The sequence below is a fragment of the Pocillopora verrucosa genome, chromosome 4 (genome assembly GCF_036669915.1).
Source record: "Pocillopora verrucosa isolate sample1 chromosome 4, ASM3666991v2, whole genome shotgun sequence".
Lineage (NCBI taxonomy): Eukaryota > Metazoa > Cnidaria > Anthozoa > Scleractinia > Pocilloporidae > Pocillopora > Pocillopora verrucosa.
The window spans coordinates 392,967-460,781 of NC_089315.1; the positions used below are offsets into that span (position 1 = coordinate 392,967).

General features: G+C 36.7%; 11 protein-coding genes across 14 annotated transcripts in view; 8 read left to right on the forward strand and 3 right to left on the reverse strand.

Moving 5' to 3' along the window:
• The first annotated feature begins 5,130 nt into the window (after positions 1-5,130).
• Positions 5,131-8,654, forward strand: LOC131785305 (actin-related protein 2/3 complex subunit 5-A-like). Its single transcript, XM_059102166.2, has 4 exons — positions 5,131-5,352; positions 5,592-5,664; positions 7,667-7,843; positions 8,126-8,654. The coding sequence occupies exons 1-4, from the start codon at positions 5,213-5,215 to the stop codon at positions 8,186-8,188; spliced, it is 453 nt and encodes a 150-aa protein (XP_058958149.1). The 5' UTR covers positions 5,131-5,212; the 3' UTR covers positions 8,189-8,654.
• Positions 8,655-9,639: 985 nt separating this feature from the next.
• On the reverse strand, positions 9,640-12,134 carry LOC131785306 (cytochrome c). The gene is made up of 5 exons (XM_059102167.2): positions 12,034-12,134; positions 11,059-11,147; positions 10,658-10,820; positions 10,209-10,256; positions 9,640-9,916 (listed from the first exon to the last, which is right to left on the reverse strand). The coding sequence occupies exons 2-5, from the start codon at positions 11,140-11,142 to the stop codon at positions 9,882-9,884; spliced, it is 330 nt and encodes a 109-aa protein (XP_058958150.1). The 5' UTR covers positions 11,143-11,147; positions 12,034-12,134; the 3' UTR covers positions 9,640-9,881.
• A 74-nt stretch (positions 12,135-12,208) lies between these two features.
• On the forward strand, positions 12,209-17,902 carry LOC131785355 (probable cytosolic iron-sulfur protein assembly protein CIAO1 homolog). The gene is made up of 13 exons (XM_066165910.1): positions 12,209-12,304; positions 12,424-12,500; positions 12,784-12,865; positions 13,173-13,253; positions 13,605-13,724; positions 14,051-14,139; positions 14,321-14,382; positions 15,273-15,349; positions 15,449-15,511; positions 16,053-16,140; positions 16,516-16,579; positions 16,770-16,829; positions 17,525-17,902. The coding sequence occupies exons 1-13, from the start codon at positions 12,268-12,270 to the stop codon at positions 17,633-17,635; spliced, it is 1,011 nt and encodes a 336-aa protein (XP_066022007.1). The 5' UTR covers positions 12,209-12,267; the 3' UTR covers positions 17,636-17,902.
• A 1,414-nt stretch (positions 17,903-19,316) lies between these two features.
• Positions 19,317-22,957, reverse strand: LOC131785356 (small ribosomal subunit protein uS7). The gene is made up of 6 exons (XM_059102242.2): positions 22,948-22,957; positions 21,731-21,863; positions 21,238-21,324; positions 20,636-20,758; positions 19,911-20,138; positions 19,317-19,434 (listed from the first exon to the last, which is right to left on the reverse strand). The coding sequence occupies exons 2-6, from the start codon at positions 21,854-21,856 to the stop codon at positions 19,366-19,368; spliced, it is 633 nt and encodes a 210-aa protein (XP_058958225.1). The 5' UTR covers positions 21,857-21,863; positions 22,948-22,957; the 3' UTR covers positions 19,317-19,365.
• A 115-nt stretch (positions 22,958-23,072) lies between these two features.
• Positions 23,073-30,293, forward strand: LOC131785354 (flotillin-1-like). The gene is made up of 15 exons (XM_059102240.2): positions 23,073-23,227; positions 23,408-23,483; positions 24,068-24,158; positions 24,367-24,468; positions 24,795-24,836; positions 25,105-25,149; positions 25,573-25,647; positions 25,992-26,087; positions 26,215-26,334; positions 27,685-27,804; positions 28,001-28,095; positions 28,245-28,290; positions 28,528-28,665; positions 28,984-29,148; positions 29,460-30,293. Exons 1-15 carry the CDS (start codon positions 23,179-23,181, stop codon positions 29,484-29,486), a joined length of 1,287 nt encoding a protein of 428 aa, XP_058958223.1. The 5' UTR covers positions 23,073-23,178; the 3' UTR covers positions 29,487-30,293.
• Positions 30,294-31,283: 990 nt separating this feature from the next.
• Positions 31,284-39,546, reverse strand: LOC131785318 (uncharacterized). The gene is made up of 17 exons (XM_059102197.2): positions 39,529-39,546; positions 38,731-38,851; positions 37,395-37,625; positions 37,101-37,256; positions 36,828-36,929; positions 36,610-36,660; positions 36,322-36,399; positions 35,725-35,817; positions 35,223-35,299; positions 34,165-34,272; positions 33,577-33,703; positions 33,385-33,463; positions 33,048-33,102; positions 32,574-32,648; positions 32,312-32,373; positions 31,790-31,876; positions 31,284-31,693 (listed from the first exon to the last, which is right to left on the reverse strand). Exons 3-17 carry the CDS (start codon positions 37,410-37,412, stop codon positions 31,455-31,457), a joined length of 1,407 nt encoding a protein of 468 aa, XP_058958180.2. The 5' UTR covers positions 37,413-37,625; positions 38,731-38,851; positions 39,529-39,546; the 3' UTR covers positions 31,284-31,454.
• On the forward strand, positions 37,561-40,548 carry LOC131785319 (uncharacterized). 2 transcript variants are annotated; one of them, XM_059102198.2, is made up of 6 exons: positions 37,561-37,721; positions 37,816-38,073; positions 38,476-38,556; positions 38,738-38,889; positions 39,382-39,602; positions 40,023-40,548. In XM_059102198.2, exons 1-5 carry the CDS (start codon positions 37,583-37,585, stop codon positions 39,577-39,579), a joined length of 828 nt encoding a protein of 275 aa, XP_058958181.2. In that variant the 5' UTR covers positions 37,561-37,582; the 3' UTR covers positions 39,580-39,602; positions 40,023-40,548. The 2 variants fall into 2 exon arrangements, with proteins under 2 accessions (XP_058958181.2, XP_058958182.2); XM_059102199.2 differs by having other exon boundaries at positions 37,562-37,721; positions 39,382-39,556.
• A 3,469-nt stretch (positions 40,549-44,017) lies between these two features.
• On the forward strand, positions 44,018-48,706 carry LOC131785317 (uncharacterized). The gene is made up of 4 exons (XM_059102196.2): positions 44,018-44,118; positions 45,358-45,952; positions 46,524-46,787; positions 47,392-48,706. Exons 2-4 carry the CDS (start codon positions 45,379-45,381, stop codon positions 47,961-47,963), a joined length of 1,410 nt encoding a protein of 469 aa, XP_058958179.2. The 5' UTR covers positions 44,018-44,118; positions 45,358-45,378; the 3' UTR covers positions 47,964-48,706.
• Positions 48,707-56,463: 7,757 nt separating this feature from the next.
• LOC131785379 (uncharacterized) lies at positions 56,464-60,269 on the forward strand. The gene is made up of 3 exons (XM_059102268.2): positions 56,464-56,545; positions 57,529-58,005; positions 58,530-60,269. The coding sequence occupies exons 1-3, from the start codon at positions 56,497-56,499 to the stop codon at positions 58,775-58,777; spliced, it is 774 nt and encodes a 257-aa protein (XP_058958251.2). The 5' UTR covers positions 56,464-56,496; the 3' UTR covers positions 58,778-60,269.
• Positions 60,270-60,823: 554 nt separating this feature from the next.
• On the forward strand, positions 60,824-65,030 carry LOC131785320 (TLC domain-containing protein 2-like). The gene is made up of 4 exons (XM_059102200.2): positions 60,824-61,120; positions 61,232-61,314; positions 62,823-62,902; positions 63,150-65,030. The coding sequence occupies exons 1-4, from the start codon at positions 60,915-60,917 to the stop codon at positions 63,519-63,521; spliced, it is 741 nt and encodes a 246-aa protein (XP_058958183.1). The 5' UTR covers positions 60,824-60,914; the 3' UTR covers positions 63,522-65,030.
• Positions 65,031-67,672: 2,642 nt separating this feature from the next.
• The window catches only part of LOC131785311 (transcriptional protein SWT1), a 14,121-nt gene continuing 13,978 nt past the window's right edge, over positions 67,673-67,815 (forward strand). For 2 of the 3 annotated variants that reach the window (XM_059102182.2, XM_059102181.2), the window contains exon 1: positions 67,674-67,815. This exon is cut by the window's right edge. The gene's annotated coding sequence lies outside the window, so the exon portion shown is untranslated. The other variant, XM_059102183.2, reaches the window with a different exon arrangement.

Here is a 67,815-nt window from a genome sequence, read left to right on the forward strand (position 1 = left end):
ACTGCTCCCTTCTAAATGACTTTGGAGATATATACACCGTAACTTTCACACTGCTTCCTTCTAAATGGCTCTTGAGATATATGCACCTTAACTTTTAAACTGCTTCCTTCTTAATACCACTCGAGATATATACACCGCAACTTTCAAACTGCTTCCTTGTAAATGACTCTTGAGATATATACAGCGCAACTTTCACACTTCTTCCTTCTAAATGGCTCTTGAGAGATATGCTCCGCAACTTTCAAACTGCCTCCTTCTTGGTGACTCTTGAGAGATATGCACCGCAGCTTTCAAACTGCTTCTTTCTAAATGATTCTTGAGATATATACACCTTAACTTTCAAACTGCTCCTTTTTTAATGACTCTGGAGATATATACACTGCAACTTTCACACTGCTTCCTTCTAAATGGCCTTGAGATATGTGCACCTTAATTTTTAAACTGCTTCCTTCTTAATACCACTTGAGATATATACACCGCAACATTCAAACTGCTTAATGACTCTCGAGATATATGCATCGCAACTTTCAAACTGCTTCCTTTTCAATGACTCTTGAGAAATATGCACTGCAACTTTCACACTGCTTCCTTCTTAATGACTCTGGAGATATATACACCGCAACTTTCAAACTGCTTCCTTTTCAATGACTCTTGAGAGATATGCACCACAACTTTCACACTGCTTCCTTCTTAATGACTCTTACGATATATACACAGCAACTTTCATACTGCTATCTTCTAAATGACTCTTGAGATATATACACCGCAACTTTCACACTGCTTCCTTGTAAATGACTCTTGAGAGATATGCACTGCAACCTTCAAACTGCTTCCATCTTAATGACTCTTAAGATATATACACTGCAACTGTCAAACTGCTTCCTTCTAAACGACCTAAACCTAACCCTAACCCAAGAACTGTTTGTTAGAAGAGCGTAGAGTTCTAGCTGGTATGTACTGCATTAGCATGTCCGATATATATTGAGGCGCCAAGGCATTCAAGGCCTTATATGTAAGTAGTAATATCTTGAAAGATATACGTTGTTTAGCAGGTAGCCAATGGAGATCCATTAAGACTGGCGTAATGATTTTATCATACTTGCAAGTAAGGGAGACTAAGCGCCCGGCAGCGTTATGAACACGCTGAAGCTTATCTATTAAGGTTTGTGGCAGCTCAGCCAATAGTGAATTACAGTTATCTAGCTTGGTCGTTATGAATGCATGGACCAATGTCTCTGTATCTTTTAGAGAAAGACAGTTCCTGATCCTTGATAGATTACGTATATGGCAAAAAGCCACCTTACAAATATGATTAATATGCTGTTCAAGGTCCATAAAACTATCAAAGATAACCGACCCCTATGTTTCTAGCTTTTACTGACTTTCCTATTTTAACACCAGCGATTGTAATCTCGTCTGTTGTTGGGCACGGGCAATATTTGGCATGTATTACTTAAAAAACTCTTTCACGATTGAGTTTTAGTTTATAACATGCCATCCAAGCGTAGATCTCACTAGCAAAATCCTCCAATTTTGCAAGAGCTGCGGATACTTCATCAGGACTTGATTTAAACGACACATAGATTTGACAGTCATCTGAATAGAGGTGATAAAGGAGACCATGCTTTCGAATGATGTCAGCAAGAGGGGCTGTATAAAGTGTATACAAAGAGATGCACACCACAACTTTCAAACTGCTTCCCCCTAAATGACTCTTGAGATATGTACACGGCAACTTTCAAACTGCTACCTTCTAAATGACTCTTGAGAGCTATGCACCGCAACTTCCAAACTGTTTCCTTCCAAATGACTCTTGAGATATATACGCCGCAACTTTCAAACTGCTTCCTTCTAAATGACTCTTGAGATGTAAACACCGCAACTTTCAAACTGCTTCCTTCTTAGCGACTCTCGAGACATACGCACTGCAACTGCTGATTTATGCACTGCTTCCTTCTAAATGACTCTTGAGATATATTCCGCAACTTTCAAACTGCTTTCTTTCAAATGACTCTTGAGATATATACACCGCAACTTTCAAACTGCTTTCTTTTAAATGACTCTTGAGATATATGTACCGCAACTTTCAAACTGCTACTTTCTAAATGACTCTTGAGTTATATGCACCGCAACTTTCGAATTGCTTCCTTCCTAATGAATCTTGAGATATATGCACCTTAACTTTCAGACTGCTTCCTTCTTAGCGACTCTTGAGATATATGCACCACAACTTTCAAACTGTTTCCTTCTAAATGACTCTTGAGAGATATGCACCTTAACTTTCAAACTGCTTCCTTCTAAATGACTCTTGAGAGATATGCACCGCAACTATCAAGCTGCTTCCTTCTAAATGACTCTTAACATATATGCACAGCAACTTTTAAACTGCTTCTTTCTAAATGAATCTCTTGAGTTATATGCACTTTAACTTTCAAACTGCTTTCTTTTAAATGACTCTTGAGATCCATGCACCACAACTTTCAAACTGCTTCCTTCTCAGTGACTCTCTTGAGATATATGCATCTTAACTTTCAAACTGCTTCCTTCTAAATGACTCTTGAGATACATTCCGCAACTTTCAAACCGCTTTCTCTTAAATGATTCTTGATATATATGCACCTTAACTTTCAGACTGCTTCCTTCTTAGTGACTCTTGAGATATATGCACCGCAACTATCAAACAGCATCCTTCTAAATGACTCTTGAGAGATATACATAGCAACTTTCAAACTGCCCTCTTATTAACCGACTCTTAACATATTTACCATGTATATGCGGTGCATATATCTCAAGAGTCATTCAGAAGAAAGCAACTTTCAAACCGCTTCCTTCTGAATAACTCTTGAATTATATGCACCGCAACTTTCAAACTTCTTTCTTCTAAATGGCTCTTAAGATACATACACCGCAACTTTCAAACTGCTTCCTTCGAAGTGACTCTTAAGATACATACACCGCAACTTTCAAACTGCTTTCTTCTAAATGGCTCTTAAGATACATACACCGCAACTTTCAAACTGCTTCCTTCTAAGTGACTCTTGAGATACATACACAGCAACTTTCAAACTGCTCTCTTATTGACCGACTCTTAACATATTTACCATGTATATGCGGTGCATATATCTCAAGAGTCATTCAGAAGAAAGCAACTTTCAAACCGCTTCCTTCTGAATAACTCTTGAATTATATGCACCGCAACTTTCAAAATTCTTTCTTCTAAATGGCTCTTAAGATACATACACCGCAACTTTCAAACTGCTTCCTTCGAAGTGACTCTTAAGATACATACACCGCAACTTTCAAAATGCTTCCTTCTAAATGGTTCTTAAGATACATACACCGCAACCTTCAAACTGCTTCCTTATCAACTTATTCTCAAGATATTTACCATGCAACTTTTAAACTGCTTGCATTCTTTGACAATCCTGGAATATATACTTCACAATTTTGAAACTGCCTCATTTTTAACTGACGCTTGAGATATACCCTACAACTTTCAAACTGCCTCTGTTTTAAATTGTTCTTGAGTCATAAACATGCACTGCAACTTTTAAACTGGTTAATTCCACTACTGCTTAAGTAGTGTTCATTACTGCGAAGATCGTTCTCGCATTCATTTATTCCAAGCGGTCCTCGAGATATTTATACTGCAACTTTGAATCGCATTCTTTCTGTCTGCAACTTTATACTATTTGCTTGGTGACTTTTGAGATGCTTTACAATCATATTTATACTTCTGGATGTATTCAGTGCAAATTTTGAAACGCTTCTTTCAAAATGATTCTTGAAATATATGCACCGTAATTTTCAAACTGCTTACTTTTTAGATGACTCTGTACATGTATCTATTGAAACTTTAAGCGGGTTACTTCGTAACTGACCTTTTAAGGGTCCTTTTGTAGCAAGACAATCTTTTGCAAAGTTTTACCTTTTAGGATTTTTTAAATTGCTGTTGTTTGTTTGCGTTCCTTAGCAACCTATTGCTTTGTTACGTAATGTTCGCGCGCTCGGGCCGTTAACAGCGCGTGCGAGACCTTATGAACTCCAAATGAAAGCCCAGAAGATGGGAAATAAATGATTAAAATCTCAACACCAGCTTCTCTGCCCCTTCACCCCCACCTCCTTCGCTCCAAATAGTGCTGTCTTAACACCACAAAAAAAATCTAAGTGAATAGCCCAAAGATAACCCATCAGTCTCCATTTTTTTTTAACTCGTGAGACTTCATTAGGGGAAAACTCCCGTAAAACGCCAAGGAAACACGGTACATCGTGGACAGGAATGACTTAATCACAAACGTCAGGAATCCGCTAATTTAGGAAATCATGGGATACTTCAATAGATGAAGTGTATGAGTCAACTGTCCCATCATCCTTACTTGATGAAGATCAGCATTACTTTTTAACCTTTTTGTGTTGCTCCAGCCTTGAACATGGGTTTATTATGCTGTTGAAACCCAGAAAGTCCGCTCTGTTGCGTAGGTAACACTGACTACCATCAATAACGAAAGCTTATTAGACCAGAAGCATCTTAAATTAGTATTATGATTGTAGGCATAAACAAATTATACAAGATCTACTGCCATTAATATCAAGTACGTTTATTGGAGTGTTTCAACCCCCTGAAATAGCTGGGAAGTTGAAAATATTAGGGACCTGTATTAAGCACGAAAAATTTTAATGTTGATAGCGGTGGTACTTTAAGTCCATGCTTGCTTACATGCACACAGAAATGACACTAACAGACACATAGAGCAGTCTTTTAGGATAAACTTGGCTTTGAAAATATCATAGTTCAAAGGATGGGTAACACTCTCACAGGCATGATTTAAAATTTGAAAAAGAGGCAGTTTAGAACCAGTCTTATATTACTTGTATTTAAGTCAATTCTAACTCCAGGAAGAACCTGTGAAGGTAACGTGACTGTTTACTGAATCACACTCATTTCAGAAAAGAAAGTTTGAAAAAGATGTAGAAGGATAGGTCAAAGGGGATGCCAACGGAGTTTTGCGACCTTCTGTAGTCCAAAGTTACACGAAGTGAACTAAATATCGCCCCCGCCTCCCCGAAAGGGTCATCGATGACTGCTATCGACTACTGGAGACTGGCTCTAGGACTATGTTCCCGGTGATTTATGGGAAGGGAAGGGAGTGAGTTGTTTCCGTCCATTCCATACGAATACTGAAGTTATTTCTTTCTTAAATCTTCTTTCGATATGTCGAAATCCAGCCAGTCGACAAAATTTAGGGGAGTAGATGTAGATGAGTTGGATGAAAACACATTTCAAGATGATGGAGATGAAGATTCAGGTCAAAGCGGACCGGATGAAGGGGAAGTCAAGAACTTGCTCATGCAGTATCCTTTCATGGCACGGAAAACTCAATTTTTATTTCACATTTTAGCAGTTAATAGGAAAGAAATTGGTCCTACTAAGGTTGTATGAATCTTAAATACTCCTTTCCACTGCAATTTAACCCATATTTTAAAGACTAACCGAGGTCAGCAGTGAACCATGATAGGATAGTATATGCAGCATCTCACGAAAGTTACACTTAACACAACCTACGTTTTTTGAGTCCTTAACTTTAATCTAGGCAGAAAAATGCAGAAGCCCTTAAAGCTGCTTTGACGAATGCTCCTATTATGTCGAAAAACCAGGCGACAAAGGTAGAGGACTACTATCATATTTCATGCTCTTCGCAGTTTTTGCAAACACATTCTTGATCAGTACATTTTCGTAATAGATAATAAGGAAATTTGGAAGACTGATACAGACTCAGTTGGACGACACAAGATCCTGACACCGATTGAAAATACTATGAAAACATTTGAACTATTGTAAATATAATAAGAAAGATGATAATTTTTTTGTAAGGGTGGCTTGACATATGTAAGTTTTTTTACTGCTAAGGAGATGGTAGTTAGGTTATGCAATTGGGAATCCTTACGACATGAGACCAGATTGCTACCATCTTTTGAATGCTAAGGGGACTTTATATGCAATATTTGACCACTGAACCCAATGTCTTTGAGAGGGTCCAACATGGGTTTGGCGGGATGTGGGATGTAGCTCAAAATTTAGGGGGATGTAGGATACAAGAAATTATATAGGAAAATAGGATGGTGAGACCAGGATGTGCTCCAGTTTGAAGGCAGGATAGAAGATAGGATGGCTATAGGTGAGATCATAATTTAACTCAGGTTATGAGTTACTCGAACATAGAGATATCAAAAAGTATTCATTTGCTTTGGAATCAAACTTAATTAATGCTCCCGTGTAAACTGGGGTTGACATTCTGAAATGACTCTGTACCAAGTCCTGTTTTCTCTGTGTTAGTTACAAATGTTTGCACATCTCCATAGTATCTCCAGTTTTCTTGCCTTCATTATAATTTTTTTTTTCTCATGAGTATGTCTGAGTGAAGGCCCCTTTCTGTATGATACTATTGGCAGTTCTTTGAAGGTTTCTCCTAGCAATGGTTATTGCTGTACTAAATTTCATGGACTCAAAAGGATTTCTTTAAGGTTTGGAACAGTTAGATAGTATTGTGTTATTACAAAGGGTAAGATTTGATTGTTTGTTTTCCCTGTTAGAGGTGGGCCGGTTAAGGTTGTTCAAGTTCACTCCAAAGAGTGGGTTGTCAAAAAAGTTTTTCGGTTAGTCTCTCTCAGCCAAGTATGTTTTGAACTGTCTAATAGCCTCTTCAAACTTTTCCTTAGAAGAATTAGTCCTGGGAAGTCTGGCTCCCTGTTGAATCTCACTCCCTTATAGATAGTGGTGTCTAACAGTAGTTTCTGAAACAGATATTTCAGCTGTAAATTTGATTGTTGGCTGATGATTGTTTGCTTGTTCAATGAACTGGTTGATGACATATCAGTTGGTGTTCAAGAGAGAGATTATGTCATTGATGTGTTTCCAAATGAACACCTTTATCTAGGATTTGCAATTTTAGCCATGAAGATGTTTGAAAAGGCTACCGACATGTTGGTACCCATGGCAGTTCCATGCATTTGCAAGTAATTTTGTTCACTGAATTGGGATGAGTTTTCCAGCCAAGTTAGTTTAGGTGCTTTCTCTAGTAAGAACTTTGGATGGGGGCGGGAATGAGAGAGTATATTTTTGTATAAGCTGGTAACATCCATTGAAAGGAGTATCACTACTTTCTGAAGCTTTGTCTTTTCTATGAAGTTGATGGAGTCTGTTGTATTGAGATGTGACTTCTGTTGTTGTGTGATCGACTGAAGAATTTTATCTATGTAACAGAATAGTTTTTCTGGTGGTCCTTCTGCAGGTCTCACTTATTAAGACTGTCTTTCTAGCTATGCATTAATCAATTCTCAATTTCTAAATATGCATTAATCCATTCTTTTCCTTTCTCAATAACAGGAGTACATTGTCAATATTGTTAAGGCTCTAATTTGTCCATCAGTTGGTGGTGAACCAGAGCAACTTGGGTTTAACCTGGTGGGATAAAATGAGAAACAGTTGCAGGATGTGGGATTGGAAAAGTCTATTTTGGACCCTCTTTCAAGAGCCCTTTGTCTAGAACACTTGATGAGTAACAAGTGAAAATTTAAAACTCCTCTTAATATGCTTACTGTAATGAAACTTGAGAGGAAATCATTTATAGCTAGAGTTTATAAGAGATTTCTGCAAACTGTTTTGCAGGATAAGGCATTTGGGATAGTATTACGTGTACTTACTGCTGTGAAGGCAGCTGAAGTGGACAAATGTGTCAAAATCTTGGACAAGAATGAGCAGGATGTGTTGATGAAATACATTTACAGAGGTTTTGCTGAGCCCACTGAGGGATCCAGTGCTACGTTACTTACATGGCATGAAAAGGTTAGTTATTTCATCCAGCATGAGATCACACAACAAGTATAGCGGAAATGTTTAGTTGGAATTCTGCACGAGATAGTTTTTCAGGAACACTTACTTGTCATTTTTCTAGTCATTTATTTACCTCCTCAACAAGGCCACTCTAAGTGAATCTCTTTATATTTAAAACAGTTGATAGAATACTTTCTCATGTAGTAAAAAGATACTTGTAATGTGGTGTTCCCATTCATGAGCATGAGGCTGTAGGGTTAGATTCTTAGTTTTGTGAATTTTCTTATGTTTCAGCTTTTGGCAGTGGCTGGACTTGGTTCCATTGTCCGTGTTTTAAGTGACAGAAAAACTGTCTAGGCTGTCAAGGATTTTTTAGGAAAAGAAAGTATCATGTAACATATGATGTATTGAGATTGTTTAGATTTGAGTTAAATTCAACCCAATTTTGTGACTTATAAGAGCTAACCAGTTAGTGGTTACCTTTTATCTTTACCAATCCTTTGAGTATTTTCTCTAATGCTACTTGAGGAGCATTATTATCAACTTATTATTTCCATCATTATTTCACCATCTCTTCAGTAAAGTTCTGTTTGATCTTCAGATGGATTGTTTGCAACAAAGTTTGTTGTAGTAAAGCACGAAATGATTTCTTTTTATTGTTAGGTATAAACCAAGCAATATTTCTTTGCTGTTAGCTACTTTAATTGCCTGTTTTCAACTTGTTGGGTCTATTTTTGTCAAAAAATTGTGAATGACTGCATTTTTTACAAACATGACTGATTAACAAGCTTAAAAAAAATGAATAAAATTTTGTTCAAAGTAATGTTGATTGCTGGTGTGTAATAATTCTTGTTTTACTGTATAACATATATGCAACACTTTTTTCATGGTATTGTTAACAGTTAAAGGTTTTGAAATACATCATAAAAGCTGAAATTTTGTGTGAGAGCAATTTGGGAATAATTTGTTATTGCACACCTAAGCCTACATTTCAATTTGATGCACTAACTGGATAATTGGGGAGGTTATCAGAATCATTGGAAACTAATTGCACTTCTGCTCCTTGGACTACATTCCCTTCTTAACACAAGATAGATTTGAGGTCCAGTATTTTCTATAGGAAATATGTAAAACACTGCAGACTCACCTTTAGGGGTAAAGGGGGTAACTTTCTAACTTTGTCAGTGGGGGAATGAAACAAGATTACTTGGTTTTATCAACTGAGTTGATATTATAAGGTGGCCATTATGACGAGTTTCGAAGCTGATGTTTTGAGTGTTAGCCCTTTGTCAGAGCAAATTGCCTTTAAAGGTGAGTGTTGTTGTAGTACGTTGAAAAATACAGAGAAATGGGAATTTGACATGACACAAGTTGCAAGTGGTCCGTGTTCTTTGCAATGGTCAATGTTACCTACCCATAGTGCAGAGAATCCTTGATTAGCCTTTGAAGACTCTATTCTCTTCATTCAAACACATGTCAGAACTGTTGCCCAGCTATGATAATTCTGCACAACTAGCATTCCTATGTCACATATGGTTAAACAGCCTCCAATTACCATGGCAAGCCAATACATTCTTTCACAACCGTATTAAAGTACAACTGATTGCATAACATCATCTTTGTGAAAAGTTTTGTCAAGGAAGGGAATTCAACCAGAAATGTGAAACTATAAAACTGTGGTCTAAAGGAAAGGGAAGCTTCTTCTGAGTGTTACTGGTAAATGTATAGTCACCAGTTTTGCTTAGAAGTATAATCATTAATGTTATTATTAATTGACAACTCTGAGAAGAAAGACATAAAGAGAGCCATTTAAAACTCAGAAAATTTCATTGTCACCATGGCCTTTTAAAATCAGTACATTACAACAAAGCACAGCCTTGTAAATAATACTGTTTCACATCCTGTACAGCAAATTAATTAAAGTTGTTCAGACACATTCCAGCAATCCACACTAGTGTCTTTTCAAGTAGTATGTTACATGCTTGATGAAAAGAAAGTAAAATCCATATAATTGCATGGCACTTCTGCATTATTCTGCACAAAACTGGTTTCAGCTTGTGGCCTCCTTCAGGTAAGCAATGAGATCTAAAACAAACAGAATGTTTTGCTCACAATCATATTTTAACACAAAGTTCAAACTTAGATGGAGTTCAAAGTAAACAAGAAATTCTCCTTTGAGAGCAAAAAGCCTTGCTTTCTGGTTACACTTTCCTTCTCCTTCTCTACTCATTCTTTTGTTGTACTATAGAAACTGTATAACTTGACATGCTTCATAATCTCACAATTTAGCACTTTAAAACTTCCAAATAAACTTCTACAATATAAAGAAAGCTTTATGTGGTTAGAATGGACTTCTCAGGGAAAATATTTCACCAACCTGCTCTCTCAGCTTTTTTCTTTAGACCAGCAAAGACCATCTTTGTTCCTTTAGAAGAAAATTTGTATTAATTTAACACTTGAAAACCTAGTCTTAACTTTACTGTGCTGTAATGAATTCCAAAAGCCCCATTATAGGGTTTCAAACATAATGCTAATATTACATACTCCAAATAATTTTTTACTTTAGTTTCCAGCAATAAAAGTGGGACATTTGAAATTAACCTTACAGAATAAGAAGAATAGCATGTAATAGAAAAGAAAAATTAAAAAAAGAGGCCTAAAGTCTTCAAAAAAAGTTAATTGTGAAAAGCTTCCAGCATTACTCTAATAACACAAGATTACACAGTGTTCCATTTGGGGTCAACTGCTATCCCTTTGACAGGTTCATACATAATTTATTCCATGAAATTTCCAGTACATGCATCATGCCTACATCTGAACACCTACCAGGAATGTACTTCTTGGGGTTTTCCAGGTAAATCCACAGAGTGTCTGGCCCCCATGTGATGCCCTTGTTCTTGTTAGCATCAGTGTAAGAGAAACCTGGTGCCTGTCCAGTTTTGCGACCAAACAAGCCATGAAGGTTCGGACCCGTCTTATGCTTACCATTCTGAACAGAAAAAAGAAAGGTCCATTTAGGCAAATACTTTGGGTATTTGGGTGCTAGGAGTGATCTGCAGCTATGAAAGCATTGAAAATGTGTCAAGACTTTTCAAAACCTATTAAACAGATTCACAGAGGAAACTGGTGGTACTTGGGGTCAGTGATGGTGTAATATTGCACTGCTACAAAGTACATTGTATACTCTGAAAACTTAAACAGGATAAAATTGAGCACTGTGAACTTACTGCCTCTACTGTGTGACACTGTGCACATTTAGTCTTGAAGATCTTGGCCCCCTTTGTGGCGTCTCCAATAGGAATATCACCCATTGTTCCTGAATCAACAATAATAAATACCTTTGGTGACAAAGCAAAGTTACAATCTTCTCAAAGAATTCTGTATTGCCTTGAAAACCAGGGCACAATATGGTTAACCTTTAAACAGTAACCAACATCCGCGTCTCCCGTTCACAGGAACGAAACTTTGATCTACAATCAAGTACTCTGATCAAATATAAATTGACCAGAGGAAATTGCTGAGGAGAGGACACAATTATATCACACGATGCACAATTGAACATAGTTTGATTACATAATAGATTCGGTAGCCCAAACAAGATCAACTGCGAGACAAAAATTGTTTTGCCTGGAACAGAAACATTTTGGAACAGAAGTTGTATCACGCTTGAAGCGGAGCACGATATGTTATATCGACGAGTTGGGGCAAAAACCCGACCAGAACACGAAAGAGCCGGCCGACTTAGCAGATGTTAAAATCGCGGAGCACTTCTGGGCAATGATCGTCTAGGCTATGATTTTCTAGGTTTTTCTCTTTCTTTGTTACTACCCTAGGCCTTCTTAGAGTGTTTCAATTTTCCACATACTGTACGAATCGATCACCGGTTTGTTAAGAATTACTATACGAAAAGTCGACACAGACACGATAATGCCCTCCCTTTAACAAGTCTTGTTGAAATCTAAAGAGTGTTTGAAAATGTTAGTAATATTTCGGTTCATCAGAAAGAAGAAGGCAAGAAACCTCGACGGCGAACTTGGACTTCCATCAGTTCAAAAGTCGAATACATGCCGGTAAAATTCCGCTCGCACACACGTGTGACAGAATCTGTCCCCCGTCAGCTAAGCAAACCGAAATGGCTAAGGAGAGTAATAAGTGTACGCACAAGAATAATTGAAGGGAAATTTTGACTGATTAGTACTTACTTTAGGTAGAAAACTACGCTGAAACACTAAGTTGCAACCGGTAACACGTATTGCTTCACACTTCCTCCGTGCGTCAATTTGAAAGGGATAATTTTATTGCGTCATAGCTTATGTAAGACGCTTGAATTGCGCATGATCTGTGATGCTGTGCGAAATAAAGAAATGTCGCGGGCTCAATTATTGAGAGCATATGATGCCTGGTAAATTTCTGCTCCCTCTGACCAAGTACTGAATATGTCTGGAAATTTGGAGCTTGTGCAAACTCTGGAAGGTAGTACAACCTAGGGGAATTTAGTTCGTATTATATAACTCCCCTTTTTTCATTAAGAAAAATTTTAGCACCTCCCGTCAATCTCCTTATCGTAATCCTAACTTTTTGGGGTCTTTTAGGTCACGAAGACAGGGTATGGTCTGTTTGTTGGAATCCCTCTGGAACATTATTGGCAAGCTGTGGAGGAGATAAAACAATATCATTAAAGTTGCAGTTACATTTTCTTCAGACGTTTATTTTATTTAAGTTTGATTAATGAAATTAGTCTAGTTTTGTCTAGTTTTTGCACCAAACAATACTGGATTAATTAGACATTACCAAATGTTATTTTTTGTGGTCAGTGAAATTATTATGTTTTTTAAAATTGACGAAGTACACAATTTGCTTGAATAATTTTAGATGTAGTAGTATGATTCTGAATAAATTTAATCCAATATGTAAACAACTTTTCTTTGAATATTGTTTCTTAACTTGAACACATTCGTCTCTGGGGTAAAGAGGGAGACAAATGGGTTTGTAAAACAGTACTTGAAGATGGACATCAAAGAACCATCAGATCAGGTGAGAATGGTAAAATGAATATACTAAAAAAATTTATAATACTACTACTACTACTACTACTACTACAAATAATAATAATAATAACAATCATAATGTCATATGCGAATTTAATAATTGACATTCTGCTAGGTGGCTCTTCTTGTCCACTGTTTCCAGACTGAATAGGAATTTGGGGTATTAATACACAATAATTTCTGATGATTTTGTTTTTTTATATCTGTGGAAGAGTGGAAAAATATCACGATGGCCTTGATAGGTATTTCAGTTAAAAACTGAAAATAAATGCTTATTTTGATTGTTTGTTTAGTGGATTGGTCTCCAAATGGGATGTACCTAGCTTCTGCCAGCTTTGATGCAACTATCTGTATTTGGGATAAAAACAGTGGAGGTAGATATATAAAGATCATATGCTCCATAATTATTCTCCAATGTGGTCATTTAGGATCTAAGGTTAAAGTTGTGGTTAATGTTGCATTGAAATACAACCAACTAACCATGCAAAGTTTCTTTACAAAAATTGTTTGAAACAGCCAACATTACTACTTTAAGGTACATGTATCTGCAGTGTAACATATACATGTATAATCAGCGTAGTAATGTCGGGTTACTGGAAAACCACTATGATGAGTACACTGAAACTTACTGATTTTTACAAGAACTTTTTTCTTTTGTATGATTTATCCTATGATTGACTTAGTTGGGATTAATAAATTGATATGAAATATTTTATTGATTTTAGAGTTTGAGTGTAATGCCACTCTCGAAGGACACGAAAATGAGGTCAAATCAGTAGCCTGGAGTTCTTCAGGATCATTCATTGCAACTTGTGGAAGAGACAAGAGTGTTTGGATATGGGAAGGTACCAACAATACAAATAAACAATAATGGCTGATTGTATCTACATCTCTGCCACCCTGTTTCTTACATGCATTTTTATCCATCATCATTGACTGACTGGCACATTAACTCAGACTTTGACAGGTAATGTGAGAAAAATCAGTATGGGTTGGGCAGGGTTGGACTCCACTCATCTTCTCAGGTGTGAAACTGGTCTGAAAACCCATAAATTAATTTTGTGATGTGCTCAGTATATATGTAAGAACCTCCTTCTGAATATTGTGGAAATTAAAATGAATAATTATTGCTGAAAGGAGCAATGTTATAATTATCTCCTACATTTTTTAGTGCAAGAAGACGATGAGTATGAATGTGCAAGTGTTCTTCACAGTCACTCACAGGATGTGAAGAGAGTTGTTTGGCATCCAGACAAGGAGGTCAGAGCAAAATTGTGTAGTACTTAGTAACAACCATTAAATGGGATCTTGTTGGTTAGAAGAGAAGCAGTGCTTTGTCAAGGTTCCTTACTGGAGGTATACAATATGTATACTGGAGGTAAACATATTGATTTTATATTTCTTCTATTGTGAATGACTGGTTATTACCAATTCTTTACAGATTCTGGCATCATGCAGTTATGATGACACAGTCAAACTTTACAAAGAAGATGATGATGATTGGTTAGTTAGCCATCTAAAATTTCTTAAATTAAGGAATGTGAGAGAGAGAACTATAGTGCTTCATATAAGTTAATAATTGCATAAAAGTAACGCCTTTATACAGGCCTAAGAGGCCCATGGGGCAGGTGCTTAACTCTGGTTTCCTTAGCATGAAGCAGCTAGGAGTATTGCTACTACCCCCTGGATGGGATGCTAGTCCATCGCAGGGTTACCCCCAGGATGTTTGCTGGTACCCATTTGTACACCTGGGTGAAGAGAAGCACTGTGAGAGTAAAGTGTCTTGCCTAAGAACACAACACAATATCCCCGGCCAGGGCTTGAACCCAGACCACTTGATCTGGAGTTGAGCGCGCAAACCATGAGGCCACCACACCTCCACTAATAATTGTATAAATCTTACATTTTATTCTCCAGAGCCTTGATGTTCTGGGGTTTATTGATTGAGGATGAATAAAAGAATTTTGAGATAATCTAGTTTTATAAAACAGAGTTGATAATAATAATGTAAATTGACCACTGTAAAGAGTTTCTAAGCTGACATTTCCATTGTTAGTCCTTTGTCAGAGTGAATGACTGGAAGGGCTAAGGCTCGTAACATCAGCTTAGAAACTCTTTGGAGGAGCCAATTTACAATATCAGCTAACTTTATGAAACCACACTATTTTGTTATACCCCCCCCCCCCCCAATTTAAACAGCACCATTGTTTCTTTAGAAACTTATCTTCTCTGTTCATGTAAAATATTGAGATTGGGTAACAAAATTGAATGGTAGAAATTAAGATTATTCAGAGCTAGTGCTGCATGATAGGCCATTGGTCAAAGCCATATTTGTTTTTTCATAATTCTTTCACTCCTGGTATTTTATTTTTAATTTGTACTTTTCAAAACAGGTCTTGTTTTGATACTTTGGATGGCCATGAGGCAACAGTATGGGCCATAAGTTTTAATCACACTGGTGACAGGCTAGGTAGGTGAAAAAAGTTGATGAATTAATAGGCTACTTTGACTGTTTTTATATTTTCCTTACAACAGTGCTGTAAATGCTTTTTATTAATATTCTTTACAGTTTCATGCAGTGATGACAAAACAATAAGAATATGGCAGAGTTATGAACCAGGGAATCAAGAAGGTAATGAAATATTACCTTCTATATCCTATTAAGTAATAAAAAAATGGTTGTTATAACAAAAATGACTACATTTAGACAAACAAAGAACAAAAAGTGATTAGTTAGTAAAGGTGCTTGTCTTGTGATCTGGTGGTCCCAGATTCCAGCCCTGCACCATGCTGCTTACTACTAACAGTAGCTTAACCAACTGTAGATTTGTTCTTGGCACTAAGATTTTAATTCGGTCCTAAATTTTTCTCTGGTAACATCATGGTATTTAACGAACTGGTCTTTTCCCAGCCAGTTGGGATATTTGAATGATAGATTTCTTTTGGAATATTTAATTTTTTTGGCCCTGAAAAGTCTAAATTTTGGGAGAAGGGTGGTCAGTTACAAGAACTAATTTTCATCATCATTATCATTTCTAGACGTAGTTTTAGTATTACTAGAATTGTTACTTAAGAGTGGTTAGCTAAGCTAATTGTTGACAATTAGCTTTGTTAAGGTGCATTTTTGATTGAATTAAGAATTCTCAACCTAGTTAAACTACAATTCCTACCAGGTGTTGTCACAAATGGAAGCGACCCAAAATGGAAGAGTGTTTGTGTGTTGTCTGGTTATCATGACAGAACTATTTATGATGTTCACTGGTAGGTGTAAATTTGTTCACCAATGGAGTGAAAAATTAATGGTTCTTTCTGGCACTTTGGAATTTGTGACAGTTTGTGAATGGAATACTCAAAGGAAAGAGAAAAAATGCATAGGGCAGGGAAATAGAAAGTGTTCTGTGGTCCTTGCTTCCTTTTTTATTCCAGTAATTAGTTCCTCCCATTTCTTTTGCAAACCTGTGCCCTTGGTATTGGTGACTTCAAAGAACACTGTCAGAAGTCAGATTATTCTCAAATCTCTGTAAGATTTTTTTCCAACAAATAAAGTTTTTCATCACAGATAGATAAAGATTACAGTTATGCTGTGCTTATATTGCTGCAGGAGTATTTCTCTCTTCTCTTTTCTTTTAAAATCAGGTCTCCTGTTGAAGATGTCATAGCAACAGCAGGGGGAGATGATTGTCTCAGAGTATTTCAACAGGTTATGGATTTTTTTGTTTAATTCATGCTGGATTTTCATGAGGATAACTTTGTTGGTTAACATGAAAACTAATTACTAGTATGTAACTTGCCCTTAGGAATAGATGATAAACATTTTGAATGTATTTTAAGGCTTTTCTGTTATATTGACTGAAAGATTATCACTAAGTGAACATGCTTTCTTTTGACAGGATGTTACTATTGATGACAAGAATAAACCTTCATTCCAGCAAGTAGCAATTCAGCGAGAGGTGTTTATCATCCTTTCTTGCTTTTGTTTAAGATAAGATTGTTAATTATTTGCATTTCTTATCGCAGAAGGGTGGGGGTGCTAGAATAGGTTCAAGAATGGACAGATTTGACCATGCTAAGTGTGACAATTGGGGACTTTGGATCAGCTGCAAATTTTATCCTAGAGACCAGAAAGTCTCTTAAAGTTTGGATTACTTTTCTCTGGTGCTATCAATGCTGCTAGGTTAAAGGAAGGGCTGCATGGCTTGAAATGGTAGCTCCCAGCTGGGGTTCAGAGATGACAGATATGCATGTGGGATGGCTCACCTGATGAAATGTGAAGCAGTGGCAGATGATAGACATGTTGATGCTTTAGAGATATTATTGTTGCCATCTCTCGGTGTGTGATGCAACAGGACTGGCCATGGTCTTTCTCTTTTGTTGCCAACATGCTAAAATCTGTGAAAGCCTTATGATAATTCCACTGAAAATCTCTAGACAATACCTTTTTGCAGATATATCATGTGAACTAGTTATATCTGGCCATTCTCTAAACATACAATGAATAAACTAAATGGTAAATATCTTGGGTAGCGCTAGGAAAGAAGCACTCACAAGATGTGTGTGTGACATTAACCTGAATCAGTCCAATGTTAATAGTGATTGATTATTGCCTTTGAATCACATAAGTTTTTTAATTTAATTCTTAATACAGGCACATTCCCAGGATGTTAATGGAGTTAAATGGCATCCTAAGGAGCCAGGCCTCCTAGCATCATGTTCTGATGATTGTACTATCAAGATCTGGAGATTAACAGAATCGTAACATAAAGCTCTGTCCCCTCCGTGGTAGCTTCTCTGCTCATCCCACTACTACATTGTGTGGAATAAATCTTGTGGAATGGTGATCTCATTATTAAGATGTGCAGAAGTATCTGTTGGTTGATGGAAAACTGCAACAGAAACAGCAAAATGCACTATCACTGATAGATATCAGACTCACAGACTTAACAATAATAGGATTGTCAGTTAAGATGATGTGCAAAACATGAATTTGAAATAAATTCTGCTACAGCTTTGTGAAGAAAAATAATACTGCCAACTCTCACTCAAGGGCTACTCTTGTAGTGACTGTCTATAATAAACCTTTACTGATTTGAAGTTTCTCAAGATGGAACTAATTTCTAAGAGCAGTTTCCTTTGCAAAAACCAAGAGTGAATAAGTGAGCTTGCCGTAATATTAATGACTGGAACTTTGTTGCAATTAGTTGGTGGATCTAATCAGTGTTTTCAATTGGCTCTTTGTGCCAGTCTTTTTTGAATGTAATCACCCCTTCCCTGCCCTAAAGGTGGTCCCTTATGAAATAGTTGACCGTTTCAAATGAGAATTTTATAGCTGTGCAGACAGCACTTTAATTCTACCCAGAGATAGCAAACAGCTGAAAGACTAGCCTGTATATCTGGGGATCACACCAGCTTCTTGCAAGTCAGTTCCTGTGTCTTCAGATGATTGCACGAAGCAGTTGGTGAAAGAAATTATTCTCTATAGCTAGTGTGACATTTCATAATTTTACTGTCATGCCTGCACAGCTGAGTATTTATTAGACATTTCAGGCACTCCTATGGCAGCACCTTTTTTTTCATCAAGTGCCCTGAATATCTCTAGCTGCATATTACAGGGTGCCTTGGGTATGCAAACTTTTTGGCAGTCCCATCACTCTACTGAGGGAGTATTAGCTGCATATCAACAACTGAAATAGATAGCCTGTTGATACTTGCATTGTGGGCTGTTAGATGAATGCTAAGTCAAAAAATTATAACCAGGGAGAAATGGAGAGGAGTAGATGAAACATTCATAGGGAAAAGTATTTTGTCAAATTTTAGAGATAGTACAAGCTAACTCCTCAAATTGGTGAAGGGATCCCTGCCATACAAAGTATTCACATCCTAGGCTCCATGAGGTGAAGAGGTTAGTGATTGTGGAGCCCATATTAAATTGCATAATGGTTTGCTTCTAGTATAGAGCTTTCACATGCGCTCATTATTATCATGACAAGTTGGTGTTCTTCCCTTACATCCTGACATTTTGACACTTCTATTGACCACAGAATTTGTTTTTGGAGAGAATGTGAGAGGTATGGACCATTCTCTCTCAGTTGAGATGCATCAGGAGTCTGATAACTCTGAGGCTATGGAATACATGTACAGTGTTCTCCTTTTCAGGCAGTAACCGGTACCATTTACTACCTGTAGTACCTCTGATTACGGTTTAAAATTACTTGGAATTCTTGAAAATTCAACAGGCAAATGGATTGCTTACCGGTTTGAAAATTCATTTTACTTGTCATGCATAAAATAAGGAAGAACACTGCATGTACAGATGCACTTCTATCTGCTAACATTCCATTTCAAGACTACCCTCTACCAGACATAGACTCCACTATCAACCTTCACTCCTGAGTGAAAACCTTACATTGAACAGTGAACACAGAGAAGGAGACAAGGTCTTCTATTCAGAAACAATTTTTATTATGTTCTGCTGTCAGTTTTGATATTTTAACGGTTAGACTTGGCAACACGTTCCAACTCATCTTTCTTCTTAATAGCATAAGAGTTTGATGAACCCTGAAAGGAAAAAAAAAAAGAAAAGTATAAGACACAACAGAAAATCATCAAGCCTTTGGAAACATTAGCATCTACTTGGCCAGAGAGGGCACCTACTGAAAGCATCATGTAATGTTTTAAAAATTGTAGTGGTAAATTAAGGCTTGGTAATGCGGCAAAATTAGTTAACCCTTTAACTCCCATGAGAGACCAAGACAGAATTTCTCATTACTTTATCTATACAATATCATGCAGACAAGTGATGAGAATAAAGAAAAATATTGATTGTGGGATTACTATTTAATCCGATACCAGATTCTCCAAAACATAATGAGAATTGTTGGGCAGATAGTAAGGAGAATTACTAATGAGATCTTGGGAGTTTACGGGTTAAAGAAAATCTTGTATTTAGGTCAAAAGCCAGTCGGCTTAGTTTGGCAAAACATATTACATGTACACTTATTTAAATAACACTCAGCATTAAATGCAATTCAGACCTTGGCAGCATTGATGAGCTCATCAGCAAGACATTCTGCAATGGACTTGATGTTCCTGAATGCTGACTCACGAGCACCAGTGCAGAGCAGCCACATGGCCTGATTGACACGCCTCAGGGGTGACACATCTACAGCTTGACGACGCACTGTACCAGCACGACCAATGCGGGTGGAATCCTCACGGGGGCCACTGTTGATGATGGCATTGACCAAAACCTGCAGAGGATTCTACAGGGAAGGGAAAGGGAAAGGGAAAGGGAAAGGGAAGTTTTACTCTAAAAACTTGCAGTTTGCTGACTTTGGTCTACACATTTTTCAACAACTTTAGTGTTCTTTTTCAGCCTTGTACAAAAAGAAGTCAAAGGAAGAAAGAAAAAATGATGAAATGAGTCTGGAATGAGAGACTGTAAAAGTAAAAAGGTTCTGAACACAGAAAGATTTTTAACATCATTTAAAATCAGTAGATGGATTTTGCCAAGAGAAACTGAAGTGCCTCTTGTAACCCCTGCTAGCAGCTTGTGCTAACAAAAGCTTTAGAATTCCCAAAGATCTCCCTCTGTGTTTGCATCATCCTTACAAAGCTTTGCACCTGGATAAGTGTACATCCTTGAATGATGGTAATTGAAATTTACGATCTTATCACTAACAAGAGAATCAGCTGACAGGGCAGGATAAAATAGTTTCCAGACTGCTCAAATTGAAAATAGTTCTCTGTGGTTCCTCACCTCTCCTGTTAACAGATGGATGATCTCAAATGAATGCTTTACAATTCTGACAGTCATCAACTTCTTGCCATTGTTACGGCCATGCATCATCATAGAGTTGACAAGTCGCTCCACAATGGGACACTAACAGAAAAATGGTTACACTGCATGACGATATGCTCATGAAGCTTTCACAAGGCTAAGATATCCCATGAAAATATTATCTCACTTCAAACAAGGCCATAAAGGTGGATCACAGCTTAACCTTGACTCAAAGAACAAACTTTCCTCTGAAAAAGCACTTAGCCTGACATTTAAATGCCATAGTTTTGAACAATCACTGTACAGGATTTCTATACAAGTGGCTTGTTTGAACTAAATAAAAGTTTTTTTCATTAACAGCTAATTAAAATTCTTGACCACTGTTCACAGAAATCAAGGCTTAGATCATAAAAACAAAAAAATGGCAACATCTTGTCATAGTAACTGGCCTGAGGGTTTTAAGTCTACCGTCTATTTTCATGGGTGAGAATAAGCCACAAGGTCATTTTCATTCTGTTTAAAGAACAGGTTTCAGCTTTTGATTAGTTTGTTGATAGTAACAAATACTTTTCAATTATTACCTGTGCCTTCCTAAACCTTTTTGAGGCATATCGCCCAGCAGTGTGAGGAAGATATGTGGCATACTTCTCTTTAACTGCAATATAATCCTGATCATTGTGAGAGAAAAAAAAGCAAAATTACACCAAACCTATCAAGTTGAAAGCTTGATTCAATGCAACCTTCAGTGATTGACTTGCATCCCTGATTTTAATTCTTGCATACAGAACACTAACTGGTACATCCCAAGAGGCCAAGAATGTGAAGTGGCAGCTTTAAAAGCTGGCCTGTTTCTATTATATTGAGTTGAAAACCACAACCTTAAACGATGTGAACCAACCACACAAGTATAAAGCAGCACTAATTTAAACCATCCTTAATTGCATTTAAACACAAGCCAGGAGGTTTTATTCTCAAAAATTATAAGTTTTCCTTGATAAATAAGCCCCCAAGCCACTGACAAAGCAAACAGCTGATCAACCATTGGCAGACAGCAAAAGGAAATAACACACTTACAGTTAAACTGATGTCACTGACTTGCACATCATCAGTGCTCCATTTTCCAAAGAGTTTAATGTCCTGCACTTCAGGTGCAACTACTACTGGCGCGGCATCATCAGCGGCACCCCAGTCCTCAGACATGATGACACTAACAAAGAACAAGAGAATTTCACTACTGTTAAATTCTTCTCCCAACTTGTCTAGCATTTCCTAGTAAAATGTAAGGGAGAATTTGATGTTCAATCAAACAGCATTTGCTAGGTGATGTCACATGAACTAGGCGGCGAGATGGACTTAACTGAAGGAATCATTTTGGTTATTGAATCAATTCATTTGACACATGAAACTCCTCTTTGCCCTGGCCCCTAGTAATGCATAGGCACAAGCAGCACAAGCAGCAAGGTGTCTCGAGTATATCTAATTTCCCACTGAAATCCTTGCCTGTCTTCTATTCTATTAGTGATGTTTCAACAGTCTGCCTTAAGTTTGTGCCGCCTTACGAGCCCATAAGCTCCTACATGCTTTGATACTTTTATCACAGATAAGGACAACAATTTGAGGCCTGATGTTAATGTGAGTAACAGAGTAAATATGAGCATAATTCATCAACTCTGTTCACTGGAAATTACAGCCACGACGTAAGTACAACCCGAAGCAGGGGCTTATCAAAGGTACTCTTTTACTTCTATTGTTTATTCCTTGACTGCTTGTAATAAGAAGTTAATAAAGGAAAGTTATGTTTCGTGCTTGTGCTTGGATTGTGCCTGCGTCTTGGATCACGCAAGAAAAACTCGACATCAATCGTAGTCAAGAACAAAAAGAAGAAAGAAGCTTACACACTGCAAGAATGAGGAGACTAATAACTTTACAAATAAGCTTCGTGTACAAACATTTCAGGATACCGCCACGTTAAGAACAGTTCGTTCCCCATTCAATCGTTTTGAAACTACTGGAAGGGCGATAGAATCGAAAGAAGAATAAAATAAGCTTAAATTAGTGGCCACGAACATCTAGATCAGAGGAAATTGTTGTCAGGAAAGTGAATTCTGAAAGCCCTGATAAACGATCCCTCACAAAAGTAAAACTTTACTCACTTATTTTAATTAGTTATCTTTCCCGTATCAAAGGAAATAACCAGTATTTAATATAATCGATCAGGGTTTTAAAAGCAAAGTCTTTGCTAGTAGATAATTTAAATAATTCTTCCTTCGTAAAATTGGCCGCCATCTTACCTCGAGTAAACGAACAGAGAGAACACCGAAATGAAGGGCACGTGGTATCAAACCGCGGGGTGGACCCGAAGTCAATGCATGGGGAAGGGCTCGCAGCGATCTATTATTGACTTGCTCGGCTACTTATCGACTGAGGAAAGGAGGCGTAGCCGTCTAGGTCACGTGATTTCGTCGCCATATTGTTGTGCTCAAGGAACGGAGAACTTTCGCTGCGTAGGTCAAAACTTCGAAATGGTGTTCTTCGAAACTTGTGGGCCAAATGAGGCCATGGTTGTTTCAGGTATTTTAATAGCATTACAATTATTATTTTTTGTGCCTTTTTAACAAAATCCACGTTGTCAAAAGCGTAACATTTAATCGAGTATCATGCAGGTGTTTCCTTACGTTCGAGCAACAATGATCGCGAAAATTAATCACGTTTCTGTAACTTTGAGATGATATTTCTCCGTTCCTTCTTCAGGGGTTTGTCACCGTAAATCAGCATTAGTCTCTGGTGGCCGAATATTCGTATGGCCCTTTATTCAAAAGCTACAAAAGTAAGAATCACCATTTCATTTTTTATATAGTTCAATTCCTTTCAGATGTCATTTCCAGCTATGCGTAGTTCGACATTCTTGTCATGACTATGGCATTTTTGATGAAATTGAAAAGAATGTAGGATAAATTCAGTTCACTCCAATGTTTTCCAGAGTTGAAATCTGTAACCTTTTTTTTAAGACTTTCTCTTTTTTTTGGAAAAAGCCACTTACCAGCTACTGTAACTTTGTTTACATCAAGCAAAACTCATAGATGTCAATATCAGTGCTGGCTCACCGGGCACTTTTTTATGTTTTGCACACTTACGTCATGATTCTCGTTCAAATCAACAGTTGGAAAATAAAGTGTATCTTTTAACTAAGTTGAAACTTGTGCTGAGTTGCTTTGTAGAAAAAAAATGCTGAATAAAAACACACTAAATCAAAGAAGTGGAGTAGTTTTCATGTGGATAAGTACATGGATAAAGGACAAATTTGAGGTGGCTTTTTGCTGACTTGCTGTGAAAAAATGATGCTTGAAAATAGAGGAGGAGTGAATAAACAATTACAAGGTTGTGTTTCTTATATTTATTTTCTGTGTATAGGATCTCTCTCAACACAATGACATTGAATGTGGAATCACCGCGTGTTTACACAAGGCATGGAGTGCCAATCTCAGTCACAGGAATAGCTCAAGTAAGATTAACACCATGTCAGGCAGGAAACTTTCATCAGTCTTTCCTGTCAAACTCTGTGGATCAGCAAACCCATGTACATGTAAAATAAACATCACCCATTGCTACCCTATGTAAGGAGTTCAATATTTTCACAGGAAATATACATAATTGATCATTACATCTGTTTCTGGGCTTACTTGTTCTTTTATTGGGTTTGGTTGTTTTAGGTGAAGATTCAAGGCCAAAATCAGGAAATGCTGTATGCAGCCTGTCAGCAGTTTTTGGGAAAAACTCAAGAACAAGTGCGTGCTGTTGCCTTGGAAACACTGGTAAGATTACATAATGCTGTCTGCCTTCTTTTTAAACATGAATACAACAGTTTACACTGAACTGGTGAGAGCCATTTCAAGATGATATCCCTTCTGTGGTTGACTCCAACAGTAATCCAAGTTTAGAGCTTTTTCAGGGTTCGCTATTTGATATGCGAGTGGATACACATGGAAATCATTCTTTGATACCACTTCCATTTTATAGAAGTAAACTAAGTGGCTTCATTTCTGTGATCCACCTTAAACCTTTTTAAAGCACTTGTTTGAAACAAGGCATAGACCTTTGTTATGTAAAACTCATGATCTATTCAATCATTGGTTTATAGGAAGGTCATCAAAGAGCCATCATGGGTACAATGACAGTGGAGGTAAAGAAATGTGACCTTGATTGTTCTTTGAAAGCTGTTTATATAGGAAACATTACAAAAAAAACATAGTTTGATTTAAATACAGGGTTACATCTGTGGTTTAATTATCTGAAAAAATGCACTGAAGTGCAAGGATTGACAGAAGGGATACCTTTTGTTCACTTTCTGGAATGAGATACAATAAATTTAACACTTAATTCAGTGTGATGCATGAGTGGTGAACTAAACATTGATAGGATTGACTTGACTTGCGCTTTGTTGTAAACAGGAAATCTACAAAGATCGAAAGAAGTTCTCTAAGAGTGTGTTTGAGGTAAACAAAGAGCAGCTTATTCTTGTCTTTTTTAAAAACGTCATTTTGCAAGGCTGTAAAATTTGAAATATTGTCATCTACATAAACATATTTCAACACTTTTAAAAAACAATCATATTACATTTTAGTCTTTGCAACCTTATAGTGTGATGTAGCTATATACAGTTGATACTATATCATTATCTGAAACTTATGTTTCCATTGAACTTGTTGTGATTTGTAAATGTTTCCTTGGCTAGAAATGGACAGATGCCAAATTAGAGAACAGTCTTAAAATCTCATGTGGAATGCCATATTATCCATGCACTGGAGTTTCGTTCTTGAATACAATATTGTATCAATTTTTTTTCAGGCATTTACCATGATGTGTTAGCATAGAAGACTTTCATGTAGTAAATTTATTTTTTATCGTCCAATCTTTAGGTAGCATCGTCTGATTTGGTCAACATGGGAGTCAGTGTTGTAAGCTACACCATAAAGGACATTCGAGATGATGAGGTATGATCTGCATGTTGGTAATGATTGACAAATCTTACATCACATTTCTTGAAAACAGTAGATATTAGAAGGTGCTGAACAACTTACAGAATTAATTTTGAGCTAAAAGTCCACCTAAATAGTATCTTCTCACTGTCTTGTGTAAAATCTTTCAAGGATTACAACTCTAGTATGAAGGCATAAAACAACTCCCAACAATGGATTTTATGTTGCCTCACACAGTTGCATGCCTTTATGTATCTTTAAAATCTATGTGGCACAATGTTTGTATTAACTTTTGCATTGTGTTTAAAGGAGCATGTTAGTTGATGAAACATTTATTAAATGATTTTTATTTATGACAGGGATATCTGCTAGCCCTTGGTATGGCCAGGACTGCACAAGTCAAGAGAGATGCAAGAATTGGTGAGGCTGAAGCAAAGAGGGACTCTGGAATTAAGGTTAAAACTTTTGTTCATAAAATTGTTTTCAAGGAAGGTGCCTCAGTGTCAAAGAGACCTTTAGTGAGAGAGAGAATTAAACTTTGTATGTTACAGCTAATTGGTTAATATTATTATGTTATTATAGGAAGCTCTGGCAGAGGAGGCAAGGCAGAGGGCCAAATATGAGAATGATACAGAGATTGCTAAAGCTAAGAGGGATTATGAGTTGAAGAAGGCTGCATATGATATAGAAGTTCAAACCAAAGTATGTATATTTAACCTTATATATAAGTTGATTATTTTTTTAATCAGATAGAAAGTGGAACTTCTGTAATACTTACAGCAACTCTGTGTGTAATGAATACACAAGGAAATATTTGCACTTATGCAGATGACTGCCAACTTTATATCACGTTGAGGGAAAATGTTTTATGACAAAGTACAAGATGGAAACTCTACTTGCTGAGATCAAACAATGGATGTCAACGGACATGTTGAAGTTAAACGACAGTAAAACTGAAATAATGGCAGTAGGTGGACCTTGATGTAATATGATGGAACTACAATCACTCACTGTTGGTAACGAGGAAGTTGATGTCACTAAGTGTGTTCGTCTTCCGGGTGTTGACTCTGACAGTGACTTAACCTCAAAACAACATGTGTGAAATGTCGCAAAGAAATGCTTCTACATGCTGAAAAATATGTTCAAGATCAGATGTTGTATTAATGAGACTGCAGCTAAGGCAGGGGTTCATTCAATGATTACATCTAAACTTGATTATTGCAATGCAATTCTCTATGGTCTGCTAGAGTCAACACTAAAGCACTTCACCAGGGTTCAGAATCTCTCTGCATGTTTCATCTCTCAACATGGTGAATATGAACACATAACTCAAGTTCTTAAACAACTTCACTGGCTGCCTGTATATCAACGTATTTGCTACAAAGTTCTAATATTGACTTTCAAGTCGTTAAATGGTCAGGCACCAACTTACCTTGAGGGGCTTATGAAGGGGAGACCTATGAAAAGAACAAGGGTTGATGGCAACAATGACTTGGTGATCCCCGCCATCAAGCACAAGTCCTTTGGAGGAAGATCAGTGGGCTATGGGGGACCTAAACTTAATGGAATACCTTACCGAAAGAACTGAAGACATGCACGAACATCAATGCTTTTAAGAAATTCCTAGAGGCATTTTTATTTGAAGAGGCCTACTTGCACTAGTTACATACATAATGTGCATTTTTGTTTTTTATTCATTTACTTGTTTATTCCTCTTTTCTATACATTTTACATTTTTATCTTTGTAAATACCTATTTTTTTATTTATACTTTTCTTTGATTTTCTTTTTTCAAGATTGTGAAGTGCTGTAGAGTAATATATATGGTGCTATATAAATGTAATAAATTATTATTATTTTAATTATTAATTACTATTATTATTATTATTATTATTATTTACAATCAATTCAGTATGGCACCAAGACTAAGAACAGATTGATATTCAATGTTCTACAGTTTTAAGCTACTGGATAGTACCTATTGCAGATGCACCTTCATGATAATGAATGCTAATCCATGCAGTTGCTCATTTTTCTCTTTGCCCTATTTTAGAAAGCAGAGTCCGAATTGGCATATGCCCTCCAGGCTTCTATAACAAAACAGAAAATCAAGGAAGAAGAAATGCAGATCAGAGTGGTGGAGAGAGCACAGCAGATCAATGTTCAAGAGCAGGTAACAATATTCAAATTCCTTCAAGAATAATGTAGAAATTCCAAAAAGGAGTATGCAAGTTTTCATGAATGTTAATTTTTGTTTCCTGTCAAGTAGTCATGTTCATGTTCCGTGCAATGTTATGTTGTGATAACCATCTTTTTTTAATGGAATTTGTAATTTGTTTCTTGCACAATATGTGATACATTTTTGTTAGGAAATTTCACGGAAGGACCGTGAGCTTGAAGCTACCATCAAGAGGCCAGCTGAAGCAGACAAGTATAAAATGGAGAAGCTTGCTGAGGCAAACCGGTGAGTAGATACCTTGTCAAAATACTTAAATAGTATCAGCTGAAAGTCTGATTAATTTGTTCAGTGAAGTTAGTTAAACCAAAAATATTGGTTTTAAAGTTCAATACATTTTGTATTCTGTATCAATATTTTGCTTTCTTTTGGTTTAGAAATCGTGTGATACTGGAAGCTGAGGCCAGTGCAGAAGCTATAAGGGTGAGAATTAGTTATATCAGATCAGTGTGGTTATGGAGACTATTTCTTATCCTGTTCATAGGTCACATTAGTCAATTCAGAGATCATACTCCTTGGTCCTTGCCCAGAATTGATCTTATAAATAAGGATTATTTTTAAGATTTTTATTTAATAAAAGACCTACCTTTGGAGCTCTTTTTCCAAGTTTTCTTTTTTGAAAGTTCTTGTATGAATGACCATTTTTATGTATTGTAACAGGTGAAAGGGGAAGCTGAAGCTTTTGCCATTGAAGCAAAAGCTAAAGCAGAAGCTGAACAGATGGCCAAGAAAGCAGATGCTTGGAAAGAGTATAGAGAGGCTGCTGTTGTTGACATGGTTCTGGCAACCATGCCAAAGGTATGTCACTTGTAACATCAGCATTCTTTGATGCCAGATAGTGGTTTGAACCAGGGAGAGACTGTTGATTGTGCTGACTGATCATCCAGTTGAGAGTGACATTAACATGACATTAATTGACATTTCAACAACCTGAGCAGAAGTCATTCTCAGAGCCAAGGCACTTGGCTTCTTTGATGGCCTCTACCCAAGTTCTCAAAATGTGAGTTGGAACATCAGACTTCACAATCGATTCTTACTGTCTTGTTTTATCTCTTAATTGCTGTAAAAGAGGCTGTCTTTCTGGATGAGATTCATCTAATGATTGTGGTTTCTTAGATTGCAGCTGAAGTGGCAGCACCTCTCTCACAGTGTAAGAAGATTGTCATGGTCTCCAACGGAAAGTGTGAACTTGGTGCTAGTAAAATCACTGGTGAAATCCTGGAAATTGTTGCCAATTTGCCAAAATCTGTGGAGGCACTCACTGGTATTGATATCAGCAAGGTATGAAATTACTTGTCAGTGGAAAATAAGGTGATCTTAATTGGACACTATAACTCTTTAGTATCTAAAAGATATAACTCTTTTAGTATCTAAACTTCCACTTTTGGTTGCCTACAACTGACATAAACCTTGTGTACAATCAGTTGAAAATAAGGAACAAGCAATCAAAGTCTGAGGTCATCACAATGTTTTTATGGGCTTTGTCAAGCAAAACCCTTTTACTTGAAGAGTCTCATATTTTTGCATATGGTGGACATCTTTGGCCATCAAACAATTTTTCACACTGCTCTTTTTTTGTTTTTGTTTTTCAGGCAATGAAGCTGACTAATAGGGTCTAGTCATGAAAATGGCTCACTATATTCCCTCTTCAATATGATTTATTGCAAATAATATGTAAAGCTGTTGCTTGTAGTTTATGGTAGAACCCTAGGTATTTCTATTGCTAACTATATAAAGTAGTGTATGACCATAGTTTAACCGTGGTAAACGGCGTTGTTGCTATAGACTGTTAGACCATGGTAAATGAGTGTCGTCATAGTTAGTGTTCAGTCCTTGCAAGGTATATCAGATATTGCTAAACTTTTTTTCACATGAACACAAGAAAGTTTTGTGTTTTTCACCTCATTAGAAAAATTGAATTTGTACTTGCATTTGTATACATATACATGAGGTCATATTAATCATATTCAATTTTGAATTGTAGTTTTTGTCTTTTTTTTGATAGTGAAGGTTGTATAACCTGTCAAAGAGGGACACGGCTGCAATCATTTATGTCTAGATTCAAAAGCCTTGCTTTTGTTTACTATTATTTTTCTTTTGAGGAATTAGCTTTCACTCAGAACCTACATATTATTGAACTTTTTTTTTTCTGAGAGGAAAGGAAGGTTTCCACTAAATAACTAAAGCAAGAAAGTAAGCCCCTGATCTCTTTCTGATTTGGTCATCTTCTGGAAGTGGTCAGGATAATTTTTGTTGCCATATAAAGGTTTTGTTATTCTTTTGGTGTAAAGAAATATGGCATTCATGTCCAAATGGTGACATAGAGTCTGAAATGTAACTTCTTTTACTAAGGCTGACAGTTGTGTTAATGTATGCTAACTGTATGCCCTGTCTTGTTACTGAATAAAACTTAAAGCTACCCACGGGAGTATTTGTCTTGGACATGGTAGCCTGTTTGGGGCTTTCAGTTAGTGGTGCAAAGGTAAAGGAAGAGGCAACTGAAAAACAGCTGTTATTGCATTCCAATTCTTTGACTGGTCCCTGCAGTTTTTTGCATGCCTGTTGTTTTGCTGATTCCCATTGTAGGCACATGCTGACAACCAGTAAACAACCTTACCTCCTCTACTCTTACCTCACCTTGCAAATGATGTGACCTTCAGTGTTTGGCCCACCCAATAAGTAAAAGCCTTCCCCTCCCTCTCCAAAACCCAAAATAAAAGTTTGACACATCATCCAACTAAGGATGCACTTCCTCCTCATTCAACCCTCATTTGTGTTCTTACTCATGGTGTTAATCCCAAAGCACACAATACCTAATTGGTGCAAAGTCTATATTAGGGAAGGAGAGAGGATTGGACAGGGAGCATAATGGGGAATGAAAACTCATGACAACGGGTTGGGTGGTATTGTCAGAGTGTTGACAAGTTTCAGAGTTTGACATCATTTGTTGGAAAAGTAAAGAATTACCAATTGGTGTGTTCAGTATGACATCTGACATCTCAGTGACATTTAGCTTTCCAATTTGACACTAACCAGTTTGGTTTGTAACATTTCAGAGCAAAATGTAATTGCATTTGAAAGCTTGCAATAGTTTCCAATTGAATCTAAACACAAGGCTAGCATCATTGCAAAGTTAAATTTAAGAAAAAGGGATTTGACAGGACATTCCACGAGGTGGCTCTTCCTATCCACTGTTTCTAGGTTGAATTGGAATTTAGAATGTGGGTATTTGTGGAGGGAGGGAAACCAGAGGATCCAGAGAAAACCCTTGGAACAAGGACTGGAATCAACAACAAACTCAACCCACATTTAACATTAGGTATGAAAATCAATCTTGGGCCACAGCAGTGTTAGGAGAGCACTCTCACCACTGTGCCATCCCTGCAACCCTAATAACTGCAAATTACATTTTTTTGTATTCTAAATTTTAATACAAAGTCAGCAAGTTCCTATAAAAATCATTTTAAACTCCACTCACTCCTCTGTATATTAAAAGAACAGTGACAAAAGGAGTCTGTATCCTCGATCAATACCAGTCAAGTTATACATTTATGTTTCAGGATCAGACGCATCATTGGTTTTCTTCCCTATTTTGACTTCCTTCCAAATTTAACTTTCTTTCCTTTCTTGACACCTTTTTTTAATGGCTTCAATTTCACAGATTTCTTGACTTTTCTCTCTTGCTTGTATTTTTGATGTTCTGTTTCTTTTAAGGATATCTTGGTTGTTTCTGAGTTATCAACTATTTCAGAATGTTTCCTCTTTTTACCAGGAACTGTTGCAACATCTCTAGGCCTTTTCTTTTTGTGGACTTTTGGAAAAAGCTCTGAAATGGAAGAATAGTTGAGATAACCTTTTCAAAGTAGATAAAAGGAGATTATCTAGAGATTAGGGGGTAAGATGTGACAAACAAAGAATTTACCAGGATCAGGTTCTTCGCCAACCTCCTGTCTGTACCAGTCTGCATCATCATTATCCACTATATCACCTGTGTCCATATTAACATCATCTGTCATAAAGAGAATGCTGTTTGTTTCTTGTAACATTTTGTCTATAAGTACAATGCGCCATGTGAATTGCTTCATCCCATCCACGGAAAATAAAATCCCATCTTATTTATCCACTTAAGAAGCTGCCTGTTGGCATATTTGCGGAGAATGAGTCCCCAGTTTACCATACAAGGTCATATAATTCACAGTTTGGTTGCATGTATTAACTTGGCTTAAAAAATTATAATGACAGTCATGTAAGAACATCTTACTGTCTTTAAGTCAATTAAAGTGAAAACAAAGTGCTGCACATGAGCAAAGAATGCTGTACATGAAGCAAAGCATTACACACAAATCAAAGGTTCCTGTACTGTGAGGTATGTAGATTCCTATATTGGCAAGACCTGATGATGCTTGTAACTGCACTTAATATCTGTATATCAAAAGACACTCACCAATGTTATCACCACCTTCCTTAAGCTTTAGGTTCTTTTTCTGTCCTTCTATACTTCGCACTCTGTTAAATCAAGAACATTTCCCACTTGAGTAAATTCAGAAAGAGAGAAGCAGTAAATATTATAAAGCTGCATATAGATGACATTAATTTTATAAAAAAAAGGAGTTTTTCCTCTTACTAATTAGTCTGGGAACATATTTGTACTTAAGAGTAACCACTTCTATCACTGACAGAGAAAATAACATTTCATGATAGCATACTTGTTTAAAGCTTTCTCTTTTTCTTTCCTCTTGACATTCTCTTGTTGCTGTTTCTTTCTTTGCTCCTTTAATTTCCTGATGAATAAGAGTTTTTAATCAGTTAAAAAAAATTGTCATCAGCTTTTATTTTTAAACAAACTTTTAAGTTAATGGTATTCATTATTGACACAAACAAAGCAGTTGGGCTCTAAGAAGAAAAAAGAAAATACTCACATTCAAGCAAAATAAAAAATAAATTGTTCTAACCAAATATCCATTTACCTAAAGGCAGCAAATAATTCTTTCCCAGAGAGCCAAAAACTCATATTTTGTGGTTCCAATTTAATCTAGGTTTAATGTATGTGTTTTACAAACCAGTTTAATTCTCAACTCTCTTAGTTTGTTTCAGATCAAAATAATGAATACATGACAAAGTGAAGCATAAAATCCCTTTTTTAAAAATCACTCATGACCACTAGGACATGAGTTGTATACCTTGCTTCATCTCTACGCCTTTTCATCTCTTTTATTTCCTCTGCTGTCTTTTTCACTTAAAAAAAGAAAAAAAAAAACACTGTTGTTATTAGTTTGTGTTCTGCTTTTTACTTAAGTTACATTTATTGTACCCTCCAACTGTAGAACTATGGTCACTGGAAATGTCTTAAGTAACCAGAAAATATCCTGTTTTACTTCCAAATATTATAAGAATAGGATGTGCTGAATTTAAAGTACTTAGAAGACTATCTGGAACAGATAAAATTTGAGGCTCAAATTTGATGGTGCCTAATACAATGTATTTGATAACAGAACATTTTTTACGACAAGCCCTCACCAAATTCATGAAAAAGAACCTCCCCTGAGCACAATCCTTCTTCAATCTTCACAAGCTGAAGGCTCATTCGGGGCCCAAGCTAAAAAGAAGAAAGAAGGCATATTACTTTTTAACTATATGAAACAGGCTGCAAATCAGCACAATTGAGCAATACAGAAAAAAATGACTATTCAAATATCCAAATAGTTGTACCTCAGTAAGACGTATTGCACTTTGTTGTGCCTTAACATTTCCCCTTCCTGGTACATTCTGTGGTAAGGTCACCCTCGAGTCAACTGGTTCTTCACCTTCACTCTCTGAGCCATAACCACATCCACCTCTATGGTAAGACAACCACAATGCCACAATTGAATTAGAATGAGTACATTCATTTGATACTTTTTCCTTATGGTTCAAAGTATATGTCACATTCAGTTTAACATATCAACTGTTTAAAATTTTGCTGAAGTTATGTTATCTAAAATGTCCTTAATTGATCTGCACAGGTTAATAATATGTAATCTAAGTCCTAGCCAGAAGTGATGACTGAAATAAGCATGGATTTTTTCAAACTTCTCTTATTGCAGTGACTAAAACTGAGGTTAACCTTTGAAGACCAATAACTCATCAATGATTTCATTCAAAACATGGTTTATTTTGATTTTGTAATCTTGTAATCTATTGGAGACAAGTGACCTTTACTCCATGTTTACCCAACAATTCCCGCATTTTCTCTTAATTTTATCTCTGCCAGAAAACAACATTACCAAAAATATCAAGTACTGTGTGATATAGCTATACCTCAGGACATAATCACTGATATCACTCAGTTGTGCCATGTTAGGAAGTTTTGTTTGAATCAGTTTTTTCACTCCACGGCTTATTCCAATGGGAGCAGCTTGAATATTACTAAAAAAGAAAAACAGAATTCAAGTTAAATGCTGACAAGACTTCAATCTTAAGTTTGCAATCCATTGCATTTTAATTTCAAGTAAAGGGAAGGCAATGCTATTGTATTTTTATTGTGAAACTCAGAAAGATGTATAACCACTTTGATTTGAATCTGATAGGTCAGAAATTGTGTATTGATCAATCACAATGAAGTTTAGCAAATGCAAGCAAACCTTAAAAGCACAAACCACCAGTAGTAAGTTGTGGTTGTAAGTTGCAGTTTGGTTTTCTGATTCCTAATTGGCTTTTCTTTGAACCACAAAACATTCTTTAATTGTTGAAATTAAGATATCCTTGCAGCTAAGAACACTACTGAAACGAGTAGTTGAAAATAGGACCTGAAAAAAAATTCAGGCCCATACGGGATTTGAACCCATGACCTCTTTTTTTCAGGTCCTATTTTCAACTACTCATTTCAGTAGTGTTCTTAGCTGCAAGAATCTCTTAATTTCATCTCTTCACCACAATGCAAATATATGAATTTCATATAATTATCTAAAATCATCATTCTTTAATTGTTTTGGGGGGTTCAGTACTTTCTGTGGTCATAATCATGTCTGAAACCAGTCTGTGACACACTCAGTTTGGAAACCACAAGCACATAACAAACAGTTTGTCAAAATTTTTTAAACTGTTTACAAATTAATCCAAGGCAATTTTAAAAACTTCTAAACATATCAACAGAGACATTAGCTTATTGGCTATTGGCCCTGGGAAACTTGTAATCAATGGAAAGGTCTGACTTACATGTACAAGACATTGTACAATTATATGATGCATACCAGTGAATATAACAAAAGAATAAGTATAATAAAAGAATAATGGCACCAATTACTCTGGAGTTTGAATGACTAAATGTAGACTAAATAAAAAATTCACTTGCTTTAAGTGCCAAACACTAGACTTACTAATGCCTGAAGTCAATAATTTTAGTGTCTGAGTTGTAATTCAACAAAACGCATCTTCTTATTCCTGAGAGGTGAACCTGAAGTAAGGAAGTGAATTCACCAAGAGTTAAAGCACTTTAACATAATTCATGAAAGTTTGACCACAATTCAAATCTGCCATCATCTACAAAGTAATATTGATTCAACATTCATCCAGTGCAAGCTGCATATTACCCTCTGCAAAATCAGAATAAGTCTGCCATGTGATAGTTAAGGAGTTTAATTATAATAAAAGCATTTGAGTATTCTTCTTCCCCTATTCTGCCTTCCTCTTACCATCAAGGGCTTTTTCACTCATTATTATTCTCCCACAAATTTTAGATGGTTGACTCACATTTTCACAAAGAAATGCGTCAAAGTGTTCACACATATCAAACATAGGCTATTTCATCCTTACATTTTGAATAAATCTCATTTCACAATTTTGAAATTTTAATAACTATTTTAAACAAATTTAAATTACCTTTTGGATGTTGATTGAAGGAAATAAATTTTGAAACATTGTGGTCATCAGCTTCATTGATAAGCTATCCGTGGAGAATCCATTCAACACCAGCTAAGAAAAGAAGTCATAGCACATTAGATAATATTCACATGTGTAAGGTGCTACACAAGTATTAAATCATTATCATAAAGGAAAATGGAATGAAGTCCAAAATCCCTCCAACACCAAACCTTGCTATATATTATCAGCCCACATGGTTACATTCCCATTTGCCTCTTAAAAGAAAACAATACTTGTACATCTGATTAGATAGAGCCATCCTCCTCTCCTCTGGGAAAAAAGCCCCTCTTCTGTAATCATTTTCCAATTACTAAGATGAACTTGATTTTTTGGGACGTTTTGAAGTGTAATTAAAATTAAGAATTTATTTCCATCAACCTTGGTACATGTAGCCTTGTTCAAAACATTTTCTTTTTATTCTAATTTATTCTTCCCACTTGGATAGAAGTCCCCTTGTTACACTCTATCTAGTAAATTCCATTGTCAATTGTTTTATTTTCTGTACTCTTTCCATGACAAAGCCCTGTTTGACTAACACAAATGACTCCATCTTACCAAAGGAGGCTTCTTAAATTGACTTCCAAATGTCTTGGGTTTTTTAAGTAAAGATATCACATCCCTCACAAGTGAATACTGCAGTAAAAGTGGAAAAGGGATTAGTTTTTCCCAGATAAGACATCATATGTTAAATTGACCTTGTAAAGTGATCCCTTTCACTCTAAAAGGGACCTTGCAAAATTAACCATCTACAAATTTGGTTTCCATAATTATGCACCAACAAAAAAGATGAACTTTTATTACAGCAAACATGCCTTTATTAATACTATTAAGAGATCAGTTTACCTCTTGAATTTTGAATGTCAGTGTTGGTCCTCTAGGTATGCGGCAAAACCTCTATATAACCAACCAAACAAATTAATCATCTACAACTGGACAAAAAAATCCTTATAATATAATTATCTGGTTTTCAATGCACCAGTGTAACTGTTATTGATAGAAAGATACAGAGAGTTTGATTGTAAATGCAACATTGTTTTCAGTTCCATTTGATCTTTACTCACCAAATATGTTCCAATTTCAGTTTTCGACAGCATCAGTAAGTGCGTCACACCCAGAGGGCCAGCAACATGAACAAAGTCCTTCAAAACATTTTTCTTATTTACCTGAAATTTTTAATTCAACGAAGACAAATGCACACAGTCAGAGAAGTGTTAAATGGTTTAACATCACTTCGCTAACAAATTGGATTCCACCCTGTGCAAGCAATTACTGCAAATAACCCTTAAGTTGAGCGTTATAAAGATCGTGAATACGCTTAATGTGCATTACCTTACCTTTAAATTAGTTGCAGTGTACGGTTCCATAACATGTCTCAAGTCCATCTCAAGTTGAAGCACACATTTCCCCACATCCCCCCTGTGCATGACAAAACTGTGAGGTATTTTGTTGATTTCTGCTTCTGTTGGATCTTGATGGGTCTTTCTCTTCTTCTAAAGAGTGCAAATGAGAAGAAACGCTAACTATAAAACACAAACAACCAATCTAAACAACGCATGGATGGGAGAATATTTTACGGAATCCTTGTCTCATATTTCGAAGATGGTTACAGACTGAAACAATTTACGTACCCTTTTTCCTTTCCCCATCCTCGAAATAATCAGTTAAGGTTGTCCTGATGGTCAAAAATAAATAGTTTTCCTCGCCATGCGCTACAAAGACAACTCAAAGGCAAGTCGCACGTGTATGAAAACAGCCAGGCGTTAAACTCGGGAGAACCGGTATGGAATGGCACTAGTCTTCCTCTGTCCTTTACAATATGGCGGATAATTTGAACGACACCGGTCGTGATAAAGTAGTCTCTAAAGGGTTGGCGAAAAGGAAATACCTGCTTGTGGATAACGATTTGGAAGGATTAGAGTTTACATTAAAGGATAACCCCGTCAATAAAAGTTATGGTTAGCACGGATTTATTTTCTACCTGAGTGGGTTTAATTGTGCTGGAAAGAGTGTTTACATTCTATATTTTATGTTTTCGATCTTCTTTTCTAGCTCCCATGAAAATATTTAAACGGTCCGAGGTAGAGTCCGTCGCTATTTCGAAATGGAGAAGTATGGAAAAACTGGAAAATGAGCTGGAAAAGAGAAGGCGACAGAACTCAAAGTTAGAGGAAAGAAAAGAGGAAGAAAAAAGACACTTTTGGGAGAGAGAGGAGTTATTTGAACCTCTTAAACCATTCATGGAGAATATAGAGCTGCCATCTGAGAGGGTGTCGCCATATTTTAGAGAAAAACGAGATAGACCACAAGGTGATGTATCGATGGGCCTTAGTGACTCACAAGAATTATGCTCTTTGGATTTGTCTTAGTAATGACAAAAAAAGAGACATTGGAAATATCATGCAAATGGAATGGGATTTGCTGGGTAATGCGTTTTTAAAAAGCTTCTTGGCATCTTTCAACGTATCTTGCGTTCACAGAATTTAACCAAATAACTTCAAATTTTCAGATCTTGGAAGGATCCATCTACAGAGGGCTTCTACCTTTATCGAGACCAGGAAGGTTTTGAAAGTTGGAGGACTAAGGGCAACAAACCTATTTAGTCAAATTATATTTAACATCTGAATATGCCCTTGTGTCATATCAGTCTATCTAATGTTAGATGTATACACAATTTTTGTGCTGACATCTATCATGATTTATTGTTTACAGCTAGTGAAAGTATTTACAGTCTCCTTGAGTGTGATGTGATCCTGTGCTTTTGTGACTGCCTGCACAGCATCCCACCTGATTGTATGTAACTTTTATTAAAAAAAAAAACATATCAACATATTTTGTTATAACATGCATTTTCAGTGCTCTAAATTGCATGCAAGCAATCTAAATTATATTTGAACTTTGATCAAAACTCACTGCAGCTGGCAGTTGTTGTTATCTTTTTATTATTGTAAACTAACTTTCACTTACATTTTAGTTGTGGCTCGTCAACTATTCAAAAACTTTCCAGAAGCCAGACTAGTGGACAAAAAGACACCCTATAATGAGAGACGGAAAATGGGGCATTTTTCCTGGACCTCTAGTGCATCATCTGAAAAAATAATAGTCAATTTATATGTAGTGCATAAGGTATGTAACAATTACTCTTGAAATCATCAGATCATAGCTTCTCAATGTGATTGTTTGATGTATGCAAGCCCATTGGCTCAAACTGCAGCATGAGAGACAACTTTTATTGGCTTTCTTCAAATACACCTTCATTCAGTTTTGCTTTTATATTCTTTTTTGCTTACATCATAAAAGTATTTTCAGAACTGAAATAAAATAAAGAACAAATACCAAAAACTGGTCTAGACTTAGAATATATTTTTTGTTGGATGAAATTGTGCTTTCTGATTTAAGAACAAAAATAACCCCAATAGCAACAGGCTACATTTTTAAGGCCTTAGCGTTTGGAGAATTTCTAACTTGAAGTTACTTCAATTGAAACACTGATGATGTTCTTGTCTCTCTCTTGTTCAATTTTTGATTTGACTAACAGAAACAATGAAAATGAAGGTTTTTCTCTCCATCTACTTAAAGGAGTGTCATGGATGTTAGCTTTTACTTTTTTATCTGCAGTGGAAGGGTGCTCCTCAAAGACAAGAATCTTCATCATTGATGAGTTTTGATGCTCTTGCTATCTGTCTCAAAAGGCTCTCGGCTTTGCTCTCCAAGACACTGCAAACTGATGGGCGGCTGAGTAACAGTTTAAACATTGGAACTTACTTGCCATACAGAGTGGACTCTGAAATGTGTAAGGTCTTTGTGGAAATGTAGATGCAATCTGAATTGAGAGCATGGTATGAGTCTGCTTTTAAGTAATCTGGGAAAAATTGAAGAAAAAGCAATTTTTGATCATGATATACTATGTTTTTGATGATTAATCTAGTGTATTTTTTATGGTTTTTTCAAGAGACTTGAAACATCACTGGTAGAACTCAATAATGCCTTCCATATGGTTGGGAATTTCTCCTTTAAACAGATTTTTATGAATTTACATAAATTCCACAGATAGCAAAGATAGGCACAGATACTATTGAGTACTAGATTGTCTAATTGGGGAGGGGGGGTGTCTTGTCTGTTGTCCCCCTCCCCTCCAGTTCCCCCAGCTTCTGACAATTGCACCTTATTCCCAAATTCATGCAAGACAGTTTGGTTTGTGTGGGTGCATACTCACTACACTTTCACTTGTAGTAATGTTTTGTGGCTCTTTCCAACAGTCAAAAGAGCTCTAGAAGAAAATATGGAATATCCTGTGAGGGTGTATGCCAACACAACCAAAGACTCATCCCCAAAATGATCAGCTGCAGAGAGAATTCTGATACAACAATGTGTCATAAAATGAAGAGAAGGAACACTTTACCAAAAGTGAAAAACTTATACCATATATGAGGTCGAGAATGGATATTTTGAGAGGTTTTAAATGGCCTCTTTTCCCTCATAACAGATCATTAGGAGTACTGCAGCAATTGATAATGAAATGAGTGGTAATGTTGTTGTCTTAAAGAAAATACTAATAGTTTTCTGAACAGCAAAAGATTATGAGACTTTTAATCAGTGACAGTTGATATTTTTACCGAAATAAAAAGGAAAAGAGAAGAGTTATCAGTAGTTTAAACATCAATACAATTGAAGGACTTGGCTTTGTTTGTTCTCTTGTTGGTTTTTCCAATGAACAGCCAGACAGGTCTTATTTAATCTGGCAACATCTCTCTTGTGTGTTCATTAAATTGACATTTTTCTCGGTGTTTGTCTTTTCTCTTTGCCATATTTGTTACTTAATGTGATTGGCGCACCCATCACGCAACTTAATAAGCATGAATAAAGGAGTAAGTTTGTAAAGCTACGGTGGGTGGTATCACGAGATAATATTTTGCCCTTTTGCTTTGGTTACGTTTATATATTATGTATACATTTTGTCTTTTTGGCAGATCAGCAATTGCGCGTGATAAAAACTAGACATAACGTAAGGTTTATTCTGGGCTCAAAATCAAGAAATGAGCGTAATTTAAATGAAAATAGAGTGCAGAAAATGTGTCATGAAGAATGAATAATGAACTATGGTCAAGTGGCGCCATGTTTAACATTAAAGCTGAAAGAGACTTATTACCATTTGAATGGGTCAATCTTGATTCCATGGGATTTGGGAGTTTGTTTGACTTCCTGTAGGCATAATTTACCGGAAACACGGTTACATTATATTTATAGCCCCACCCTTATCAGTTTGATATTATTTCAAATAGCTCTTTGAATTAGTCGGAAAAAAGATATGTAATCAAAATAAACGCATATTTTTGTGTACAAAACCGGAAGTACTCTCTGAATGCATTCGAGAAAGTGAAATTTATACAAATTTAGCTACTTTCAACGGCTTGTACAAGGTGAGGTACACAGCTAAGGAAAGACTTAGTATGGATGCAGAATGAGGGAGATGGCTTAATGTATGCTCAACCCTGTTGTACGACAAAAAACCCAAAAACTATTCTCATCTTTCTACAGAAAATTAAATTCAGTCATGAATAACCATGCGCCTGTTAAAATTTTATCCAAACGTAAAATTAAACAACTTGCAAAACCGTGGATAACAAAAGGAATAAGGACATCAATAAAAATAAAGAACAAGCTATATGTAAATGGAATACACAGCAAATATAAATATTATAGAAATAAAGTTACAAACCTTATTCGTTTGAGTAAAAAACGTCATTACTATGATTTCTTTGAGAAAAATACAAATAATATGAAAAAGACGTGGAAAGTAATAAATGAATTAATAAATAACCAAAGGACAAAAAACAGAGTGTTAACGAAGCTGAAAGACCCAAGCAATAACAATCAAATAACACAAAATCCTTCCAGATTACCAAATATTCTAAATAAGCATTTTGCAAGTGTTGGTAATTTACTAGCAAGTAAATTGCCAAAGAAAGATAACTATATGAGTTATCTTGGTAAATTGAAATCACCTGATTCTTCCTTCTTTTTCAAACCCATTACACCAGAAGAAGTTAAACAGGAAATATTATCCTACCAAATAGTAAATCCTGTGGCTTATACTCCTGCCCTACACAACTGCTTAAAACTTCTTGCAATATCATATCTCCAGCTCTTTCTCATATTTTCAATTTATCTGTTATCCATGGTGTCTATCCTTCAAAACTTAAGATTTCTAAAATAACGCCAATATATAAAAGTGACGACGAGACCGACCCTTCAAACTATCGACCAATATCTCTTTTGTCTAATTTTAATAGGATTTTTGAAAAACTTTTGTATTACCGGATGAAGGAATTTATTGACAAAAACAACCTATTGTACTCCTCACAGTATGGCTTTCGCAAGTCACATTCCACAGAGCATGCAGTACTTGATATTGTCGAAGATATACTACGTAATATGGATAAACGGTACTTCTCATGCGGTGTCTTCATTGATCTGAAAAAGGTATTTGATACGGTCAATCATGAAATATTACTCGATAAATTGAACTTTTACGGTTTCCGTGGATTGATAAATGACTGGTTTCAATCATATTTAAAAAATAGAACACAAACAATTCAGATTGGAGAGCACTTATCAACAAAACTTATCTCTCCCTGTGGTGTCCCCCAGGGATCAGTCCTTGGACCTCTTCTATTTTTACTTTACATAAATGACATTCACCTTTGTTCTGATAAACTAAAATTTTATCTCTTTGCGGATGATACTAATATACTTTATGCTGATAAGAATCTTAAGGCGATCGAGCAAACGGTTAATGTAGAGTTGAATAACGTACATGACTGGTTAACTACAAATAGGTTGACATTGAATACAAAAAAATCAAATTTCTTAATTTTTCGTCCTCGTCAGAAAAAAATGCATTTTTCTCCACAAATAGGTATTTTAGATTGTGAGACAAACCGAAGAGTTAGTTTAGAGCAAAAAAGTTATATCAAATATCTAGGCGTTTTAATTGATCAAAATTTGTCATGGAAAAACCATGTTGACTCTGTTATCGTAAAAATAAGTAAAACAATAGGGATGATTGCAAAGCTGAGGTACTTCGTTCCCTCTACTGTCCTTGTAAATATTTACAATTCATTAATTCTACCTTATATAACTTATGGACTCCTTGCCTGGGGCAATGCGTCAAATGCTTATTTAAACAAGATTTTAGTTCTTCAAAAGCGAGTTTTGCGCTTAATCTATTTCACCGATCGAAGAGAGCATGCCATCCCTTTATTTGCCAAAGCAAAAATTCTGCCTGTTACGTTCCTATATTATGAAGCCGTAAGTAAACTTATGTTTGATGTGCACAACCAGAGGGCTCCCATTAATATTTTGAAACTATTTACTAAAACATCTCATATTCATACCTACAATACTCGATCATCCAAATCGCAGCTCTTTAGTACAAAGTACTCTAGACTTAACCTACAAAAAAAGGCTTTCTCGCGTGTTGGTGTCAAAATTTGGAATAAGATACCAAAAGAATTCAAAACGTTATCAAAACATTCCTTTAATAAACAAATAAAAACGTCTTTATTTCAGATACTAGATAATGAAGATTCTTATCTTGATGTTGAAAAGATCTCCTCTAAACTTAAGGACTGCATAATTAAAACAAATTGATCCGATTGCTTTCAGTACTAATTTATCTGCTTCTATACTTTATTGAACAACTATTGATGTATTTACCAGTTATGCTTCTCTTTATAATTTAACAATATCTAACTATTTAGTTTTTAATTTTCTTTATATATTGTAAATAATGTTTGTTGACGATTGACCCGCCTCGAATAGCAAATTTGCTATCTGCGGGTCAACATAATCTAAATTATTTTGTAAGAAAAAGAAAAATAAAGTGTGTGTAAAGTGTGTGTAAACACTTGCGAATGATAATCTCAGCTATGTTAGTCGTTTTTCTGGTTTTCAGGAAAGCGCGCGACGATCCACGATTTTAAGATGAACTATAGATTTCAGCACTTTTGCGACTAGTAATAATTACCTGAAATTAAGCTCTGCGACTGTAGATATGAATGTCAATTATGTTAACAAGATGGTCTTTTAATATGAAGAAAACATCATTTTCATCGCCCTTTTGTCAATCATGCGGTTTTATTGAAGTTCTAAAAATTGCACTTTAGAAGGAAAAGTCCCTCTCTGTCGTACAATAACAGTCGTAACAGAGTAACCGCAAAAGCTAATTGGCATAAGAATAACCGTATGATTCATCATTGACGTATGTAATAACTAGGTGAGGCGTCTGTTTTCATAAGTCTTCCTTGTCTGGTGGAGTGCTTGTCAGGAGGTGGAGGTTTTGACAGAACTCAGGTGAAATGACATTTCATTTGATTAGTAATGATTACTATTAAGAAGTAAGTTCGCCAAATATATGACCGCAGTGGAATCTTAAAAGAATTGAGTGTTTGTTTGATCATGGCGAAGATTTCACGGATAATCAACTTACCACACATTGCTTTGCAGTTTTCTCTGTCCGGAAATAATATAGGCTTCTCGTTGAGGCGCAATTTAACAGTTAAATCACGGTCGAATAAAATTCGGCCACAATCTCTTGCTTTAACCTATTTTCGACCATTTACTTAGAATTTTGATAAATGAACCGCGAAGTCAGACCACTTTACTGATAGATGTACTAATGAGATTACGTGGTTCTTCTACTGCCGTTATCCTGAACGGATTTCCTGAAAGACTGACAGCGGTTTTAATTAAAGTGGAAAAAGCTGAACAAGTCGCGCAGAGTCGAATTTGGAGAAAAATTCACGCGGTTTTCTTTTTCTCACAAAAGATCTCAGGAATGCAGCTCATTTGCATACATTTAAGGAAGCATTTGTATTTTAAGGTTACTTGTCTAAACTTGTTGGCATCTGTCAAAACATGTAAAAAATCGTAATTATTATGGCAACATGCTGATTTTCACTTTTTGAGTCTTTCTGACCATGCAGATGTTTTCAGTTCTTTACGGACAAGATGCGTACAGGGATTGTGTGTTTATTGAGGGATTGTGTGATTTTGAAGTTTATTTGAGAGATCGAGCACCATATGTATTATTTCGATATTCTTAGCAATAAGATATATTTAGAACGCGGTTGGAATTGAGAATTGTGCTTTTGTTTATTTTCTTGGCTAAAATAATCGACTTTCCATGCATGTCTTTTTAGATTTACGGTTTTTGTTCAACCCAGAGGTGATATTGAATGTATTGCTGAGCAAACTTTGTAAGAATAATTTTACAAGAGCAATCGGTCAGGTGATATTAAATTATTCAATTTGACTTCAGCCCGCGGGGGGAACACTTCGGGCGAAAGCGAGAAAAAAAATCAAACAACTACATGATAATAGGGATAAAGGAAGGGACCTACAGGCCGGAACAGTCAAACTTAAATCCTGAAAGATAGCAATCGAAATATTTAACCATTCTTTCCTTTAAGTCCTCCTTTAAATTAAACGTGATTCCCGCTACCTTTTTTTTCTTTTAATCATGTCAAGGTTTTCGTGAATTGTTCCGATATTTTTCGGCAAGAGGATCACCCGTTTCATTTTTGTCAAAAGGTTCTATAGAGAAAGATCATCATGACGGGCTTGCCTTGCAGACCTCCGTCAGTAGACATCCCACTGCCGCAGAATCTCTCGTATGAGAAAGTTGAGTTTGATCAAATTTACGTCCCTGCCAACGCCCTGATAATAGCTGAAAACGAGCAGATGTTTCTGGCGATGGCAAACGTCTTGAAAGAGCTGAAAGCTGTTCTGATTGGAGACGCTGGCTACGTTTACACAGGGAAAATTGGCTCTCGGCAGGTCTTCTTGCTCAAATGTCGGGGCCCTGGAGCAGTTGTTCAGACCATCAAGAAGCTCAAACCAAGGGCTGGTATCTTTTTGGGGTTTGCCAAATCTCTTGTGAACAGACCTCATGAAATCGGTGACATAATAGTCGCAGAAGCAGTTTTACGAAGGGACACAAAACAAGAAAAACTTGAAAGTTATGGCTGCAGTGAGTGTTTAATCAGTGTGTTTGAAAACGGTAAGTATGGCTGGACTCCTCCAAAATATCGTAAACAAGCTGTCCATGTTGGAAAAATTCTGCAGATGGGAGATTTTGCCAAAAACGAGAAAGCCAGTGCAGTAGCTGTCAAGACTTCAAGTTTGGGTGAGTAGGATCTTTTGAGACATGTACTCGTGCGTGGATGCTATTGTTTTTCCCTTCTTTTCTTAACTCAGCGTTGCCGGAAAGGGTCTTAAATTAATTAGTAGAACTGCGTGTTTTGAAAGTTCAGCGTGAACAAGTTGTGCAGGCCCTTTTGTTGAGGAACAAAATAGAGGAATAGGGGTGAATATTTATATTGCCTTTAATCCATATGATCTTTGGACTTTCCTGAACTTGAACAACTTAGACAATTGGAAGTGTATGAAGCATTAATAATGAGTTTAGGCAGGATATGATGTTTGGCGACGGCAAACGGAAAAACAAAGAACTCTATTCTGATTTGCTCACACCCACTAATCCTCAATATCAACATTAGACTAGTTGAAAAGTCTTTTTTGTTAAAATTAAATTCACATGCCTTCACTTTAAAGTACAAACGGCTGCAGACGGTCGGGAAAAATTTGACCTCTCTTACGGGAGAATATTCTGTTGCCTCTCTAGTGTACTAGATATGTGCCGACGACAAAAAATTTTATGCAGTCTGTTTCTCTGACTCTATCTTTGTACACTTAAGATGTTTCAGAATGCATCAAGGGTCTACGAAAAGAATGGATTTCAATTGTCAGTGTCACGGGAACCCCGCGTTGTCATGGCGACCGGTCCTGGGAGCCTTACGTAGCTGCAGTTATAAGCTCGTTCGTCAATAGAGTGTTAGAAGACGACCAAGTGTTTGCTGTCTTGGGAGGGGAGTGTAGGGGTCCCCGACGACACAGTCCTCTTTTGAGTGACCCTTGGCAGGAGACAATAGATACCTCGAGGAAGATCAATTTTTATGATGGTATGATATTAGCCCAGTTTATTATCATATCTTTACAAAAAGCAGATTATGAGTTTAAGATTTCTACCGCGAGATATTTGATGATCAGCCATGACGCTCAAAAAGCGAAAGCGAACATTCAAATCGTTTAGTGTAAACTGATCTATTAGTAGTTCAAAACTTACCAACATAACAGGCTTATGACTCATTGTCATTGTCTGTCTATAACCAATCAGATGGCAGCATCTGCACTAGAACGCCAAACAATTCTACATTTGACTGTGCCGGCTGGTAGCAAGAGGCAACGGAACATGGTTTCCCTCGACAAAATTATGCAGTAATAGCTTACCGGGCGGGCGGCGGGGTGTTTAAAAGCCGTGCTCTTTTCAGAGAGTTCCCACAGTGCATTTGAATTTAGAGTGACTTTAAGAAACATACAATGCACTTCACGATAATTTAACGAGAAATTTTCACTCACGATTTAAATAAGTATGACTATGAATGCATTGGGCGAATCCAACCCTGCACCTAGTCACGAATACAACTGCAATAATACATGACAATACTAATTAAAAAACAACTCATGTCATGACTTGATTATCTTATCCTTTTCCTCTGTTTACAGACCGTGACTTAAGCCAGGAAGAAATTAAGAGAACGGCGGAGATGAACTGGGAACGATTACAATATGCAATCCAAAATGGAGTATTTCATCCACCGCTTCGGCCCGACTCACAGTCAATCATTCATCCCAGTCCGGATCGTTTCAGAATATTACCTTCCTGGAAGTATCCTGTGGAAAATGGCGACAGAAGAGAGGTTACTCCGCCTGCCTCAAAGCACTTACCAATATCGGCAGAAAATCTTGGCACACACCTGAGCTTAAAGTCCTCGCATAGCCTGTCTTTGCCACTCCTCCCCTCAGGCAAATACGAAAGGGCCGGAAAACCAAACAGAAAAATATCTTCACCATCCGTCAAAAGCAAAATATTACAAAGCAGCAGCCAGTCACTTTGCCCAACTTTGAGCTCCACTATGGCTCTCACCACAGGGGCGGCCCTATTGCCATTGGGAGCCACCCTTCAAAGTCAAGGAAGCCGTCACGAGATTATTTGGATCAGAGCCGAGGAGAGAGCAGCAGTTAGCAGTCATTTGCATAGGGGTGTCCTTCCTCCAATACCACAAGTCAAGAATTAGTAAACTGACTTGTTACGCGATGTTTTGTTGCGTTTGTAGCACTAACTCACTAATTTAGGGCACGTAAAAATAGCAGTAAATAGCGTGCTTAATAGTTTTCTACATATATTTGTGTGATGTTTCACTTTTGGGGGCAGTTCAGAATACTTATCTCGCTGTGTGTTCAGTGAAGGCGGTAGAACACAAAGTCAAAGCTTATGACTGAGAGGCATTTAGATAGCCTTAAAAATGTATTACCAAACACGATCGAAGCAAAATAAGTATATTTAAAGTCATCCGAACTGATATCAGTCCAACGACACTCATGAACAAAATCATCCCGTGATCATAGCCTACATCCTTTTGTATAAATGCAATTAACTGCGGGAAATTTCAACACCGTGTAATGAACGAGTTATTGTTTTGTCGGGTTAAATTAACTTGCACACAGCACGCTGCGGGAATATTTTGGCATTAAGTTTTTTTCTTAGTGAGGACCTCATACAGGCAGCATATAACTAGCGAATCATTTGCTTCTCTCACATGGGGCAGTTAAGTTCTATATTAGGTATGGGGTTTCACCGTGAATTTTCACCCCTGTCCAATTTATCGACTCGTCTATTTGTAATCACCCCCCTTTTAAAAGGTTTAGCTTAAGATAAAGGTATTTCCCTAGGCCCTCTCTCACTTGTTTCCTCAATAACATCACGTTCAATCCATGGTCATAGAAATTATTGTCATTAAACACCTGCAATTAACATCAACACTGTTTTTTCATTCACATACGCGTATTCCGCATTCTCTATAATTAAAGAAAAGTATTTTATTTCTCTTGAAAATGATATGCAGTTATTATCAAAACTTCATGGGATTTTTTCTCCCTGAATTTTCACAGGACTTGTTTTGAGCTACCCTAAATGCTCCTCTATTTTCTAAAAGGGACAGGAGAGCAGAAATACAGCTGTGATCTAATTTTTAGTCTTGGCGCCAGATTTTAATAGAAGTCAATGTTCCCTTGTTTCTCGTCCTGTGCCTAGTGACATATTTCAAAAGCTGGTTTACACAATACCAACAGATGTTTTTGATGTTGGTTCGATTAAACCTCAAACTGAGCTGCATGTTTTAAACTTAAGAGATAGAGATACGAGCTCAGTGATATCATTATAAACGGTCGTATAGTAGAAACATAAAAATCAAAACTTTCAGCTGTATTAATAATTGAAACTCGGAAATGAGGACATATCTATGACTTCCTAAGAAATACATGCTACGAGGAGATCTCCATTAGCTCTTTAGTCGGTTACGTGAAGTCGTAGTCTGCTGAATAAAACCCGAATGCCTTTAGGATACTATTCAGCATTCAGAAGCCGAGAGGGCTTAAGGTGATATATCGATGGGCCTTGGTGACTCACAAGAATTATGCTCTTTGGATTTTTTTTAAGTAATGACAAAAAAAAAAAACATTGGAGATACGGATGCAAGGGGATGAGATTTGCTGGGCAATGTGTTTTTAAAAAGCTTCTTTGTATCTTACAACGTATCCTGCGTTGACAGGATTTAACCAACTAACTTCAAATGGGCAGAGCTTGAAAGGATCCATCTATAGAGGGCTTCTATCTTTATCGAGACCAGAAAGGTCATGAAAGTTAGAGGACTGACAAGAACAAAATTTACTTTACTTGCAACAGGCTATGATAATTTTTTAAGGTCTTAACGTTTGGAGAATTTCGAACTTGAAGTCACTTTGATTGAAAATTAATGAGGTTCTTGATCCGTTCAATTTTTGATACGATTAACGGCAACAACGAAGATTTTTCTCTCCATCTACTTAAAGGTGTGCCACGGATGTTCTATTTTATTTTTTTTATCTACAGTGGAAGGGTGTACCTCAAAGACGAGAATCAATGATAAGTTTTGACGCTCTTATTATCTGTCTCAAAAGGCTCTTGGCTTTACTCTCCAATAGACTCCAGACTGACGGGCGGTCGAGTAACAAAAAGTAAAAGAGAAGAGTTATCAGTAGTTTAAACATCAATACAATTGAAGGACTTGGCTTTGTTTGTTCACTTGTTGGTTTTTCCGATGAACAGTCGACAGGTCTTATTTAATCTGGCAACATCTCTCTTGTGTGTTCATTAAATTGACATTTTTCTCGGTGTTTATCTTTTCTCTTTTTCATATTTGTTACTTAATGTGATTGGCGCACCCATCACGCAACTTAATAAGCATGAATAAGCAACGGTGGGTGGTATCACGAGATAATATTTTGCCCTTTTGCTTTGGTTACGTGGATATATTATGTATACATTTTATCTTTTTGGCAGATCAGCAGTTGCGCGTGATAAAAACTAGACATAACGTAAGTTTTATTCTGGGCTCAAAATCAAGAAATGAGCGTAATTTAAATGAAAATAGAGTGGAGAAAATGTGTCATGAAGAATGAATAATGAACTATGGTCAATTGGCGCCATGTTTAACATTAAAGCTGACGGAGACTTATTACCATTTGAATGGGTCAATCTTGATTCCACGGAGATTTGGGAGTTTGTTTGAGTTATTCCTTGGTGTCATTTGACTTCCTGTAGGCATAATTTACCGAAAACGCGGTTAATTTTTATTTACAGCCTCACCTTCATCAGTTTGATATTATTTGAAGATGACTCTTTGAATTAGTCGGAAAAAAGATATGTAATCAAAATATACGCATGTTTTTGTGTACAAAACCGGAAGTACTCTCTGAATGCATTCGAGAAAGTGAAATTTATACAAATTTAACTACTTTCATCGGCTTATAAAAGGTGAGGTACACAGCTAAGAAAAGACTTAGGATGGATGCAGAATGAGATGGATGGCTTATTTTATGTTCAACCCTGTTGCACGACAAAAAACCCAAACACTTTTGCGGATGATAATCTCAGCTACGTGAGTCGTTTTTCTGGATTTCATTGATGATAATCTCAGCTATGTTAGTCGTTTTTCTGGTTTTCAGAAAAGCGCGCGACGATCCACGATTTTAAGATGGAGTAAATTTCAGCACTTCTGCGAGCAGTAATAATCACTTGAAGTTCAATTAAATGTGCGATTTGGACTCTTTTTGCAACTGTAGATATGAACGTCAATTATGTTAAAAAGATAGTCCTTTGTTCTGAAGGAAACATCATTTTCATCGCCCTTTTGTCGATCATGCGATTCTAATAAATTCCTAGAAATTGCACTTGAGAAGGGAAAGTCCCTTTCTGTCGTACAATAGCAGTCGCAACAGGCTAACCACAAAAGCTAATTGGCATAAGAATAACCTACGATTCATTACTAAAGTATTTAATAACCAGGTGAGGCGTATAGCATAATAGTATAATAGGCTTTCCTTGTCTGGTGGAGTGCTTGTCATAAGATAAACAGGAAGTTTTGATAGAACTCAGGTGAAATGACATTTCATTTGATCAGTTATGATTACTATTAGGAAGTAATTTCGCCAAATATCTGACCGCAGTCGAATCTTAAAAGAATTGAGTGTTTGTTTGATCATGGCGAAGATTTCACGGATAATCAACTTACCACATATTACTTTGCAGTTTCCTCTGTTTAGTCCGGAAATAATATTAGGCTTCTCGTTGAGGCGCAATTTAACAGTTAAATCCGGGTCGAACGAAATTCGGCCACAAACTCTTGCATTAACCTAATTTCGACCATTTACTTAGAATTTTGATAAATGAACTGCAAAGTCAGACCACTCTACTGATAGATGTGCTAATGAGATTACGTGGTTCTTCTACTGCCGTTATCCTGAACGGATTTCCTGAACGGATTTCCTGAAAGACTGACAGCGGTATTAATTAAAGTGGAAAAAGCTGAACAAGTCGCGCGGAGTCGAATTTTGACAAAAATCCACGCGGTTTTCTTTTCCTCACAAAAGATCTCAGGAATGCAGTTCATTTGCATACATTTACGGAAGCATTTGTATTTAAGGGTTACTTGTCAAAACTTGTTGGCAACTGTCAAAACATGTAAAAAATCGTAATTATTACGGCAACATGCTGATTTTCACTTTTTGAGTCTTTCTGACCATGCAGATGTTTTAAGTTCTTTACGGATAGGATGCGTACAGGGATTTTGTGTTTTGGTTTTGAAGTTTGTTTGAGAGATCGAGCGCCTATCTGTATTATTTTAATATTCTTGGCACTTAGATATATTTAGAACACGGTTGAAATTGAGAAATGTGCTTTTGTTTATTTTCTCGACAAAGATAATCGACTTTCCATACATGTCTTTTTGGATTTACTGTTTTTGTTTAATCTAGAAATAATGTTGAGTGTATTGCTGAGCAAACTTATTTAGCATAATTTTACATGAGCAATTCAGGTGATATTAAATCATTCTAATTCACTTCAGCCTGCGGACATGGTGGTAACACTTCGGGCGAAAGCGAGGAAAAAAAGCAGACAACTACATAATAAAAGGAATAGAAGGAATAAAGGAAGGGACCTGCAGGGTAGCCGTAATTTAGGCTAACCAGTGCTAAGTAATTTCATAACGAATATTATGGCCGCCATCTTTGATTTTAATGGCAGCGGAAGGCTGGGGAGAGGAAAAATTTATACCAAGGGGGCGGTCGACGGTCAAAAATAAGGAGAGGGGTGGGGGTAGGGGAGTGAAGATTACTTACGTTTTTTCTCCCCTCCCCCGCCCCCTACCCCCACCGTCAAAAACGGCCGGTCGAACAAACGATCGCGAGCTTTTTGGCGTTAACTCGCACTAACAAAACGCCTGTTAGTTAATCGCAAATATACTCTAGTTACTCAAGTGCTTGTTGGGGGGTGGGGCAGGAAGCTAAATTCAAAACTCGTGGTCGGCTTAGTTACTGCCAATACCCTAAAGCGCGTGCGAGAGGGTAAGTGGATTATTTTAAAAATTTGATTACACATGTAGGTTTCAAGAGCTAATTAAAAAGCATTTGAATGCACCGTTGCCGTAAAACGGCCAAAAAATTAAGCAGTTGGGCATAGAAATAGACAAGTTTTAACAGTTGGATATAAAAAATGGTAACCGTAAGAAACAATTTCCTGCGGCAACAATGGAAAGATATTAACCGTCGGCCGTAGATTGGCCAAAATTTTAACTATTAGCCGTAAAAGCCAACACCCCATTGAAACCATATTACCAGAGTGGGAGCGCAAACAGTTTCCATCTAAAATTCATTTTTATATTTGACACGTAATCGTCAAGCCGGAAATTAGATATTGAAAAAAGGCTTTTAACGAGATGTCAAGCTTAGCATTCTTCAGAAAAAAAATCCATGCAGTTACCAGGTTTTATTGCCTATACCATGAACAATTTGTCCCGCCTCATATTAAACAGAACGCTCTTTGCTTCATCACCTTTCCCACATTGTCGACGAAAACTGACTGAGGTGAGAGGAGAAATTGACATTAATAGAAACGGTTCAAGTGGACCCACAGAAAGCTGACCACGAAATTTCTACAAATACAAGACTTTTAATGAAACGTCTAGTTGTACTAAAGATGACTGCTGCTCCATTCAAAAGTCAGTTGTAACAAAACTCTGTTAAAATTATTTCCAAGAAGAATCTCATTCGTTTGTACCAGTTCTGTTGATCTTTCGCAATGATTAATTATCAGGTCTAAGTTCTATTGTTTCCGGCTGTCGCTTTAATATGTCACACTGGCCTTTCACAGGGCGGATGAAACAAAGCACAACACTAGAATGCAATATCTGATTATTAATAATAAACCTAATACAGAAACAAGTTGAAGTGGATAGAGTCTTGACAAGTTAATAAGCTATTGTTTCCGGCTGTTGCTTTTTGTTATTCCAATGTCCAAAGGTTAGTAGTATCTGGAAATACGTCAAATTCACAAATCTTCCGATTTTCAGCGTATATTCACGCTATCAATGTTAAAGATCCAGATTCCTCTTAGTGGGCTGAAGGTAATTGTAAAGGTGATCGAACGAACTTACTTTAAAATAACAACGGTTTGGACAACAACACCAAGAGTATTATACAGTTATGAAACTTGCTAAAACCTCTAGCCACAGCTAATTCATGTAGATAGAGGATACCGAAAAGATTTACCTGGCGAATCATCGAAGTTCTAGTAGTATTATATTATCATTATCGAAGTATAATCGAGTAACAGCGATAAATGCAATTATTTCTGATCAGTATAGGGGTTGAAAATAGGCATCCCATAAAATAAAACCCTTTTGAGGAAGGGGGGGTAGGCAGCAAAAAAGTTTCTAAATACCCGTACATACTGCTGAAACAGTTGTATATTGTACACCACTTTAAAGTTAGAGAGGATAGTTTATACTTGGGTTTCGGCGGGATCTATATTGAACACCAAAGGGCCGTCCAATATCAACCACAGAACTCTGTTAATCTTAACAGGGATCTTTCAGGCTACAATTGATGACGAAGGCTACTCTTTACGTAACCACATTCAGAGTCAGCATCAGGTTAGTGATGTTATGGGCTGTTTCGAGAGGTGCTTGGTTGACTCCCGGTGCCTTTCGTTCAACTTTGAGCATGATTTAGTACTACCCACAAGGAGTTGCGAGTTGATTGGAGTCACAAAAGAACAAGATCCACGGAATTACGTCAGAAGACCTGGTTACACATACTATGACAGAGTTTGAATTTCGCCATTCAGATGAAATCTTTGATTTTGAATAACATCCAATGATGTTCCGGTTTCAGAGCATGATAATAATTACACGAGCACTTAAATCAGCTATTTGGCTGGAATACCATTCACCTACCAGTAACAAATGCTGGTTGAAATTTGTCATAACATAATCACAGTTCCGCTGTCTAAGAGATATAGAAAAGGTTATGTCGTTGTTGATTTGTTTAGTTTGTAGGAAGAGATCACAGCCAGGAACTAAAAAAACAATCATAACCTAAATCGAGCTCACGGTAAACATAATGCAGTATTGCATCATGGGGGCATTACCATGGGTGCACTGCGGGCACTAGGGACTACAAAATATCCTCACTCTTTTTCATATACAGTCACCTAAAGGAGCTTTGGAGTATTGAGCTCTTCACCGAGACACTTTTTTTTACTTTAAGTAAATAGATAAAATGTTGATAAATGAAATTAGAAATCAAAACAAATGAATGATTTAAAGCAGCTAATTGACAATTTTTTTTCTGCGAGGGTGATGATTACGAAGCAGCGATTTTCAGGATGTTTAGCAAAACCCTGATGTTGCACAATTTAATTAAATCAGTCATAGAATTTACAATTCCAGGATGAATGGCTTTTCGTTTTCAGAGCAAGTAATATAAATTGACATACTCATTCGCTATTTCCCTAATCATTGTCTCCTATTACTAAAAGCTTGCTCTCATGAAAATGAGTGTGAATTGGTTCCCACAAAATTCAAAAGGTGATAAGTTTTGCCGCAAGGAAGAAAAAGCACTAAGGAACTCTCTATTGTTTACGTCCGGTAATCATGAACTTCTCTTTTCGTCCTGAAACAAACACGTCGGCATCCTAAAAAGTTATGAGTTCAAAAATAGCCTGCCTAGTTTACAATTTGTTTATAATTTAAAAAACCCACAAATCAAATTAAAAAAGAGGAGAAATGTACGAGGACGTCTGTAATTATGATAATGCGACCTTTTCTGACATCCGAGGTCAAATTTAAAAACAAGGTTCATCAATAATGCATAATGTAATATTTTCTGCAATTGCGATTTTCGAAATTTGTCTAATACCACAAAATAGTGATCAACGGGTTCCAGGGCCATTGTGGAGGTTACGAACCAACTTTGTTTTTCTCTCCTCGAAAACGCGGATATGTAGCATACCATACGGTACAAAAATCAAAGAACCTCGAGGAATAACAAATATCCTTAATTAACAGGATTCGGAAGCGATTTCTAATAACGCATTACAGCAGAATCCATATGAAAATTCAGAAACGTTACTCAGTATTTTTCATGTTTTAGTATTATTAGGGAAAAGAAAGGAAACAATATAAAAAAATTATCTTTTATTCGCTGTCGAAAATCGAGAACAATTGGAGATAAGTAACCCGTAATTCAGCACCAAATTTTAAAATTTAGCACGCTGCACAGAAGTGTGCGGTCCTCAAAGAATAACCAATCACAGGGTGCGTAACGAATGAAGAGATAATCTTATCGTAATGGAAACTTCTATTTCGATATCTTTTATAAAATGAGAATTGACACACAACATTAAATTAAAATTGGATATTAGTTGTGGAAAGTATTCTTATTCATGAGTGTTTTATCTCTGTGGCATCACCACGATTCGACTGTTTGCTTAACTTTGAATTCTAACGTTAATTGCACATTGTTTCGTATAGATAAATGTCTCCAGTTCTCTTTGTCCATGGTGTTTCCTTTCAATCAAAGTGCACTCTCATGGTAAAAACAAAAATAAACACAACTGTTACAACAGCCTTTAGGTACACATAAAGCGACAACTTACTCAGTGAAAGTCAGCCTGAAACAGATTCTCGTGGCCTGCTAAGTGATCAAAAACGTTTTTCTTTTTTCGAAGACATGATATTTTTTCCATTTTATCTTCTGTTCAATATTCCGTTTTGCAAAGGTGAGTTACAATTAAGGAACTAACAAGCCAGTAACCGTGACAAAGTTTATTTCTGTGATAGAAGCAAATTATTTTAATCATGAATGTTCAAGTACGGCAAGTCATCCGGCAAAGCTGAAGGTGAATACAAACGAGACCGAAAGATGCTATGTAAAACATATTTGAAATTAGCAAATCCTGTGAGAAATGATTTTCCTGTGGATGTGTTTAATTAAGTTCTTCCCCATTGCATCCCAAAAGCGATCGTGAATCGCAGACATATTTTTGTATTTCAACTGATTTTCGGCTTCTTTCGCCCGTGTTGTACTTAACTCAGAATGAAAAATGTAATGAGAAAACCAGAGCTAACGAGAACCCTTACATGCAAGAACGGTGTCAATATAAATATTTACATTGCGCCCTGCCAACTTCGATGTTCATGTTGTGTTGAACAGGCTGCACGTCGAGGCTTGCCTTTAACTGAAGGCACTTTTTTTTACCAGCTGTAGTAGTGGTAGTTCTGCTTAAGCTCTTTGCACTTGATTCAAAGTAAACTCACTTTGTAAATCTCGAACGCTGTTTCTCGGTATTCCCAGAACTATATGAATTTATCACAAGTTAGAGTAGGCACCACATAGATCTAGGTACCGTTATATGAATACCATCTCGTTTCCTTCCGATCGTGTATTGTTAAAATATCGTGGACAACTAAAATTAGGATTTTTATGTCACATCCCTTAATAGCAGGTGCAATGGTGTAAGAACCGTTATACCCCCACGGTTAAAAAAAAAAGCTGCCTAACGTAAAAAAATGTAATTAAATGTTTACATAAAGACTAATTATTTGTCCGGTAAAGAATGAATTAAAAAACCAAGTATGCAAATCTAATAAGGAGAATGTACTTGGACAAAATCACCGAGATTTTCACTGCCGGCTCCATGATCACTTGAAATTCAGTGACGGAACGTCATTGTGTATATGATAACTTGTGTTTGTATTTCAGGGAAAACGAGCGAATCGCTCGAAGCAAATTTTTCTTGCAAAGGAGAGCTGACTGTGTTCACCTTCGGTGATTATAAGACTCGTACTCAAAACAGCACATGGGAAAACAATGTAGTAAATGTCACTGTTAAATCAAAAACAAGCCACTTGGCCGTGAGATGTCGAAATTATCACCAGAAACCGTGGCTTATAGGAAGTGTAAGCAACGGCCTAGTTACCGACACACGATGGAAATGCATTGGTCTGAAAAGAGGCGAGTCGGCTCAGATCCTATTTTGGCGCAAGACAGCGGATGTCAGCCATTGGCCTCAGGCCTTTGCAAACCATACAAAACGAGAAGATAGTCTCTGGGGAAAGATCTCGGGTATCAGTGAGGACGCATTATGGATTTCTACAGTAGAGGAAGATCATGTGAGGCTTTTTTGCCGGCGGAAATTATCTGATTTGGCTCCAGTAATGACAGAGGTGTTGTCTGAGGGTACGTGTGTTAAATTTACTGATAAGGGTTAGTGAAAACAAAGGCAAAAGACAGTAGCGGAGACTGCTATATGTTTGAGCGCTGATTATATTTAACAATTGCGAACTCAGTCACACAATTTACTTAAAACCTGCACCATTAAAACGTGGGCAAGAAAGATGAGATAAACTAATCGGGATAGGCTTAGTCCAGTCAAGTTCATGGAATTCAGTTTGCCTCATAATAACATACCTGAAAGAATTACACGCTCCTGATTTGCTAAAGACGAGTGCATTTTTCACGTAACACGAGTGCAAGTTTGTCTTTCCTGAAGATTTCGTCTTACGGGTTCGTGCAATTTTTGCTGTCTTAGACAAATTTGTTAGTGCTTATAAACACCAAATTCCGCTCGAAATCATGTTACTACCTTTACTAAACATCAAAAGATAATAATCTCCTGTTAACATGCATGTGACAGTTTCCTTACTCTCCTAGAGGGCGTGGCCCTTCTGTGTTAAACCATGCAACTTTTTTCCCGTTTACAGGGATCTTTCAGGCTACTATTAATGATGTAGGTCACTCATTACGTAACCACACTCAGAGTCAGCATCAAGTTAGCGACGTTAGGGAATGTTTCGAGAAGTGCCTTGCTGATCCCCAGTGCCTGTCGTTTAACTTACAGCATGATTCAGCACTACCCACAAGGAGTTGCGAGTTGAATGGAGTAACAAAAGGACAAGATCCATGGAATTACGTCAGAAGGCCTGGTTACACATACTATGACAGAGTTTGAAGATCACTGCTCGAATCACAGGCATACCACACTATGTTGATAATTGTTCACATGGGACGACAAAATCTGTGAGGTTTATGAATAAAGCTCTGAAAATTGCATATCTAAATTATATCTCGATCTGAATATCTCAATAAAGCTAAATAATTTTATGAAATTACTTTTGGCTGGAGGCCGTTAAGAGAATTATTGACCACGAACACATAGTGTGGTCTGCCTGTGCTCAAATTAGTCACTGTTTGCTTTCACATTATAGCTGTAGCGGCTGATAGAACAATTTTAAATGCATAAGGCAATAGTGCTACTTGGGAATAGTTATCCCAAATGTGTTTACTTCGTGGTTTAAATCTCTGGTTGAAGGACATTTCCAGGTGCGACCCTGACTTTTGCAATTGAAGAACACTTTTCCAATCAGCGTAAACATCGAAGGCACCGCAATGCTTGGGTGGGGTAGGGTAGATTTTGGAGAAAGAGCTGAACTAAAGAAATCTCAGCGGTATCTGTCATCGCTTGTCAGTGAAACTTCGTTGATTAGAAACACGATCAATTTGAAAAAATGATATGGATGGTCGTTGATTTTACTATCCCTCGCAATGTAAAGGCTTTTTTTTTTGCTAATTATGGACACTCTCTGCAATGAGAATCAACACTGTAGTGTATTGCGTTACATAGCGTTACCTCTGTAAGGAAACTTCCAATTACTCAATCGTGTCGTAAATCTTCTTTCCTTAGTAAAAGTAAAATAACTTATTACGAGTATTGTACAGTAAATCTGCTATCTTGATTACTTAATAAAAGACAGTCGAATCAGAGGAATGAGAGGAGTCACTTGACCTATGAGTACTCAACAAACACTATGAAATCAACAGGATGCATGGTAGCGATATGTTTTTTTCCGAGCTGTAAACATACACTGGGTACACTCTCAATGTGTCAAAACACTGACAGTTACTTTCCAGTAGTGCAACTCTACTCATTTGAACAGAAAGTTTCCTCGGAGAGGTTAAAAAAGTTTGCCAAGTGAGATTAATGACTTATATGTCGTATCATGACATTTAATGTCACTACAACTATCTATTTTGATACTTTCAGTATCTTATTTTTTTATCTTATTTTACGATCCTTCTATCTTTCTATTTATCTATCCATCTATCTATCTATCTATCTACAACAATCATTCAATTCGTAGTGTGGTACAGAAACTTGTCCTTAGTTCTTATGTCTCGTTTTTTGTATGTGTTAATTTCCAAGGATGGCGTACATGGTCGAGTCGCAACGCACTTTTTGTTTTAATTTAATAATTCCCTAATAATCCTGATGGAATAAATCCCTTATTATCCTAATAGGTTGTGGCATAGGAAGGCGGTGTTCATCATTTGGCTTCCAGCTGCGGTGTTTATTCGAGTAAATACGGTAATTATCTGCTGGTTTATTGAGAGTATTCAATACAAGAGACAAATGATATTGCAACTAGTTACGCGTTCGGTGAGTACGTTTTCGTCCTCCAGTACTTGGGTTTACTCTTCCTTTGTTTCCCAGAAAATGCCAATATAACCAGTTTCCGTTGTTTTCGCCTGACCTCTCTTTTATGTTATAGTCGCTATTATCAGATGGCTGTGTAGCGTCATATTGAATTCAAAGTTAAGCAGCAATTCCACATTAAGAGGAAGAGAAGATCATGGGAACGAGTTTGAAATCCTCTAACCCGAGTTTGTTTCGAACCATCCGTTGCCCGGTGTTAACCAGGTGACTGATGCGTGATACTCCAAGCATCCTTGTTGAACCGTGACGGGCCTGACGGCTGATTTTCATGCTAATGGCCAAGTTGTTCTGAAAAAGATTCACCCGACACCCTGTTACTCCAAAAAATGTCATGTCATTGTGATTCTTCTTTGAACGTAAGGGCCAAAAAACGAGTACACACACCTACTTTGTCCTCCCGAGCGTGATTCCAAGAAATCATGCCATTCAACTTGACCAATGGTGACATATGGGCTGTGTGTGACGTCATGATCTCAAAGCCATTGTAAATGTCATGTACTTTAGTCACGCATTCTATTGTTGCATAATCATAAGGATACTCCCTTCAACAAGACACTCTTCCTCTACCTGTGAAGTGTTGAAGAGAGTTCACATCATGTTAAACATTCTGAATCTCCCTCGTGGCTCCTATGAAATACTCGGATTTTTTGTATGTTTTCGAGCATTGCAGTATGCTCTGAAAAATTATGCGCCCACACCATCTGGAATGAAATCGTCACCTCCGAGGAAAACATGGTTGTATCAAAATATCTCTGTGTCATTTGTACATTCCTTTATTTCAGCTATCTTATCAGTCTACTGGTGAGTTCATAACCCATTCACTCGAATTCTTTTACCACTAAAAATGTCAGAATGTCATGCCAACCTTGTTCAATGGCGAAATTCATTGCTCTTCGTTCGTGATCTTTGCAGCTTTTTTGACGAACCAGTGATGTTAACAAAAATGCTCACGGCATGGAGTAATACAGCCTTTTACCTTGTAACCTTCTGCACCGGTATGTCTTACATGGGTGAGATAGTTAAGTAATGAAATCTGCACACACAAGCTAAGGGTCAAGTCAAATGTATCGAGATTCAACGATCCTCAACGCCTCTCAAATTAAAAAATTGCATAATTTACATAAGATCAACATCATGTACTAATGTAAGACTTTTATCTTAGATCGTAAGCATTTGCCAACTCTTGTACTAGTTCCTTAGGGATGATCGAATCTAGATAGCCCCTAATGTACTCGGCCAAATGCAACTAGTTATACCATAATGAAGTTTTCCATTGGAATTAGATAGCGACATATACGAACCTGAAAGCCAAAGTTTTTTTATTTTCCACTTTGAAGATTGTTAAGAAATGTACACTGATTATTGTATTCAGAAGTAATCTGATGAAAAGTGATAACTCACATGACAGCTCTTAATGCCATAATAACATTAGCCCCCTATCTTTCTCGAGCCCCCAAGGGTAATTGTCTTGCCTTGTCAGGATCAAAACAGTATGATTTGGTATCACATAGAGTGTTTCCATTTTATTGTGTTTCTATATTTTGTCAAGTCTAAACTTCCCCTCTGAAAATGTTATATCCTAATTCTTTGGATGAATATTGATCTGAACCATACATACCTCTTAATCTTTTCTTTTCATCACATCTTCCACATTTGCAATGTTTGTAGGGACCCCCTTTCCTTGAAGACCCCCCCTTCCCTTCTGCCCACCTAAGATATCAAAGTATCATAAGAAATTAAACTGGTAACAAAGAAATCAATTCTACAAAGTCTGACCATGATCATTTTAATTTTCTTGCTTTGCAACTTCAACTTTCGTAATAAGCAGGTCCTGCCATTCTGTCTTAAATTTGGTGTCAAATTTTTGTACTGGCTCAGTGTGCAATTTGACTTGCTGACAGGTGATTTCATTTATTTTTTATGTGACCTCTGATTTTGAGTTTTGAACTACTTCAAGAATTTTAGCTGCCTTTGAATTTAGAAGTCCTGTTATTCCTCTCAGGTTAAGTGTGAGTAGTCCTGATATAAACTTCCCATCATCAATATGAGCTAATAGTTCATTTGACTCTTTCACTCCCAAGATCTCACTGTAATTATCTTTACAGTCTGCCCATTCTTAAAATGCTGCTTCAAAGAATTTTGTATTGCATCAATTAATAATCTTCTGGGTCCAATTGTATAAAGGCTGGATAGCACTATCCAACAGATAAATTGCTATCCAGCGGATAAGAGTTTAGAAAACTTACTATGCTATCGATGGGACAGAGATTTATCCAGTGGTTAGCTTTATCCATGCTTTGAACTACTGGGGCCTGATAGATAAATTTCTTTATTCCCAACACTTGTCTTCTGTAAGGAGAAATTCTCTCTCAGTCACTCGTGGGAGTTCAAGGGTAAAAATGTAACATACCATTAATAGTTTTGCATATGATTATCCTTGTACTCCATACTTTTTGTTAGTAACCCTGGATGGTGACTTACATGAGATTCATCTGTGTTACAGGTTATTTTATCCATGATTTCTTTGATATGCTGATGTACGATGCCAGTAATTCCATGAGTCTCCTGATACACCATGTATTGGTAAGATAGATTTATGTTTACATTCATATTAAATTGAGTTTTAATAGAGTATTACAAACGCAACTGCTGTAATTACTGTGGCCTGCTGCAGTATCTGTTTGATTCTGAATCTTGAGAATCACATGTGGGTTGGGTATTAAATAAGTGAGGTGTTCACATTTTTGGGAGAGATTTATTGTCGTGCATGTAACTTTTCATTGTTCTCTAAATTATATAATTATCTTAAATACTACTACTTTTATTACAGGTATGTATGGCCTTTTCAATAGCAGTTTTCAGCAAAATGTACATCGCCTTTGCAGTTTGTTCTCTTTTAATGGAAGTCAACAGTGTCTTCTTACATTTAAGACAATTATTGAATTTTCATGGAGTGAGCAAAACTTGTATGTTGTACCGAGTAGTACGTATAGTAGTGTTGATGACATTTGTGTGCTTCCGATTTCTTACCTCAGCATGGATGACAAATTTTGTCATACAGCATCGCAATGACTTGCCATTTTTACATTTCTTATTTTCTGCTACTGGTATGGCTATTATCTCAGGGCTCAATATTCAGATATTCATGGCATTTTGGCGAGCAGAATTTAGACGTAACCAAAATAAGCAAAGAGACAATTAGATTCTCTGCTTGCCACAACACTTTAATTGTCCAACACAGTCAAATCTATTTGAATGTTAGGTTAAATAGTTTTATTATTAAAAATTGGTGTACAGTTTTATGCTTTAAAGAGATGCTATACATATCAATATTATTGAGATATATTAATGAAATAGTAAAATTTCTCAGACCTGTGTTTAAAAGTTAATATGTTTATCCTTGCTGTGGTGATGAAAATGTGTTCATTTTGCACTGGGTCTTTCAATATTGCTTTCTGCTTTGGCCTTTTCACTTCATCAACACTAATGAAAGTAAATAATATCCCTTTGGTGACAGTTTGATAAAAAAGTTCTCAATATGAGAGGTGACTACATTTGCTTAATTTTTGAGAAAAAGGAGTTAGCTTTTTGGCAAGCTATGTTGATGTTCAATTAATAACAGCACTTGGAACTTGTGAAACATGTTTGAAATCAGATTATTGTGCAAATGGGGTAAGTTTCTAAAGAATCTGTGGTGCTTTGTGGGTGGAAGAGTATAATGGTAATTTAGTATTATCTACCGAGTTGATAATGTAAATTGGTGGCTGTAAAGAGTTCAAAAGCTGAGGTTTTGAGAGTCAGTTGATCAGAGGAAAATGTGAGGTGAGGGCAAAGTGCTAGTCAGGCATGAGTGGGGAGGACAAAAAGAGTCAAGTGCGAGGGGAGGAAGGTGAAAAAAATTACACCTGCACCCACACTGTTGTTCAAGCCGTTCCTACATTAATATATGAACACAGCTACCCAATTGGTTACTTGATATCATGTGATCAAAGCTTGAACAATACTGTGGGTGCAGGTGTTATTTTATTTTGCAACCTTCCCCTTGCAAGTGACTTGCACTTTGCGCTTGCCTTGTGCTTGCTCCTGTTCCACTGAAAAACATTAAAAATTAAGCCAGTTCTGTAGGCTATAAATTGAGTGAATATACCTTATGTTGAATCTACAGTGATTTTACATTAGCCAAACTTCATTGTAAATTTTTGGACTCAGTCTGGTAATTCAATACCATTTGAAATTTCTGGGCATTTGGTTTAATTCAGAACCATGAGAACTGGACTCATTCAGGAGAAGACCACTACTTACTGTAAATTCTATCAAACATGAAATTTGAACAATACCATTTTAACCATAAGTATGTGTTTGATTGATTTATTCCCCTATGTGGATTAAGCATTTACTGGCTGATGTTAGAGGAGGGACAGGAGCAATGATGCTCAGTGTATTTTCTTTGTATCTTCTGCTTTGCCACAAACTCAATACTGAAATGTTTTGTATTTCACTCATTTCATTTCCTTCTTTTACCTGAGCTACAGAAGGTTTATTCTTTATTTATATCAAGGCAGTAAGCCAGAAGAAGAATGTAAATTAAGAATGTATCAATTGTTTTAAATTGTTACAGTTATACATAAGTTTGTTTTCGTAAAGTTTTGATCTAGAACTATGTGCAATAAAGTTGAATATGTAAGCAGAAAAATATTTCATTGTAGTGCATAGTGTATAGAACTAGCACATCCTGTATTAATGTAATGTGAAAAATGAAATTTTGATCTTCTCAAAATAGTGGTGAGGCACTTGTGTCATTCCTAACTACCAGCCAAGGTGAAATGTGCCTTTCGAATGAAGAGCAATTCAGACCCTGCTTTCCGAGACGTCCGCATTAAAGTTAACATCTATTTGATTTCTTGGAGAAACGACCACTATAAGCTCTCTTCAAAAGACGTAAAGTTCCTAGTTTAAGACAAATTTTTGACTTCAGCCATTCAATAGTTTTGATTTTGATTTTCTTTGACAGTAATGACAACTATCAAAACAATCAAGGGTGTGGCTTTTTAGAATTATACATATGTTTTGCCAAAAAGGTTATTACAAAGGTTTTTTGACAAGGATTTTGTCGCTCTATACGCAATTTGGGAACACTAAAAATGGGAGGCTAATTGTAAGAATTGTGTCTGCCGTCTCGCGAAAATTACCAGTATGCGTCTAAACTACTTGTAGCCGTACCCTTACCCCCGCCAAGGTGAAGGCGGAGGCGAGGCAAAGTCTACGCAAACCTGTCACTAATCGTGTTCCGTGACGTCACTCTTTTGCAAGAAAATGTATAAAGACTTTTAATTAGTTCCCTCGCTTCCGTTTCACCATCGGGGGAGGGTACGGCTACACGTAGGCTAGTGCGCGTCAAGAAATCAAGAAGCAGATTCCTATCGGTTGATTTCTCATCAAATACTTCAGTGACTGCGATAGGATATTCTTGCGTGTGTAAATCATACTTGCAGCCGTTTTCGTACGTAGCGCTGGTGATTTTCTCGGCTGTGTCGTATATTCCTCTCTTGTTTTGCTGTCCATGCCACTGACAGTTCTGCTTTAGATTAATCGAGTACATACTGGCCTTCTTTGTGTAACTGCTTTCGTTGAAGCTAAATGTTACCGCTTCCGAGAAAAGCTGCGACATATTTTCTGGTTAGATTGACGCCTCCATGATTAGTTCCTTTTCGACAGAAAATTGTAGTTAGCATTTCAGTTCAGGGTAAGACACCGTGTGATTAAGGTCGTTTTTGAATAGCATGCAAGTTAGACTGTAATCCTCGATAGAGTAATCAAGACCCGCGAACCTTGATAAGCAATAACCTGTTTTGTGATTATGTTACCGAGCTCGTAGTTGTTACTCAAAGCGAAACTAATCGCTCGTTTTTTACCTTTCTTTTGGTTCTTTTAATTGCCACGTGCTCGTTTCCTAAATCGAAATTATTCTTAAGCTATGATCACAATACTCAGGTAATTTCTTCACGTAATGATTTCGGTTGACCGCTTCGATATAATAACACCCCAAGGAATAGGAAAAGGAATGAAGAAAGAAAAGATTCTATATTGGTTTGTTGTTTATCGCATGCGCGTGTATCGGGAAGCATTTACATTTTGAACTCTTGAAATGTTTACTTGCAAATTTCAAATTATGCGACATTTGGCAATGGCAGGGTTCCAATGACTGCTTTGTAGAGTCTGCACGAATACTCTTTGAGTTCGATGGCTCAGTTGAAGATCTTCATCTGACGGGCATGCTCACTTTCCTCTAACTCTTGTCTGATAATTTTTTTTATTTCCCCTGATCCACATGCTTCTTTCTTGAGGTTTCTCTAAAAATACCTGTTCACTCTTGAAAAAGTGCACTCCAAATTGCAAGGGAAATGAAGGAATTTCTGGCCCTCGTAGATTTTAACTAAAACCAGAGTTAAAACCAACCTACTGATGTATTATTTGTGTCGCCATGTTATAGCGGTAGTTGTTCTACACCCGCGGTTTCCCTTGCTCTAAAGACGATTGTGATAGGCTGATTAGTAATCATTTGACCCTGCATGATTCTTAAAATGAAGCCCGCTCGCAAAACAATTTTTATGGGATGTCAAGACTGTGCCCGAGCAGGATATATTTATTGATGCAATTAATATCAAGGTTTTGTACGTGATCAGAACCTGGCTGTAAAACTGGAATTGTATACTCTTGGCAATGCTCGTTTTTTGTCAAAAAATACTTGAATTATGCTCATTTTTCAAAATCGTGCTCCATTGGTTTGAAAAATCCTTTGTTGATTGTGAAGAAAAAATACCTCAGTACAAAATAAGGCATCAGGTTGTTTTTCGTAAACTGAATATAGAGGAAAACATTTTTCTATTTCTTTTTGCACCTCTACAACGGCGCTTGTTTGGGTTTCTGAAATGTGTCAAGTATTACACAATTTTACCTGTTTATGAACTTGTCCTTTGAAGAATGCTCTGTACGTTTCATGAGATCTTCAAAACGTTCATCGCTTGTTGCAATGCGACATCTCACTTGCAATTGCTTGCAAGTTGTCAACTAGGGCACATTCCTGTAGCTAGTTGAACGATGACTCCTAGTATCGAGAATACTATCTCCCCTGCAGCAGAAGATAGTTGCACCAAAAAAATTTACTTGACTGCTGAAGCCCAATGAGGAAGCGGTTCCTTGTGATCACACCACTCCCTTTTGTTTCGATTTTCAGCATGGACTGGGTACGACCTATGCCAACTGACCGCTGACAGGCTAGGCACTTTTCAAAGTCAACTAAAATTTCGGGACGGCATATGTGCAGATAGCTTGAAGAATTTAAGTTTCCTAGAGGTCTTTAGAAGTGTTAAAACACCAAAAACAAGCAATTGCATGACCAGGTATAGATAACATATCACGGAGTGATCTTCATCGGTAAACCACCATTAAAAAAAAAATAACCAAAAAGGAAATCTGAAGTTGCTCAGGCTTTAATT

What these genes read in the sequence shown, in the direction of transcription:
- LOC131785319 (XM_059102199.2), top strand. Translation starts at nt 37,583, where the DNA reads ATGGCGGATAATTTGAACGACACCGGTCGTGATAAAGTAGTCTCTAAA. An exon ending in GCACAGCATCCCACCTGATT is followed by an intron (nt 38,557 to 38,737) that starts GTATGTAACTTT and finishes CTTACATTTTAG; the next exon opens with TTGTGGCTCGTCAACTATTC. An exon ending in ATTTATATGTAGTGCATAAG is followed by an intron (nt 38,890 to 39,381) that starts GTATGTAACAAT and finishes TTTTATCTGCAG; the next exon opens with TGGAAGGGTGCTCCTCAAAG.
- LOC131785305 (XM_059102166.2), top strand. Translation starts at nt 5,213, where the DNA reads ATGTCGAAATCCAGCCAGTCGACAAAATTTAGGGGAGTAGATGTAGAT. An exon ending in GTCAAGAACTTGCTCATGCA is followed by an intron (nt 5,353 to 5,591) that starts GTATCCTTTCAT and finishes ACTTTAATCTAG; the next exon opens with GCAGAAAAATGCAGAAGCCC. An exon ending in CGAAAAACCAGGCGACAAAG is followed by an intron (nt 5,665 to 7,666) that starts GTAGAGGACTAC and finishes ACTGTTTTGCAG; the next exon opens with GATAAGGCATTTGGGATAGT.
- LOC131785320 (XM_059102200.2), top strand. Translation starts at nt 60,915, where the DNA reads ATGTTAAACATTCTGAATCTCCCTCGTGGCTCCTATGAAATACTCGGA. An exon ending in GCTATCTTATCAGTCTACTG is followed by an intron (nt 61,121 to 61,231) that starts GTGAGTTCATAA and finishes TGATCTTTGCAG; the next exon opens with CTTTTTTGACGAACCAGTGA. An exon ending in TCCTGATACACCATGTATTG is followed by an intron (nt 62,903 to 63,149) that starts GTAAGATAGATT and finishes CTTTTATTACAG; the next exon opens with GTATGTATGGCCTTTTCAAT.
- LOC131785356 (XM_059102242.2), bottom strand. Translation starts at nt 21,856, where the DNA reads ATGTCTGAGGACTGGGGTGCCGCTGATGATGCCGCGCCAGTAGTAGTT. An exon ending in AAAGGTTTAGGAAGGCACAG is followed by an intron (nt 20,759 to 21,237) that starts GTAATAATTGAA and finishes TTTTTCTGTTAG; the next exon opens with TGTCCCATTGTGGAGCGACT. An exon ending in AGCTCATCAATGCTGCCAAG is followed by an intron (nt 19,435 to 19,910) that starts GTCTGAATTGCA and finishes TTTTCCTTTCAG; the next exon opens with GGTTCATCAAACTCTTATGC.
- LOC131785306 (XM_059102167.2), bottom strand. Translation starts at nt 11,142, where the DNA reads ATGGGTGATATTCCTATTGGAGACGCCACAAAGGGGGCCAAGATCTTC. An exon ending in AGTGTCACACAGTAGAGGCA is followed by an intron (nt 10,821 to 11,058) that starts GTAAGTTCACAG and finishes TTTTCTGTTCAG; the next exon opens with AATGGTAAGCATAAGACGGG. An exon ending in GAAAAAAGCTGAGAGAGCAG is followed by an intron (nt 9,917 to 10,208) that starts GTTGGTGAAATA and finishes TGTTTGTTTTAG; the next exon opens with ATCTCATTGCTTACCTGAAG.
- LOC131785318 (XM_059102197.2), bottom strand. An exon ending in CTTCAATCAACATCCAAAAG is followed by an intron (nt 35,300 to 35,724) that starts GTAATTTAAATT and finishes TCCTTACTTCAG; the next exon opens with GTTCACCTCTCAGGAATAAG. An exon ending in GTGCAATACGTCTTACTGAG is followed by an intron (nt 33,464 to 33,576) that starts GTACAACTATTT and finishes TCTTCTTTTTAG; the next exon opens with CTTGGGCCCCGAATGAGCCT.
- LOC131785317 (XM_059102196.2), top strand. Translation starts at nt 45,379, where the DNA reads ATGACGGGCTTGCCTTGCAGACCTCCGTCAGTAGACATCCCACTGCCG. An exon ending in TGTCAAGACTTCAAGTTTGG is followed by an intron (nt 45,953 to 46,523) that starts GTGAGTAGGATC and finishes TGTACACTTAAG; the next exon opens with ATGTTTCAGAATGCATCAAG. An exon ending in GAAGATCAATTTTTATGATG is followed by an intron (nt 46,788 to 47,391) that starts GTATGATATTAG and finishes CTCTGTTTACAG; the next exon opens with ACCGTGACTTAAGCCAGGAA.
- LOC131785354 (XM_059102240.2), top strand. Translation starts at nt 23,179, where the DNA reads ATGGTGTTCTTCGAAACTTGTGGGCCAAATGAGGCCATGGTTGTTTCA. An exon ending in TGGGTACAATGACAGTGGAG is followed by an intron (nt 24,837 to 25,104) that starts GTAAAGAAATGT and finishes TGTTGTAAACAG; the next exon opens with GAAATCTACAAAGATCGAAA. An exon ending in CCAGTGCAGAAGCTATAAGG is followed by an intron (nt 28,291 to 28,527) that starts GTGAGAATTAGT and finishes GTATTGTAACAG; the next exon opens with GTGAAAGGGGAAGCTGAAGC.
- LOC131785379 (XM_059102268.2), top strand. Translation starts at nt 56,497, where the DNA reads ATGATATTTTTTCCATTTTATCTTCTGTTCAATATTCCGTTTTGCAAA. An exon ending in CAATATTCCGTTTTGCAAAG is followed by an intron (nt 56,546 to 57,528) that starts GTGAGTTACAAT and finishes TTTGTATTTCAG; the next exon opens with GGAAAACGAGCGAATCGCTC. An exon ending in GACAGAGGTGTTGTCTGAGG is followed by an intron (nt 58,006 to 58,529) that starts GTACGTGTGTTA and finishes TCCCGTTTACAG; the next exon opens with GGATCTTTCAGGCTACTATT.
- LOC131785355 (XM_066165910.1), top strand. Translation starts at nt 12,268, where the DNA reads ATGTCTGGAAATTTGGAGCTTGTGCAAACTCTGGAAG. An exon ending in TCACACTGGTGACAGGCTAG is followed by an intron (nt 15,350 to 15,448) that starts GTAGGTGAAAAA and finishes TATTCTTTACAG; the next exon opens with TTTCATGCAGTGATGACAAA. An exon ending in TGAACCAGGGAATCAAGAAG is followed by an intron (nt 15,512 to 16,052) that starts GTAATGAAATAT and finishes AATTCCTACCAG; the next exon opens with GTGTTGTCACAAATGGAAGC.